Here is a 72089-nt window from a genome sequence, read left to right as displayed (position 1 = left end):
AGAGTTTCAGTAAAGCTATATGACATCTTAAGGCCTGGAAAGTTCAAGTAATTGTTTCAAAGTTGAAAGCTGTTAAACAGATGGAGCGTGGTTGGTGTTTGCAGATGTTTGTTTTTTTTAACGTAATAACAATCCAGAACAATTATGTTTGATGTGATAAACCAACAAGCTCCAAAACGTTTTTAAATAATATGATTGATGATTTTCCGAGAATCATCTGAATTGTGGTGATAAGCCTTCACATCTGGAGCGCAAGAAAAACTGTGAGAGTTATTGGCAAATGCTGTTTGTCCCACGTCTGGTTTGAATCACCTCCGAGAACACACCACGGCCTCTTCCTCCAGTTATGATAAGCGAGTCTTATCATAACTGCCTCACCGCTTTTGTTTTTAAAGGCTGATAATTGCATTTGCACTTGTTGCTTCCTTTCAACAGGTAGTTAAATGTTTCAAGGGCAGAATGGGGAATCAGTTAGGACAGAAGCAACACTTTGGATAGGACTAGGTGCGTAGTGTGCGTGTGTGTGTCTGTGTCTGTGTGTGCATGTGTGTGCATGTGTGTGTGTGGATTAAGCAAAGACACCTGGTGTAATGTGAAAGGTGTAAAAGTGTGCAGACATGAAACACCACTGACAGTTTTAGATGGTTTGCTTCTAACCTAAAAGCAGCAGCAGAACAGATGATTTGAACAAGGTGAGAACATATTGCAACAGTAAGTGACCTAAATCAGCAATTATAAAGAATAAGAAGTTAAAATAAAATTGTGACCTACACAGTGCTGTTTTTACACATATGGAGTGTATCATATCTTTTTTTCCATTTTGCTCAGGTGGTCTCTTGTTGGACACTAGTTCACTTGAAAAGTGTCAAAAATGTCCATGAAATGTGGTGCAGATGCTCCAGATGATGTATTGTGCACATTAGACATGAGTGATTCCTTGACTTCCATCTAGTGGCACCAAAAGGTCAAACTCTAAATCTATTTAATTTAATTTACCTTTAGTTTGTGACCCACATGCTGCATAACAAAGAACTTATCATGGAAAGGTATGACATTATAATTCACATAGGCCAGTATCTTCGTCACCTTTCAGTGCTTTTAGACTTCGATGTTAGCCTAAAGCACAAATCTGTCTTCCCATTAAGTAGAATTTAGGGAATAATAATGTAAGAGAATTTGAAACTGGGCCTTGATCATATGTTCCATCCTGTGAAACTCCCAAAATAAAAAAAATAATTAGGTCAGAAAAAGGCTCATACTGTACAGTGAATATCCAGCTTAAGGGATAATTCATAAATCAGAACATTTGGACCACGGTGTGATTGTTGGATGTAAAACACATGAATTATGTTCTGAACAAATTGTTACACGTGTGGCAGAAATCCCCCTCAAGTACATAAGTACATTAACAGTGTGCTATGGAGAACACTAATTTCTTTTACGGTAAATTATTTACACATAAACTCATCATCATTTGATTTTTAAAATGTGTTTTTTCACTGGTTAATCTAATGCTAGAGATTAACCTGTCATCCAGTCTGGCTTCAGGTATAGACTGTATCTCCAGCTGTGTTCTCACATGGGCTCATTGGGACATTGTCTGGATACATTTTGGAGAAAGTTCGGAGGCTTTCACTCCGACATTTATGTTCTTACACACAGCACCTCTGGCGAATGTCAGGAGATTATCCTGAGGTAGATGCCTCAAAGCAGCTTTAGTGAAGCCTAAAATGGACCAAATGGCCTTCATTCAACAGTATAGAGAGATAAATGAATCATGTTAAAACAAAAAAAGTACAACATGTAACAAAGGTCACCAGCTACAACCGAACCACAGATGCTGATGTAATATGTGATGAACTTTAACCATTAGGTGAAAAATAACCCTTCAGTAACATCACGGGCCGCTACAGACAATGCTTCTGTTCTTAGACTCTGAAAAAGTGACTTATTGGAGATTCAATGTTTTCCTCTCACAGCGACCATAACTATCAAGTGACCACTGTCCGAAAAACAGGAATGGGGCTGTTTTTCAAACTGTCACCACGGCAGCTCAGAGGAAGTGAGGAAGGATTATACAGCTCTATAGGGAGTTTGTTCACTGGGGGACGACAGTGTGAAATTCGTTGGCGCGTGTGTGTGTGTGTGTGACATGTGCATTAAAGTGTGCTGTACCTTGTCTGTCAGGTCCGTTACGATCTGCGAGCTATGCTTTATGTGTACGTGTGTGTGTGCACGAGCAGAAAATTAACTTCTGTCTCTCTCCATTTGTCCTTTGGCCTAAACGTACGTGACAGCCCATCAGTGTAGCTGCTGACCTACACAGCCAAACAGCCAACAGCCTCTAGCTTGTTATTCCCGACCAGCAGGATTCCTTTTCTCAGCGCAGCGGGCAGCAGCAGCTCCTGACGCTGCAGTCACACACTTTAATGGTCAAACTGTGCTGGAGGCCTGAGATTAAGAGGTTGAGCCTCTGTCGCTCCAAATTTTAAAGTTCACTTCTCACAGGATTTGTGTGACACTGATTACCTTTACATGGACCAATAATGTGACTATTGACCTTATTCTGAAAAAGACATTATTTTGTTTATGGTGTTTACATAATATAATATCAGAATCAGAATCAGAAGGTATTTATTGCCAAGTAGGTTTACACTTACCTGGAATTTGCTCTGGTTATTTGTGCATACAATGAACATAGAAACATAAAAACACAATAAATACAACCCACATAAGAAAAACAATAAAAAACAATATATATTTACTCACTATTTACTTCTTATTTACTCACTTTTTCTAATATTTATACAAAGTAACATTTATTTAGACATAAACAAATCTATATAAAAATATGTCAGTTTCAAATTGCAATATGCAACGTAATGCAGTATAATATAATATAATATAATATGTGTTAATTTAACACATATTCAATTCATATTGCTGTTTACATTTTACAGAGCCTAGCCCGATCATGACACGTCAACATTACATCCACTGCATCACATGTCCAAAGTTCCTGCCAGAATTTTGAAACCCCAGCCTGTTGTTTTTTGAAAATGTAATTTCCCCCTCCACAGACTACCACACAATTCTCCCTAAACTCATCTCCATCTGTTTACTTCAGCCATCACCTGATACCTCTGTCCCCCTCCACGTCTTCCTGTGTACGATCCCCACACAAGTGAGTGAAACCGGTCATGGCGGCCCAGGGTTTGGACGGAGTCCGAGGCTCATCTCCAGCGAGCGATCCCCTGAAGAGGACACAATGACAAACAGTCTGACAGTAGCTCTGCAGACAGGTGTTAAACATTACAGTTTGTAAATGAGCCCCTTCAGTGTTATGACAGGGTCAGACTGTAGGATGAGAGACGCTGCACTGGAGTGAAATTGCCCACAGCTGTAGCATCAGAGACAGAGAGTTATGAAGACAAAACGTAGACAAAACAGACAGTGACTCAAAAAAAAGAAAAGAAAGAGACAATTTGCCTGCTGTATAATGTGACAATTCCAATATCCACAGATTTGCAATTTTATAAATTGGAAAAATCATGTTATTATTATTTATTTTTATTTTTTCTCAACACATTAACTGTGATTATGCCTGCAATTGAAATGTGATACATACTACGCTGCTCTTCTAAGTGACTTTATCATGTTCAGCAAAAAAAAGAATTAAAAAAAAAAATAAAGAAAAGAAAAAAGCCCATCATGAGGTGTCCCCTGTCACGGCTGGGATGCTGTTGCCATGTCTGTAGACAGGACTACTTCCAATAAATACAACCACACATCACCAGAGGAGGTTATGAGTGACTCAGTTAGTGACTCTCCTGTGGAAGGAGATACAAGAAGCCAACTGCTGCCAAACAGGAACTGCAGAGAAATGGGCACGTTAACAAGAACTGACATTTAAGCTATTCTTATCTGCTCTAGTCAAAATTATTTTACAGCAATGGATCTCATCAAATTTTTATACTTCAATATCTTCCTGAGATTCATCAAGGGTTTAATGGAGTATAATGATGTTCATTGTTTAAAAAGCTAAAATAATTGTCATACACATATGCTGTAGTCTCATCTAATACCAGTCACTTAGGCAGATTAAATACTTTTTGGACCTACAGTATATTATGTTGCAGCTCTGTGAATTAAGTTAGATACCATACTATACTAGCACGAAATGACAAGAATGAAATTTACTAGACACATGCATTGAGTCCATGGAATTTATTCATCTAGCTTTATTTTGTCCAAGAAGACGAGCATATTTACTGTGTGTGGGTTAACGTTGGAGCGCAGCGGGATGACAGTGTTCCCTGCTGTGCTCCAGAGGGATTCGTGGGCCAGTCTGGACGATAATGGTTTTATGAGTAACCTGCATTTGCCACAACTGTGGAGGAAATCTTGCAAAAACCCTACACTCGTGTTATGGCTCCGCTGAGCTCCAATAATTACCACACAGGGAGTCCTAGATCTCCATCTTTCTCAGCTCAGCTGCCTGTCTGTTCCGCCAGTGGACTTTATAATTGACCTCCTGTGTTGCAGGCTGTCCTCTGCAGTCTATCACCTTAATAAAACATTTCTGTCCGGTAACAGAAAAGGGAGAGTTATTTTCCAAGATACTGAAAGGCAAAGGAATGAGATTTCTAAATACCATGTTGTACCATAATATCCTAATGCTTCCCAAGCCCTAATTCTTCTCTGCTGTACCTGCCCTGCACTAGACAGAAAACAGACACAAATATTACTATTTGACTTCTTCCCGGAGTACTTGTGTTTTATCGCTGGATCTCTGCCTTGGTTCATGATCATTATGGACCATAGATTGTGATGGTGGATCATGGATCGAGATTGTGTTGGCAGCTGATCATGGATCATGATGTTGGATCCCGATAGTGGTGGTGGATCAGAATGATGGATTGTGCATCGAAGTGACAACTGATCGTGGACTATGATTACAACAAGACTGCTTGATGTACAATATGCCTCCTCACGTATTCTACCATTACTGACAATAACTCCTCAATTAATTTGTCATTGCTGCTCCCTTCATCCCTGTCAGACATATTCTTGTGTATAAATACATTGACACACCTTTCCATTGAGTTTTTTTTAAATTTGTGCAAAAAAAGGGTTTTCTGTATCAATATTACTATTTCAATAAAATAAATAATAAAATGCAAAAGTACAATGGAAACCACTAAACATAATATTACATAAATCGTAATACAGACTTGATGTCAGTGTCAGTTTACAGTTGTTCTGCCCTCAGTGGCCAAAAAGCCATTATATGATTATGTAATGGCACTGAAGTCAGGGTGAAGTTAAGTTTATCACTGACTAAGATCACAGAAAATTGTTGGAATGATCTAATCCTACAGGTTTAAACATTCTCTCAGAAGAACAATTCAGTAATTTGACCAAAAGAAAACTTTACTCGTTGTTTCTTGAACTTTCAGCTGCATCTCACAGTCTTTATTGGCAGATAAGGTTTGCTGCCTCCTCATTAGAGTTACATTACTATTTTCAGCAGTTGTATTTGAGAGCACTAGCGGACTCTGTGATTGCACTCAACTTATCTCAGCATTTAATACAATGTAAAGGCTGATTCATGCTTCTGCGTCGAAGCCTCGCCGTAGGTACGCATGTAGCCTATGAATGTAGCCGAGCATTCATAGTTGTGCGTAGGTGTGTGTGAATCGTGCTGCAATTACACCGCCAAAACCCTAGTGGCAGTAGAGTTTCTATGCTGGTGTTAAGGGTCTTCCAGTTTCTGGCCCGCTTATTTACTAATTCTCTGGCATATCTTTTTAGAGCAATTACGTTTTCTCAAAGAACTGCAATGAAGAAAAGAAAGACTTCGTCCATGTTTGACCCTTGAACTCAATAAAAAAATGGCTGCGAGTCTGCCAGAGATGTGATGCTACCAAGCGGACTAATCACAGCTCTTGCGGCCTATGTCGCCTCGACAGGTAGTCACATTTTTGTTCAAGCGTAGAGCTCTGCGTAGGGTACACGTCTATGCATAGGCTGCGGCGTGGCTTCGACGCAGAAGCATGAATTGAAAGTACTCAGGAGGAGAGCTGAATGCTGTAGACCGCACCACTTTTTATGACCCCACATTATTTTCAGAATCAACAGTGGTGGCAGGAGCTAATAATGATCATGCACCGATTAAATTCCTCTGCAAACCTTCTCACTGTGGGTCAGGAGCAATTAATTGCGGTCCAAGTTAAAGTAAACAAGTTAGGGGGATCGCCTCAGCTCCCCAGACACTCGGTGGTTGGCTTCTGGGCCTCCTGAATCATAATAGTGTCTGTCACTCACACTATATATGCAAAATCCCAATTGATTGAGGCCTGCCTACAGAATTGTGTGTTGGACAACCTGCTCATACAGCATCAACACATAATTTTTTTTTAATTCCTCTTTAGTGATAAGTTGCACAAAGATGTTTTCAAAATGTTTGGCATACACAATCTACCAAATTCATATAGACCTATGCTCACACACCAACACACAAACACACACACACACACTCACACTCCATCGCTGGGACCTTGGCAGACATTCATTAGGCTGCCGCCTGTGAAAAGAAAGATTCCCTGAGTGGAGGGTGAAACTAAGAAATAAGGTAATGTCGGAAGAATGTTTTACCATAACACTGGGCCTGTGGAGGGAGGGGATGACTCAGTGTGTATATTTCCCACAATCCACTGAAGCATAAAGATAAGTGAAGAGCTCGACAGCGACAGACAAATTAGGGCATAGACATTCAAGTTAATTACTTTGCATTGATGAACTATTTTAAGTGAAAAGGTTTTAAATCACGATTTAAAGTCGATTTTATCTTTTGCTTGAACCCCATCAGACAAACTTATTTGAAATGCACCCGGTGTTTGATCTAGAGGGGGGATGTTACGGCATGAAGCATCAGAACAGTCTTTGATAAGTCCATCCACTCTGCCTGCCAGTTCTCAAGAGATAAAAAGAAAATCTTGTTCATAGATCAGTGAACCGAGCCTATCTCCGGCTTGTTGCTGAGGTCAAGGTGGTTGTCATTCCCACAAAGCTCGCACACACAACTCTCTGCACTGGACCAACTTCCTGGCACACTGATTAAAGGAAAATGCTGGTAGTATCAAGGCCTGGTCGACCAAGTATGTGAAACATGGCAAAACTCAAACCCAAGTTTGTATCCTTGACCACGGGTGTTCCAACAGAAAAGGCAAAGCAGGCAATTGCATCGGGCAAGACCAGCACGGGTCCATTTATGCAAAATGTGTTTCCTTAGCCACGACGTGCCTAGCATACAGTTATCTGAAGCTAATACATTGTTGCACCTTTTACTAGCAGCAAAGTCACCGAGAACATGTTCTAAGCTAGTTCATTTTTGGCATTGTTACAGTTACTCGAGCGAGGTGAAGGGATCAAAGCTGATTCTCTAGACTTTCACAATAAAACAAACACTTGCGGTTGACTGGGCTTCACATAAGCTGATTTATATATAAAAAAATATTATAACGATTTTATTTCTGATTTCTCCAGACAAAAATAATATTTTAGCTATCAACCATTGCCTGCTTGTGTTTATTTAATTTTAACCCATGCCTCTGAATTTTATATAATATATTCTTACCCGTTAACACAACTTCTTTGTAGGTTACCTGACATGGTACAGGACTCTAGCCTGTGGCCTTGAGCTGAGAAGAGCCCACCCCCAAGAACGACTTATTACATATGTCCACAGAAACAACAATTTTGTGATAAACCCTTTAAATTCTATGATCTGGCAGGAACAGGAGACGGTAACAACACCATGTTTGGGAACTCCCAGGTGAGACCTCATGCCATCTTTCTGCCAAAACATTTTTTATTTTAAAAACTACTTTTATTACCCAGGATGGACTTTGTATTTAATTTTGATAATAATAGAAAAACAGTCCCTTGAAATTATCCAGTCGCTGACTACTGACACAGTGATGACCTGAGGAAACAGATTGCCGGAGAGAGTCAGCCCAACATCTCCTCTGACCTTTCTGGCCTATGCCCACATCTGGACTGATTCCAGCTGTTATCCATCAGTGTTGGCTGAGGACCAGAACGATTTTTGTGTGGCCAGAGTTGGTCTAAATGTGGAAGGGGCATCTGAAGACCTTTTCAGACATGAGCTGAAAACTCTGTCTGAAAACCCAAATTTCAAGCAACATATCCTCTGCATTATTCAGGTGAGAGGTGAAGCAGCCGGGTGCAGTAGGCAGAGGCTGAATCTAACATATATATTATAGTATACAGTTCTTATAGAGCCTTTAAGGGGCTTCTCACTCAACAGTGGTTCAGTAATGAGCAGTGAAAACCCAACGTATAAATAACTCAACAGCAAACCCACAGAAAGTTTTTTTTTTTTTTTTACACTATTCTCTAATAACATCATTTTTCACCGTCAGGATGTACAGGAGTAGCAGTTACACCTTTGCTTTTCTTAAAAATGAAAAGTGGTCAAGCTTTAAACACTGGTGTGTTGTTCTCACACACTGGCCCTTTAGAATCCAAAGCTGAAAATGCTGCGTTGAAGGCCCTGTTCATTCAGTACTATTCATTTTTTTCCTTCCCATGAAATATCAGCTTGAGGTTTCTCTCCATCCTGTTGGCTGCTGCTCTCTGTATGCTGTCAGAGCTGTGGGCGTCGAGCATGGTGGACCAATGTATGAATGCTGGGCTTTGTATGCTGGCATGTGTGGGCTGCGATCACCTCTAGTGTTACCATTTAGGTGGAGACATAAGAGGGAAAAACAGTTGTCTACTACTTCTATATTAAAGGTTTATTTTTAATAGGGAAATCCAGACTGGGGCTTGTGAATTTTAAAAGAGAAACTGGTCTTACTGAGCTCGACACATCAAAGAACAGGGAGGAGCTGGGGAAAGTTCTAGCTTAAATAAAAAATAAGTGCAGCACAAGCAACAGCAGAAACTAGCGACGTGCCAGCCAAAGCCTTGGGCCTCTCACTTTCAGGAAAAATGTGCAGGAAGGAAGGTAGAGGAGGAGGTTGGGGGAACACAGAAGGTTCTCACTGGAAGGTCTGCGAGCACCAACAACCAACTTTGTATCTGTTTCAGCTAAACAACCCACCTGGGCCGGTTTTAAGTGAGGGCGAAGTCCCGCGTGCCTCACAAGATCCGCACACATCAGCCGGGACAAAGAGCGCCTTTTAGAAAACACAAAATTCCAAGGAGCGGGAATCCAAAGCGAAACAGAGGCAGTGTGGTGTTTGCTTTGGATGGAGTTTCACTGTTTTGCCGCCGCCCGGGAGCTCAACCTGCTGCTGAAGGCGACGGGTGGTGTAGGTGGTGGTTTATAGGATGGTCGACTCCCACAAACACAAACATGCATGCACAGAAAGAACCAACACGTTTCACCTTATTTTCTCCTCAGTTTTTCATTCTTTCACTCACACACATACTGCATACACACTCACGCATAAAGGACGGCTTTCTTCACTGTGGTCTTTTGCTTTTTTAACTCTTACTCTCATTAAAGCTCTTGCTGCTGCTGCTGCACACTGGCTCTGTGGGACACAAGGAATCAGTTGAGCGGTCAGGTTGGTCCCATGTGCAGTCGAGCATAAACCTGACCCCAGAAGACCCTAAATTCTCCAGGTTGGACATTCCCTTCTAGGGAGTTTGAGAGCAATGCCAGGGGCTGGGGTTTCACCTCAGTAATCAATTTTGACATTTTTAAAGGGGATTATGCCAGAATAATTTACTTACTCTTTGGTGTTTTGACACAGTGAGTCTTGGATATCATATGCTATTTTCTTGGATATCTTTGTTCTTTTCCTATTTTCTTTTTCTCTCTCTTTTTTGCCGCCATCGTAGCCATAACAACGATTACTATCCCTCAAATTACCCCTGTTTCTGTTAGACTCATTATACTGTATGACTTCCCACGAATTTGGAAGTAATATTGTGAATTTGTCATGAACTGAATCTACTGTAGGTACTGTCGGTTTGTCTGAATCAAAAAGCCATAAAGGAGCCACAATTTAAAGGGGGGCATTTATAGATCCAACTTCCATGCACAGTTCCTGATTCAATTAGGTGCAAATTTAAGTCATTACTTGTTTACAGTTCTATAGCTTTGAGCAAAGCCTTACATCATTAAAAATATTTTGATAATTGTTCCTTATTCAAGCATATTGTGTTTTAAAAAAGCTCAGAAAATAAACAATCCACAACAAATGTTGCAATCATATGTATATATATATATATATATATATATATCATATATTCGTATGACACATTTGTCATATTTATTGTTAGAATTGTTGGTCCCCTGGCCCCACTCTTAGACCTGCCCCTGAGGCAGCAGTGTTAAGCTGGTGCCAAAGAGCAGAATAAACTCAGAATAAAATGTCACAGATTTTATTGATGGTTAAAACTATAACCAAAATATTGTTTTTTATCCCTTGCAGTAAACCCAATCACCCCTGACCTCAGCAAAGCTTCTTTGCTCAGGGACACTTCTGCAAGACAGATGTTCATCATCTGGTTGAGGAACGAGCTTTCAGTTTGTCCCACCTCCCTCTTGTGTCAGGCACCAATAGTTAAATGCAAAACTGGGAAGCAGTGGATGGCAAGTCATATTTGTTTTCGTTTGTTCATCACCCGAACATTTGACCTTTCCATCTCCATTCATCTGCACAAAGCACAAATAAACACTCTTTGGTAAGTAGTGCGCAGTGCAAATGTCAGAACACGCTGCTATTCAGCCAAGATCTCACAGTTATTCTGAGGTCAGAATAATGTTTTCCCAGGAGAACCAGCCTCACATTGAAAGTTCAAATCTGGGGCTGATGCACTCAAAATGCACCAAAATGGTAAAAGTAAGCACAGTAATTAAAAAAGTGCTCCGTTTTAAACAAGAGCGAGGCTCAGGTCTTTTTTCCCAAGGGAGAGCAACACAACAACAAAGCAACCACCGCAAGATGTGTGCAATTGCTGTGGACACATGGTAAACATTACGTAGCGAGTGGAACACTTATAAATGGAGGAAAATGTGCAAATCTATAGTTTTATATCACTTATTTTAACCATGTGTGTGTGTTATGGCGCTGAACTTCTGGTTTGAATTCAGGTTTGTAACCTTGCAGATGGGCACCGGACAGATGGACCATCACTCTTCTCCTCTCTTCCTTCCTTTCAGTCTGTCTCTCTCTGTTCGTTTCTCACGTGCAAATACCTCCCGTTCTGGCATATCCTGCAGATAGTGTGAGAAAATGACTTTTACGGCCCGGTTGCAGAGCGCCCCGAATTTAAACAAAACCTGTTAAGGTTATTTTACTCAATATAAATGTGGTTTTGGTGAAGTTAAAGCTTGGTAGTGGTTTCTACAGGACTGTGTCTGCTCCAGATGTGCAGAACTCAAGAAGGTATAGTGTATCTTGTATATATATATGTGTGATTGTGTGTGTGGCAAAGGCCCTGGTGCTTAAAGTGCTGTGGTTTCTAATTCATTCTACCTCACATCACCATAAACATCCTGCTGAAACTCCCTCGTGGTTTGTTTATGAGCTCAGCCTCTTTAAACAAAGCCCACACAGGAGGTCGGTTTCATCTTGTATGACGACAGGAGAATCACACTCACATCATTCACACAGGGAACCACTGGCTGCTATTAAGTAGCTTACAAAGAAACACAACACATAAGCAATTACATAAAACGGGAGACTGGAATATAAAATGCAACATTAGTGTTTGCAATGATGCACTTATGAATAAATTGGTAGCTCACACCCTGCATCTACTATCCCCTCACACTGCATAATGTCCCTAATAATCCTCTGCCTTCCGTCATACTAGGACAATACAAGACAATTTGTATGATCTATGAAGCTGTGTAATGCACATTGAAGGTCTACGTTACAATGATCGAAAATACAGTTCAGCTTACTAAGTTTCAGAGACTGATCCGGTCCAATTTATCTTCATCTCTGTGAGGGATGGTACCATCATCCTCACACGAGCTGTGCCAATGCAGGGCTTCTTGGACAAACATCCGTGACGATAAGCACTGGGGTAATGACTATAATGACGGAGAAATTGTTTCCCCCTGGCCCCACCCAGCACCACAGCTTCAACGGAGCCGAGGAGATAGAAAGGGCCAAGACCCCGGGCTGGGTATTTGTTTCCACATGTAATAGCGATGAGACATTATGTTGAGAAAATAAACAGCAGCGTGCCTGTGTTAGTGTTAAAGGGATCAGATTTGACAAATCTAGTAAGTGATGGTACAACATGGACTCCTTTGTTGAATTAGGTAGGTTGTAAAAATAATTTGTATGTGGTTGAATGCGGCTCTCCAATTATTTTTGTATGATAATAAGATGACGATGGGTCATCTGAAAGGCAGGACTTGACATCACAGATTTAGAGAGAACTAGAATGCCACTCAGCAGAGAGCTAACCTCCGGCAAGGCCCAACAGTCCGCTTGTGAAATTACATTTAAATTCACTGGATCTGGATGTTTTTATTTGCCCACCCATCCACAAAAGGCCATCGGTTAAGTAGTTTTTGTGTAATCTAACAACCAATCTCCTTGGTGGAGGCAATAATTACTCTACTGTACCCCCTCAGCTTTACAGAGCCCCTTAGCATCATTTCAGCTTATTAGTTTCATTTTATTGCCAACAACTTTACTGTTCGGTTTCACTGTTCTCACTGGTGCTATTTTCATTTGCCTTCAGAGAAAAATGTCTGATAAACCCTCCATACACTAACTTCACCACCATCAATGAGCTCACAGAGTTAGCAATTAGCTGGTGAGCATAATTACAAGTAACTGTAATTGCAAGTAGCTCATTGGGAAAACATGTTGGCCCCCAAGTTGCAATTCCAAGTCGTAGATATTTGAAATTCATGAGAGATTATGTCTTACTTTTGATGAAAAGAACAAAGGTGGCATAAAAGCTGTCGCAAAACGGTTGCAAAGCTACAATCAGTTGCATTTAACTGATATCTGAACACAAAGTTTAGTTAATTCAACAGCTTATCTCCTTATATCTTGTTTCACTTGTTTCAACATAGCAGAACTAGCTCATTTAATTTGTGGTAACCTTGGTTTCTAAGGGCGCTTTTATGCCCACGCAATTTGGTCCGGACCTTTTCAGGTTAGACCAAACCAAAACAACAGGTGTGAATGGTGCCCCGGACCATGGACCAAATTTTTGTCCGAGCAAAAAAAGTTTGTCTCACGTTCCGAATCAAACTGACCCATGGAGTGAAAACACTTTTGTGGATGGTTCAGACTTTCTGAACAATTGCAGAATGTTGAAACGGAAGAACCAATGAAAAAGAAGGATTGCAGGATTGCAAGTAGTCTTTGGCTCACACCAAATCGCCTCAGACAACATAATGTTTGAACATATATTGATTTGGTGCATTCAAACTCGTGTTGAGCTTTGCCTGTGTCGTGATGCCATTAAGATATAACATTAGCAACGAATCTGTTTATTAATTTTGTCCATTCAAAGAAAAACAATATACCACTGAATTGACAACACACCCACATCAGACACAAGGTCTACAAAACCAATGTCCACTATATCTAGACGCAACTCACATATGTGATGATGACAGGACGTACATATGTCATACAAGATTCCTTAGACGGCTCTGTAAAGCGTAATGTGAAAGCAAAAATAACCAGATCAAATGTAAACAATGTAAAAAAAGGCATGAGGTTGCTCTATGTGTGAAAAGTCAACTGTTTGCTCGCATGTTATTCACATCAACATATTAACTTTGTGTTTAAAGCTTGTCGCACTGCCCCCAAGTGGCTGAACGGACCAATAAATCGTCATTTTTTGTGTCATGTGGTCTCGCACCACTTATAGGAAAAGTCCCAAATAGCTAAGTTGAAAGAACAGTGGTTGCTGTGGTTAGCAGTTAGCATTTGTTTTATTGCTAAGTGCTACTAGGAAAACCTCAGCTGACCACTACAGCTGATTTTAAAAGGGTTAAAGAAACGAAACATTGCATTTATCATCATAATAGATCTATGATACCTTGAACATGGCCCAAGAACACTTACGGATTATAATGTGGTTGATATAAATAAGGCTTCCATTATCCTCCATGTCTCACAACCTAGGTTGTGTTCATGTGAATCCGTGGAGCCCCAGAGTTCAAGCTTCCCATAACAGAGGTTTATGAACTAGTGTTCTGAGAGGCAGGGTAACAGCAGGATTAAACGTATTTACTTTACCTTTTTGGGAATGTGGACATGCCGTGGCTAATGATTTACTACGAAACCGAAGCTTTTGACTCATGATACTGATGATTACCACAAAAAGCACCTTCTCAGTCATAACAGACTCACCATACAGTCACATTTTTTTTTTTAAATCTTGTTATTTTGACGAGAAGCAGCCTTTAAACATAAGGTGGCTTTTGTGTGAGGACTGAGTCAAGATATGATTCATAATCAGTGGCTCCTGCGGTGTGTTTAAATTCTGGAAAAGCATGAGGGTACTTTGTGTGTAAGGAACTTGAGTTTGGTCAGGACCACTGCATGTTTGCTGCACACACAACCTACAGTGTGAAGTACGAATGCATCCTTTCTTGGAAGTACTTGCGGTCTGGACACCTAGTGCCTCAAAATAAAGAAAAATCAGTCAGTCAGTCAATCCAGGGCTTGGCGGAAGCCGACAGAAATAAACTTAAAAGACACCTCCCCCGAGGCTCCGGCCTTTTTAGTGCAGCGGAGCACAAGAGCACAACACACCAGCGGAGGCATTTTAAAGGTTCCTCCAAAGTGCGAAATAACAACTGGGGGTCTCCCATAATAGTTAAAGCAAACAAAAGACCCTGACCTGCACAAATGTGAAATGCAGGCCAAGTCTTGAAGAATGTCAACATGGCAGCCCACAAAGACACACACACACAGAGTCGAGATAAAGCCACGGAGGAAGCGGTGGGAGTAGATATAAAAGAAACTGGGCACAATAGGAACAATAGAAAGCCACAGAATTGAAGTTGTTCAAAGTAAACAAGATTCAGACTTGTACACTAACTGTTTAGAGGTCTGGCACCCTTATCAACACATACTGTATGTCACTGCAACAGAAAGCCTTGTTGTTTGTTTGGTTGTGTACGGCCTAATCCTGCCTATTTATAATGGCAGAGATACAGTGGTCCACCCACAGGAATGTTAATCTTCCAAAGAGCTTTGGTCAAGAGTCCGGTGGCCCCGCCAGCGAACGCCACACAGTTGACAGGGTCGATCCAAGCACATCCCGAGTGCAAGCTGGCTCTTTGAGGAAGATGCAATTAATCTAAAGCCACAGGAAAAGGAAAGAAATACAATCCTGTCGCATTTTTTAGAGATAGCCTCATAGTGCGACCACATAAACCGAAAAAGAGCGCCAGAGATTCCAGTGAAATGAGCTGAACTGCGAGGAAGGAAAGCAGAAAAGACCCATCAGCAAGTTTCTCCCTGTAGCATCGGCAGGAGTAAGTCAAGTTAACTGTACATAAAGTAAGAGAAATAGCTGTCAAATAGTGTAGAGGTCCCTCCGGACACTTTATAATGGTTGAGGGACCAGAGGAGGGTCTCACTGTGTGGGCCCTGAGTGACATGAAGTGAACGAGCAGCACAGACACGAGGATTCTTTGGAAAAAAAACACACTTAAAACACTCTATAGGTCTTATTTGTATGAATCATTCAAGTGTGGATCAAGAATAACACCACTTGGATGAAATTCCATGACATGTGGTTTATTCATGGTGCCCAGAGGATGAATCAAAATTGCACCATGAGCTTATTCTCTGACTTTTTCCTTTCGTGGTAGATCTTTGTGAAATGCCTTAACAAATACTAAATGAACTGTGATGATAATTAGTACTGGGACCATTTGTAATGAACTGCTAAACCTGCCTGTTTGAAAGGGCTTGTTTGTTTGGCCTGTGGTGATGCTGGTTGCAGCTTTTCTTTCTAAAACTGTAAAAGTGACCTCATTGAGAGGCAGCAAGTAAATACCGACAAATTCCTGAAGCTGCTCCATCACTGCAGCACAAAGAGCTGTTCACCTTATTATTTACTTGCTTGACTCTGGTGAATCAGATTTCGTTGTCATGATCGACTGTTTATTCAAAGTTTATTAATATCAAATATTGTTATATCCAAGTTGCATCAAATTCAACACTGCATTTCTTAACAAAACACATTACAGGTGTAAATCACGTGGATCTAAGATATGTTTTAAACGTACAGACATACAGAGATTTCTGGTACAAGTAGTTAGACTTGGAGTGTAAATTTGTTTTGTGATGTGTATACAGGTGAAAAGTTTCTGTTCCGTCAAACGTGCTTGTGACAGATGACTGAGAAATGCACAGTGTAGTCCTGTTAACACATGTAGCACATGGAATGATGAGGGATTCAGACGATTCAGAGTGTTGTGTTCCTGCATATATTCACGTGGACTTTTAGTTATTTTATGATGTGTGATTTCAACAGCAGACTCTCAAGCAATCCTGTGACAGGATCATCTAGTTCCTGTTTCAGGGAATTTGTATTGATTGAGTGGAAAAATACAGTGGCCTCAGAAAGTACACTATTAAGGGGAAAAAATTGTTATGCCGGTCACAACACACAGCCGAACTAAACCTCAGTTCATGTGAAATATGCAGTGAATAAGCTGCCGATACCTGTTGATATCACACACAAGCTCATAACCCTCTTAAATTCCAACGTGAACTAATTTCCACATGTGATTCTGGAAATGTTACAGATTAATCTCAGCAGGCTCTGGCTTCGGAGGAGGAAGTAATTTTAAGAAGGAATTTGGCTGAAATGTAACAGGGTGTGACTCTCTGCGTGCGTCTCCAGATTCATGGCGTTCTTACGATTTATAGTTAACAACGGGGGAGGGGGGGTGTGGGTGATAATTTGTGCGTTCTGATATGATCAACGCCGTTTCTTGCCCACGGTCTGAGTTGCCTTACAGTGGGTCTGGTTTTTGTCACACGTCACAGGCCTCTCATCTACTCCCGGTCTTATCACTTGCGCTGCTGCCTGGCCAGCGTCTCCCACCGGCCGCAGTTCAAGAATGAGAAGGAGAGGAGCCAAGTTGCAGCCCTGCAGCTACAGTTAATGGGCCAGGAGGGGAAAAGTACAGTGAGTCTCCCATCACCAAACAGAGGTCAGCACTCCCCCCCATCTCCTCCTTATAGTGCTCCAACTTTTGCTTGGCAAGCATTTTAATATATTGCTTTAAATGGACCCCAAAGGTTCAGAGGTTTATGTTGATGGAAATCCCTTTTATCAGAGTATTAGCGGGTCATGTCCCCCTGATACTCCTTTAACTGTCAACTACATTCTCTGTGTAGTGATGATGACTTAGCAGCTAAAGGCACACAACCCAAAAAACAAACGTGAAACAAATGTGCCACAATTTAACCCCTGAACACTGCCACTATATCTACAGTTGACAGACAATTCATTTAATCCATGCCCTGGTTGGTGCTGTATTTGATACCAAGTTACCAGCTGTCTGATTTACAAGCACAAGCAGTGGCTGTGTGTTTCCATCATGGTCCCATTCCGCTCAGCATGCCTGGCTACGCTCTCGTTGGGGAGTCGCAGTGTCTGTGACAGAGCAGCTGGGAGAGCCAAATTAGAGGGCCGATGGGAGGAGTGCAGATCTGGGCATTCCTCCGTAAGAGATGCACAGCTCTCATTGAGGAAAAGTGTGATGATAAACCCAAAAAGAAAATAACCCTCCCACGAAAGTTCTCACAGGGGTCGGTCATTAGGAAAGAGAAACCAAGTTTATAACCTGGTCAGACTTCAGACAATGGTTTTTATACTGGACCTCATCCAGTGAAAATGAGCTGGACTGACGTTACTTCCAGTACAGGAACTATTAGAGAACTGCTGAGATTGCAGACGTCTATTTTTAACCATTTGGCACGTACCCTAGGTTTGGAGACAGATAATGAGGTAGAAGGGGGAAATGAAGTGTGACGCAAAATTGTGGCCTGGAGTCAAAAATCCCTCTTGGCCCCAAGAGAGAGAACAGCAGCATCAAACACATGGAGAACAGCCTGTTTATCCAGAGGATAAGGAGTCGCTACTATGTGCTGAGTGTGTGTGTGTGTGTGTGTGTGTGTGTGTGTGTGTGTCTGTCTGTCCTTTGAGTCGGGCTGTTGGATGTCGTCTGCTTCTGCGATTGAAATCTGCCATGGTGATCAAAAGGGCAGACAGGCTGAGTTTGACTGTGACTGTGAAGAAGGAGGTAGAGAAACCGGCCTGGACACATTGACGCCTTCATGTGCAGAATGTAATGAAGCTGCACAGACAAAACTCTCAACCGAGCTGATTAGAATACAAGGTGACTATATAACACCTATTCCAGCCTCCCCGTATTGGCTTTCTATCTGTTTTTGCCATGACTTTAACATTTTATTGGTGAAGTCATATGAACTTAGGCGCCATGTTAGATCAGCTGATAGTGTTCCTGTAGTTCCCAGAGCACAATTGGTGACTAAAGGCTATTGGGATTTTTCAGGATGGGCCCTTTTAAGGCTCCATTATGCTTCTACGTATCCGTTTCTCGAGGGTTGCACGGAGAGCGGAGAGTCTTTTGGATTTTTACTTCTCCGACGAATTTACGTTGACAACAATTCACCGCCAAACCCATAGGTGGCGCAACGGAAGACGAGCTCAGAGAAGCCTACCCCATTTCTGGGAAGAAGAAGTCCACGTGTGTTTGTTTACCTCTGTCGGCTGGCCTCCCACACACTGAACCATGGCAACTAACAGAACTAAATAAAGTGACACCCAGCAGGTCAAAATGCTGATGTTATCGTTTCTTAGCGCAGCGGTTCTCCGGTCTTGTTTCCGAACTGTGTTGCTGATTCCACAGCTTGAAGCTCCGTGTAGCTTGAAGCTAGACGGAGCTAGCTAGCTCCCCTCCCAGCTAGCTTCCACACACAGTCAGCAGGGACTCCCGACACTAATTACTACTATCCAGTGTTTGCTTCTAACCTCACGGTATTATAGAAACAGTGTCATGATAGCAGTGGAATTAAAGTTGTGACGGCGGGTTTTTGCACCGTTACCACCGCAGTTAGCATGGTGGCTAGCCCGCTAGCCTAGCACGCTAGCGCCGTTATGAAAGCTCGTTATAACCGTATGTGACCGTGCACACATGCCGTCAGTGCTCAACGAGCCACCGTCAGCCGGACAACTCCGCTGGCTTAACACACACGTCACATTAATCGTAGAATCATAGTTGTGTTTGGGTTTTTGTGACACAGGGAAGGAAGCAGGAAGATTGAGGTCCGGAAATGTGAAATACGGAAATGACGTCATACGGAAATTATGTCGTTCGCGGACCAATCACAGCCAAGGTCTGTCCGTTGGGTCTCCGAAATAAACACGGACAGTTAGAAAAATCACGAAGGTGCACGAAAAGCTCTCCGAGGCGCTCGGAGAGGGCGTTCCATGACGGATAGGGCGGTCTTATCTATCCGTTTTAGAAAAGACGTAGAGGCATAAATTGGCCTTAACTCTGGAATGATTTACCAGCTGAGATTAGACATGCTACATCTGTTATTGCTCCCCTCTCAAAACCTCCTTAAAATACTAATTTATGTTATTTAATCTTTTTCAAGACAGAAAGATTAAGTTTTTGGTGTCCCCATTGGGAATTTCCACACACCAATATAAAAACATCAAAGGAATTAACCACTACATTGCTCCTTTAAGCAGCCCTAGATTGAGGTAGACATTTAATACCGACCAGCTTGGAAAATTCCACAGCTTGTGGAATAAAGGGACTTTCTGATCTGTTTCTTTTTATTTTTTATTTAATTAAATAATGGGCAGCATGGTGCGGTGATTAGCCTCACACCAAAATTGTTTCCGGTTTGAATCCCGGTTCAGCTGGGGTCTTTCTACGTGGAGTTTGTATGTCTTCCTGTGTCTGTGTGGGATTTCTCTGGGTACTCCAACCCCCCACCCACAGTCCAAACACATGCAGATTGGGGTTAGGTCAATTTGAGACTCTATAAACTGGCCATAGGTGTGAGGGTGAGTGTGAATGCTTGTTTGTGTCTGTATGTCGGCCCGGTGATTTGCTGGCGACCTGTCCAGGGGGTACCACGCTTTTTGCCCGATGTCAGCTGGGACCCTCAAAGGAAAAGAGGCATAGAAAATGGATGAATGAATTTTTATCGAATTTTATTGTTCATTTCTCCTTTTGAGAAACAATATGTAACTTTGTGAAGAAAAGTGTTCAACAAATAAGGCGTATTATTATAATTATTATCAAATAAACAGATCTGACCATGACTTTACTCCATAAAAAGTTGCACCTGTTTTTAACTGTATAATGCAGCATTTTAAAATTGAATGTAGTTTAAAGATTTTCTTTAATAGTCTTTATCTGCATTGTTATTACCTGTCATGGCATTATAATTGGATTACCAGGGTCTTACAGTGACAATGAAGTGGATTCAGTTGAATGAACGGAAAAGTGGGTTGAGCTGAAACAGAAAATAAGTGAGGGCAGCGAGAGAGGGGAGGGGGGTTAGGGGTGTGCACACACACACACACACACACACACACACACACACACACACACACACTCACTCACAGGGAGAGGGAGAGAGCGAGAGCCTGAGCTGGCATGACTGCTCCTGGAGCTCTGACAGGAAACTTTTCCTCGTGTTGCTCCGCTGCTCGCTCACACTTCTTCTTCTCGTTCCTCGCCGTCTGACATGCACTTGACTGGACAGTGGCTGAAGTCATGGCTCTCCATCTTCATCGGCCGCCTGCACGTCACTGAGGAGGAGGAGGAGGAGAAGCAGGAGGGAGGCTGTCTGTAGGGAGGAGGAGGAGGACTGTGGCTTTGGGACTTCGTGACATTTGTTTGCCTTTGAGTCACAGCGGACCTGAGGATGATGGAGACCTCGTTTTACCTGCTCGCCCTGGTGATCGCTCGGGTCTGCTCGGGTCTGGGATATTCGGAGTCCAGTGTGCAGAGTGGACAGAGAGCAGCGAGCAGACACAGGTAGGATCCATCGACCTGAGCGGAATCTCATGTGCGTTTGAAAAGTGTCAATGACCTGTGGTGCGTTCAGGGGTGGCTTGTTTTTACAGTGGCTGCAGTTCTCAGTTGGATAAAAGTGCTTATTTAACGACTTTGATGGTGTCGAACTGCTGAAGTCCAACTTGGTCAACAGCAATTTTGATCATTATTATTATTAATTACCTATATTGACATAGCACCTTTCAAAACAGCTGATAAGGTCAAATAAAAACAATAATACAAAACACCAAAGACAATAAGCAAACTAATAGATGCCTATAAAACCAAAGACAATAAATGATATGCTTTAACAGCATTTAAAAGTGCCAATGGCAAAAGAAAAGGAAAAAGAAACCTTCGTAATATAAAAAAACCAATTGAGTAAAGGCCATTTGATAAAAGTACAATTTATAGTTAATCCATCGCTATTTGTCAAATTATGAGCATTTTCTCAAATTTTTGATATATTTGAAACAATTTATTGATAAATCATTAAGTTAAATTATCAATAGATTAATCGATTATGATAATAATTGTTAGTTGTTGCCCTAGATTACCTCAAGTAGTTGATTTGATTTGCATTCTTAATTAGAGTGACAAAGTTAGCACTGACAAAAAAAACATTCCCTTTGTATAGCAATTGGACAAACTCCATCTTATTTCTCTAATGTGTATCCTCCTTTCGAGTCCATTCTCTACACATGGTGTGAATTGTCCTTCTTTAGAGGAAATGTCTTATTTGTGAGTGGGTCCTTTACTCAGCAGGGACAGAGTGAGTGATGGCCTGTGATGGTTCAGGGGCCCCCGGGCTCGTCAGGGGCTTACAGGGATTTATAGATATTTACTGTTTCCGGGACCCCAAGTGAAAAGTTTTCGGGGGGCCCAGAGTCTCTAGCGGTGCCTCCAGTGTCAGCCTTGTTGGAGGAGAATTTATCCTTCTGCCAGAAAGTATTATGCAGTCCGGGTGGGGGTTAATGTGCAGGGATAGTGAACTTTGACTAACACAGTGTTAAAATGGATTTTTCCCACAAAATCAAGTCTTTGGATTTTCACCTGAGTCATTCAGATTTACTGGCACCTTGCCCTCTTTTATGGGACAGTATAAGGAAAACATTTAGATCGTAGTGACTGTTGATTAAAAGTCACTCATAAATCTGTGGCCGCTTATAAAGCTGTTATTACTGTCAGTAACTGTCCGCCAATACATGCATGTTTTATTGTGCTGCAGCCACAAAGTGTGTTATTAGCATGTAATTGAACTTATGCCTGAGGGGGCCTGCGTTTTGACAACCCTCTCACCTATGTGGACAGATGTGTTTGTGTATGTGTGTGTGTATGTGTATGTGTATGTGTGTGTGTGTGTGTGTGTGTGTGTGTGTGTGTGTGTGTGTGTGTGTGTGTGTGTGTGTGTGTGTGTGTGTTACTTGTTTGTGTACATGTAAGTGAATGAATGTCTAAAGTTTTTGGCAATTTCCTCATCTGATTATGCAAGTGTGTGTGTATGTATGAATAAAAGAGGTTAAAACAGAAGGAGTGAATGAATGACAGAGCTCTCTTATGTGGCATGTGTCTGCCTGCATGCCTGCATGTGTTTGCACTTAGTGAGTGTGTGTACGCAGGGCAGCCCAGGCTTCTGGGAGTTGAGCTCCTGCAATATGAGCGTCGATCCAGTCTCTGTCCACATCACAGCACAATTTGAATCTGCCGATGTTGCGGCTGCTGCAACGAAAAGAAAACCCCGAGCGGGTGTCACAAGAGAGGATGAAAGCGTGAGAAAAGACTGGGAGCTGTGATACAACAAGACAGAATGACATGGGATAAGTAGAGGGCCTGTGTCCGAGATACCTTGTTCCTGCTGAAGCCAAGTAGGAGTCAGCGTGGCTGGTGTGTGATGTATAAACACACATACAAAACCACACACACACGCTGTCAAAGTGAAGCTTCGGGGAAAAGAATGCGCTGGCCCGTGGCAATGCGGTTTGCCCCCCTGACATCTGTTTGAACTCAAGTGATCTGTTTTGACAGATGTGTGAAGTATTCCATAAGTGGTAAAGGCAGCCGAACGAACTGAAGACATCCAGCAGGGGTCTTATGGGGGGGGGGGGCTCAGGAGGATCCAGAGCCGTCCGACACATCCTCTGCCAAAATGTCAGAGCTACAAACCATCTTATCGTATCTGCTGTGGACAGACACGGAGGGGGGAGGGAAGGAGCCGTGTGTTGGTGTATCCATGCAGACGCAGGTGGACTGCCGATCTGTTGTGGCTCATGTTCATTTCAAAGGACAAACCATTAGATCACCAATGGAGGGGGACAAGGAGCTGATGTTTTCTCATCAGTTTCATCATCATCATCATGAACATTATCATCGCTGTCTCTGATTTATCCCACTTATCCTCCTCCTTTGTTTTTTACATTAGGGTTCTCCCTACGGGGTTTTTAAAGGAAGACAGATGACTGATGTTCTCTTCTTTAGTTAGTCTGAAGATGTCCCGATGTTGCGCTGACACGAGTTTGGATGACAAAATTCTGTAAAGATAAATAGATAAATGGCCTAGTAGACATTTAACCTGGTAATGCACGTCAAATTATTAGCTTGATGTCTCTGGTCAACCCACATGAATCTTTTTTTGATGATTTGAGGTTTTTCATGAAATAATCCTTTATACTTCAAGTATAATTATAGATAATGGAGTGCTTTGTTTGTTCCTACTTTTTTAAAGCCATTGGTTCATGAAGTTTTTCCTATTGGTTGAGGATGAACTTGAAACATTTGATCTCACTCAAGACATTTGCGATGACTGTATCGCTGAAGGTCAGTGTCAGACTAACTAGTGTAAACTAATTATTGCGGTGCTGTATGGATATCTCCCAGCACATCAAGTCTTGTATCCGTTCATAAAAGTCATTACACCAAGAATGTTGACAATAAAAAATCCGAAGATGCTGGACAATGTTCTTAGAGATCCTCTTGGAAAACATGTCATCAAGTGGCTGTAAAGTTACAGAGATATATTATTTATTCCCAAAGGAGGAATGAGAAAGGGCTTTTCATATTAAAGGCAGGTAAAATCAAAGATGGCCTATATGACTCCTTCTCCTTACAGTATGAGTGCGAGTGCAGACAGCGGAAAGAGTCCAGCCATATATGGACCAAATTCAAATTCCCTGAGATTTCCTGTTATCAACAAGTTTGTGAAGATATCCATGTAGGAAAGTGATACATGATTTATGATCCTTGATCTGGTCTGTGCCCATGGTGTGTAATGGGAGCAAATCCCTGCTGCTATGTTTTAACATACTGTGAAAAAAAAGTGGAGGCTGTTATATGTCTGTTATAGATTAATGTTCATGTTATTATACTTACAGTACAGTACAGGGCTAATGACACTTAATTTATAACTCCTCTGTTGTCATCTGGGTTGCGGGAAATGCGGCAGTTCAACAAAATAATTCCTGGAACACACCATTAATCAGACTATAGGCTATCTGAGGACAGAGACTGAAATTTAATAAAAAACAACTATATAACTGAATAACTCTCAGTAATTTAGCTTCTTTAATAATCGCCCAGAATCGCCTCTAGCGCAGAAGAAGAAGACTGTGGTTGTCTGTGGCTGCTCAGAAACTTGGCTTGCATGCTAAATGTGCCCAGTACCCATCAATATGAAAATAGTTGCATCTAACCGTCAGCTCGAGACCCAGACTGCCAACTGTCAATTACAAGCTTGTGATTTTATCTTTTCATTTGTGCTGCCTATGAAGTCCTCACTGAACTGTCCCCATTACAGTTCATGACCGAACACTCTGTCTGCACTGATTCTAATTTCACCTCCATTTTTTGTCTAGTTTTTTGACATATAAACACTGAAATATTTCAACCACTGTTGGGCAGATTTTTTTCTTTGGGACCACCATGAAGTTAAGTTGTGCGGTTTGGGCTTGTTTTGATTTGTGGTTCAAACTTTGATGATCCCTTAACATTTCATGTATCTGCATGATCTGTCAACATTTTAATTTGTCCAGTTGTTTAGTTTATGACAGTTCCTGCTTAACTGTGGCATTCCTATGAACCTCAGCTGTATATGTATGCATGGGACCATCTTAAATCTAGAGTTGGTAACCCTAGCTATTAGAAGTCGTGACACGCTGGCTAACTTCTGGCTATCATCTCTGCTTCAGCGGACTAGGTCTCTGGTCCTGTGGAGACAGGGTAAGTTCAACAAGAAAGGGCAATTAGTGACGGACAGGTATACCGACCAATCATTTGATCCGAATTAAATGATTGGTTTGTGGTTATTACAGTCCTGTGAGGGCCACAATCACAGGATTTTTGTCTTTTTTCCCCAAGACAACTTTTCCGAGACAACTTACTTACCCTGACCTTTAACTATGAACATGGTAAAAACATAACACCTGCTAAACATCATCATGTTACCATCGTCATTGTAATTATGTTAGCATGCATGTGAATCTCAAGATGCAACTGTACAGCATCTTCAGAGAAGAATGCATTTCCCACAATGCTCAGTAATACAATGAAGACAGTAACAACATACCAAAACGCACCCTGTGTTGTCAGGCTGTAACCGGACTGTCCTCTTCTTGACCAGCTCTTGGATCGAGTCCAGATTCACTTCATCGGTGTGATTTTCTGCTTTCTGCTAATTAGGCCAGAAAAAACAAATCTCCTTACGTATGTTAATGAAAAATGTGGGAAAAGGGATCCTTGCCAGTCACAGCCTTTGTGACCTAATTAGCCGTACTTCCCAGCATGCATAGCATTCGAGAGGGTCTTCTTTCCAATGTTTAGACAGGGTGAAGTTCCACAAAAGAGATACTCATCCCATCTCACCACACACAAGCAACTGAAACTTTAAATCTGACAAGCCAAAGAACCAATTGAACAACATGACAAGACTCTTTTTTGCCTGTTGGAGGAGCTTATTCAGTTTAACTTACAAATAAATAGTCTACACTATTCTGGGCAACTGCTATTTCAAGGCTTTGAGGAGGCTTCTGTTTCGAATGCACCTGCCTCCATAAATGGCTAAAATTCAAGTAGGTCAAGAAAAAAACTGCAAAAGCACGGGCCCATGTATGTGAGCAGCAATGTTAAAGCAAATAGCAGTATCATGAACATTCTCTATATATCTTCATGACCGCCAGGCTAAACAATCAGAGACAGAGAAGTTTACACAGTCACGCGGTCCCTTGATGTTGGAACACGTCCAGCAGGAGACTTGTGTGTGTGTGTGTGTGTGTGTGTGTGTGTGTGTGTGTCTGTGTGTGTGTGTGTGTGTGTGTGTGTGTGTGTGTGTGTGTGTGTGTGTGTGTGTGTGCGTGCGTGGCCAAGTAAAACTTCATTTTAAGAGAGAACAGAAGTACCTGGAAGAATGTGTGTGTGTCTGCCGTTATGTGTGTTTGTCTGTCGCCATGCGATCACTCAAGCACGAGTGAGTGAGCTAGAGTGTGTATATTGTCGTCGGCACTGTGTGTACAGGGGGTATACCTTTACAAGGAAGTTGTAGGGGTGCTTGACCTCTGGGTCACAGTTCAGACGCCAGGACACTCCCCTTTTCATCCACTCATTCAGGTCGCTGTCAAAGCCTTCCCTTGAAGCCAAATGAAAGATCCTGCAACAATGGGCGTCGCAAAGTGATTTCTTTGTTTAAGCATTATACTTCAGCCTCCTCTTCTTCTGTCTTTCATTCCTTTCTCCCTCCCACTTAGCCATTAATGACACTTTTGTCACCGAATATTCCCAATTCTACCCACAATCCTCCTCTGTAGGGCTCATGCAAAGGTGCTTTTGAATACAATGAACCTGGTGTGTGCGGGTGGAGATGTCGAAAATGCGACTTCTTACTCGGCCCTGAGTTGTCTGTCTGCGGTTTTATAAGAGTAATGAAATTTATTAGGGAATAAAGAAATGCTGAGACAGGTGCAAGAGTTCCACTCCTGCTGTGTTATGGCTCCATAAATAAGACAGGATGTGTAGTTTCACTGCTCAAAGCCTGGCAGAGAGTTAATGAAGAGCTTTGTATGTGTCTGCAGGAGAACAAAGTGTATGTGTGTTAAATCACATGCATGTAAATGTGTCGTGGCTCGTTTCCTGTTATTGTTTGAGAGGGTCACACTTTTGTTTTTTTATGGGATGGATGGATTTGCACCCTGTCTCCTAGAATAAACCTATTTTATCATTTACTGTATACACAGTTTATTAACACATTAACATTTAGAGACTAGTGCCAACCTGTCTGTTTGGAAGTAGCTGTTTACATGGCCTGTGGTAATGATGGTTGCAGTTTTCATTCTGCAACTGTAAAGTTGATCTGCTGGAAGTGAGCCACGACACGTAAAGAGTAATGATCTGCTGCAGGACTCTGTCCACAGAACCCTGAAGCCACCACTGCTGCACAAAGAGCTGTTCACCTGTTTACACAAAGGTCAGTGAAGCTCGACTCAGCACACAGGAACCCAAATAGGAGAATCAGTTGGTTGTGTGCTGGAAGTTGTGTGCAGAGCTTTTTCGACCCTGTGCTTCCTTGGGCCCTTAACAATACACATATAAGGGTGACGCTGATAAGATGAACAATTCTTGAGATAAACAGACAGACCGACAGACACACAGAGATTCCTTGAATAAGGAGATGGAGGGGACACAGTTTTTTCTGTTTCTTCTTAAATAGTCCCTGAACTGTGATCTGGGACCATTTGTGGCTAACAAATTTTATAACTGGTCTGTGTTCATGCTGCTCTAATCAATGATTTGAAAAAAGTAGTTGCTTCAGGCGGCGTTCAGATGAATGAAAAGAGGTCCCACACACGTAGAAGTTTAAAGATGTCCACTTTCTAAGAGAATGAGGCCCAGGCTTGACCCCCCTCTTGATTGGCCTGGACATTTCCTGTTGTTGTGAACGTATATGACCCGCACAATCTCCTGCTGCGATCTTCATGTGTGAAAGGCCAACTCCAGAAAAAGTCTGCCTGGAAATGTCTTTGCGGACATTTTCTGTAGTTAGTGTCTGAAAACAGAAAGTGACAAAACTAGCTCACCTCTACTAAGCCTCTTCACATCTCTCACCATATTGCACTAGTTTCACTTTAACTTTACTGTTGTGTTAAACTTTAACCACTGTCATCATTATGTTCAGACTAACACTAGCTGGTTAGCATGGTGGAGTATTTTTCTCATGAGTTGGGGGAGACCAAAACAAGAGAACATTCGGACACAAACACAACTCAAACTGAATGCTAATGATGCTCCTTGTGTGCTGGTTGTTTAAATAAGCAACGCCAGCAATTTAATGTAATGTGCCAGTGTTGTGTTTACTAGTTGTGTCTAGAGTTGAATATAGAGTCAGCTATTCCCTTAAAAAATAAATAATCTTGATGTCTTCTTCATCTTGTTCATCATTTTGTAGACGTTACCCGAGCCCCAGCTGCACGTCATTATAACGAGGAAGTTAACCAGATGTGGTTTTGCCAAATCAAGTCATCCACTTGGAAAAACCAAAACATGATGTTAGAAAACCCTTCCTGTGGAAATTCTAACACCGTGCTATGTTTTTTTAAGATAATGGTAAATTGGTTTGCCAAATCCTCATCTGGTTAACTTCCCCCCCACTGAGCAGTACACAGCCACCTCTAAAAGAAGCATGAGACAGTCCCTAATGGCAGTAAACACTGCCACAAAATTAGCTTTAAATATTTGTTATGTTTGAAAACTTCTCCACCAGAGTTTTGTTTAATGTTCCAAAGGCTTCAACAATGTTTGGCCGTGCAGCATGAGCCTGTAATGACTTTTCCACCAGAGGCCATTTGAAGTTTGAGGGCTTAAACCACTTGAAAGACAGCATTGTAATGTGGTCTCAAGACTTTATAGACTGCTATCTAATGGAAATTGTGCAAATGCGTATTGTAGTTATGAAACATTCATTATTGTATGCATGGACTGGGCTGTTTATATCCCTGTGTTGCTGTCAGAGGAAACAGGGCGATCAACTGCTGAACATGCCAAACACCTATTCTCTGTCTCACTTATTACATTAAACCCCATGTTGACTGGCTGAGATTGTAGACTGGAATTTGAATCTTTATGCCTGGAATAAAGGTACATACGTGTTGGGCAGTGGAAAATTAAGCACATAAGACATTAAGTCTTTGCCTCTTTATGTGTGTGTACGTACCACTGCCTGTGTGAGTGTCCTTGGCTGGATGTGTGGTACTCTTGGTAAATGCATTTCTCTCTCTTTCTGTGTGTGTATGTGTGTGTGTGACCATGTGTGTGTGTGCGCTTGTAATTGTATTTTACTCTTATGGAAAAGATGCCAAGTTAAGTTAGTGGACTTTCATCTCAGGGATTTCTCCGCAGCCATTTGGACTAATGGGACTTTATTGGATTACTGTTTGGAATGCTTAACTTCATACTGGTTAGAGAGAGAGAGAGAGAAAGAGAGAGAGGGAGAGAGAGGCCACTGGGTTTAGAGCTGAGCTCAGGTGTTACCAATGCAACAGACAAAATGCTTGTAGGAATACAGGACGTAAATATACAAATTTACTGCCCTTTTTTGTCAAGGGCATATGTCTAGGCACCGGCAGGCACACCCACATACAGAAACCTCTCAGTGCTAACACTTAGTCATCCTCCCACAAATATAAAGGCTCCTCTTATGTATTCCACTGGAGTGAAAAGTCAGAAATGGAACGATGGAAAATGAACTGGCGGAGAGGTCGGTGGGTACAGTGCTGCAAGTGTGGGTGTTTGGAAGCTGCTGGGATGGTGGGAGTCGGGGGTGCGTGTGTTGTATATGTGCGCATACGTGTGAGCGTGCACCACATGTGGGTCTGCTCTGTGGTGGATGAAAAAAAAACGAGAGAGGAGGTTAGGTTTATTTATGAGACTCAGCGCCTGTTCTCCATCACAGCAGATAGGGTGTGAACGCTGCCAAATGTATGCTTTATCTGCTGTCTGTGGCCCTGAGCGTGAGTAAATCGGGATAACAGATCAGCAGAGCGGGTTCCCTGAATCACAGGGACGAAAAGCAACACCATGCACTCCAACGCGGGAAGACACAGAGCTGTTTTTATTTATCACTGCTGTCTGCTTTCAGATACTAACCTCTTCCATCTGCACTGCTTCAGCTCCCGATGGAGATGCTGGATTCCCGGTTTCTCCCAAACTTTGAGTCTAACACACAAAGTACAACAAACCACAGAACAAGATAACCCAGGAAGGCCTGACTTAATGCAGTAAGGATCACTGGATGAACCGCAAGACTCTGGAAAAACACAAGTGGTGAAGCAGCTGTGTTTTGGAAGCACTGACTGATTTTAGATATACTGGGGCTGAGTTTTGCTCCAGGCTCTGATGGAGATATTGAATATACTATAACAAACCACGGGATAGTAAAGCACAGTGTAATTCAATCGGATGCATAGCTTGAGGATGTCAGGTGGATCACTTCGGAGAACCGTAATTCTGCGGAAATACACACAGGGAGGTACAGCACTGTCTTGATGCTTGGACACTGGATGGTTTTAGCCTCAGGACATTGTCTAATGATCAAGTTTGGTGACCTCAGTCTGAGCGGAATCCCCTCAAAAATTAAGATTCATATCAGATCAGTTCAAAGCATCACAATGTAGAGCCGCAGGATGCTTTCTTTTGTGATGTTCTCGTGTAGCCATTGTGCTGCTGTGGCAGACTACCTCAGTTTTACCATAAGTGCAGAGCAGCATTTTATTAGGTTTCTGTTTAAAAACTCCCACACGGTTCTGGCTTTAGGTAAAAACTTTAAATCTCAGCATGGAGATGAGACCGGAGATGAACATAAACAGCATGAGGATTTATTACGATAAGATTATGAAATCCCAATGAGATTTAGTCAGTAAAATGTTTTATATATGTACGTATATTACTAATGGATAACAGATATTTAGAAAGCATCGGTGGCCGTGTAAAGCAAATCTGATACTGATATAAAGATATTTTTTAAATATATATGCAATGAATATTATTTTTGAAAAGCATTATTAGAATTGAGTGTTACATGTTCAAAGTATGTTGTGGAGAAACCACACAAACAACTTCCAAGAGTAATTGTAATTGTTAGGTTATTGTGAAAACAAATACTTTAAAGCCAAAAGCACATGTAAAAGTTCATATACAGAGGATATATATTATATACACTCACCAAGCATCTATAGGAACTTATAGTTCCTCCATTTGCTCTCTGAATGTCCTCAGTTCTTCGTGTCACTTATGCCAAACTCCTGTTCCATCACCTCACAACAGTTCTGATGGATTCACATCTGTTGAGTGTGGAGGTCACTGAAGTTCACTTGGCCAGCTGTGGCCCCAAAATTAGTGCAGTTCACTTACAGATGGTCAGTGGTTCAAACCCAGGCTCCTCCAGGTGGCTTTCTGAAGTTCCTTGGGCTCTGCTGATAGAAAAAGTGCTTCTTTGAGGAGCACTGTGGGAATGTGACCTGTACTGGAAAGTGGTTGTGTAGTTGATAAGACCAAGAAAAGCTCTGTATAAATACAGTTAATTTTTCCATTTACTGAACTCCTAACCTTTGCTTCTGCACATAAAGGGATGAACATGCAGCAGCAATACTCTGATAGATTGGTATTCAAACAATAATTGATTGGTATTTAAAGTCTAGGAAATAGCCCCCACGCTTATTCACCAAAACCAGCAGCAGCTGTTGACATGAGGCAGATTTTGTCCATGGATTCATGCTGTTGACTCCACATTCTGACCAGTTGCAGCCTCAGCAGAAGTCCAGACTCATCTGACCAGGCTACTTGAGAAAATGCTTAACATAAGAATCTGTCAGATAATTAGTCATTTTTACTTTCCCACGTACGGAAGCAACAAGAGCAGCAGTCAGGAGGGGATGGGGAGGATGGCACCATGATGAACTCTCCCTTGTTCAGACAAACTCTGGAATGAAGGGGAGGATTAGGGAAACTGGAAAGAGGTAGAGCCAATGATGGATAGAAAGGGACTAGAGAGAGATAAACAGATGGACTAGGAGAGACGGTGGTGGACAGGGATGAAGTGAAACAGAAAAAAGTGATAAAAGTGTAGGGATGGGGGCGGGGGGGGCAAATTTTGTTACACAGCGAGGCTCGTCGAGCAGGAGAGTAAGAGTGGCAGATGAAGACAGACAGAAAAACGAAAGAGACTTAGAGAGACGGACTGACAGACGTGAAGTCAGAGAGACCAAAGCTGCTGATTGACTCACCAGCATGAAGGAACTCCTTGTGCGCTCCAACTTTTATCCATAAACCCTTAGTTCTGTTCAGATGAATCTGAGAGTGACACTAATTGACCATAATAACCACCAGGGAAATAGGAGTGGAAAGAGGATTCTGAGTAATATGAAAATGATGATAGAAAGGACGTCAGTGTCTTGAAACTATCTGCAGTGTTATCCCAGAGATATCTGAGGGTCAACAGAGGTCAGGGTGATGGGGACACATTGAATAGCATGCATACTAGGGAGGAGTCTGTGTGTGTTTCATGTGTTCCTGTGTAAAAATACACATTTTTGAGAATATTTTGTTATGTGAAGTCACCTTGACCTTGGGACTATTTTAGAACAAGTGTTTGATTTAGGGTTAAAAAAGGGATTAAGTCCAAACTTGAATTAACTTAAAAGCTGCTATATCAATACATTTTCATGAACCCAGTGTAATGTGAAAAGTCGGTTGCAGTGAATAAATCACTGTTATTTCAGCTACAGCAGGCAGATAAAAAGGTTAGCGACTAGCCCTAAACATATTGGAACATAGTTTGAAGATTGCACTAAAAGGGTCAACAAAATGAGAGTTAATATTACACTTACTATTTGCAAATTGGTCAGAAAGTGACCACTCACATAACTGGTTTTGTGTATAAACTTTTTTCCACAAAATCTATTTAATCCCCACTTCCATCTCAATTAGTTAGCGTTAAAGTTTGAAACTTTCCGCATTAATGGAGTAAAACCTTAAAAAAGCCCAATGTTAATATATATTTTTTTGTATTTTTCATCTACAAAGACTTTATGGTCTTGATGACTATGACGGACTAGGGCCATATGTCGAAAAATCTATACAATAGGTATCTGTTTTTGGACAGAGGCCCCCAGTCAAGTCCTGATTCCACTTCCTGTTACTGATGCTCTTTGTTATTGTTGCCAACTTCTGCATTGAAAGTACTTAGTCATTTAACAAAGAAACACACTAACTAATGCTTTGGTTCATAATTCTAGCAAACTGCTTAAGATCCATATATATATATATATATATATATATATATATATATATATATATATATATAAAATGCATTGCACTGAGTTAGGTCTGTGGGTTTTTCATTCTTCCAAGAAAATTAATGTTGAACTATTCCTTTATCTCAGTGGCTGATTCTAGATACAATAGAAAATATCGAAGTTCTAGTGAAAAACAAGGTTTGGCGCCATAAAAGTTTGGATACCACAAGTGATTTTAAAACCTTTTGCAAGGTCTCAGATGTTAACACGATGGCGTGTTCCCAGTCATCTTTAGAAAATGCCAAATGATGCAAATTAAAAATCTTCATAAACACTGACTCCAAACCATGTCCCAACAATCAGACACGGGCTCCTCTAAGCAGGTGCCTATTGCACCCTGAGAGTTCAAATACAAGACAGCAAAGTGTTTCCACGTTGCTGTTTCCTCCGTTAGTAATGCATTTCCAAAGAGATGGCAGGTAAAAGGAACAGATGAGATCAATTTAAGGTCGGGAAGTTCAGGAAACCAGTCTGAGAGAGAGAACTGCTCACAGGAGAGAGGCAGCCTTTGAAGTGGTGGTGCATGGTTTTATTGTGCGGCCACACCTGCACAGATATGGCAGAGGCGTCAGACCAGAGGTTTACAAAGGAACATCTAAACAAGACTGATGTAGTTTGTAAGAAAGTTCTCTGGAGTGAAGAAGTTAAAACACTTTTTGGCAGCAATGAGAAAAGGTGTGTTTGGAGTAAAAAGGGGGCAGAATATCATGAAAAGTACACTTTTCCAAACTGTTAAGCAAGGGGTGGAACACCAGTGCTTTGGACTTGTGTTGCAGCCAGTGGCACGGGGAACATTACATTGGTAGAAGGAAGAATGGATTCAATTAAATAGCAGTAAATTCTGTGAACAGATATCACACTGAGTGGCAGGCAACTGGCTGAAGATGAAAAGAGAACAGATTTTACATCAGTGTAAGAATCCTAAACACACCTTAAGAGCCACAAGCTGAGGATTCTCACAGTCCCTGGACCTAAACATCATTGAAAATATGTCAATAGACCTCAAAAGAGCAGTGTCCAGAGTCCAAGAGAATTAAACGACTCTCAGCTGATTTAAAAAAGTGTTTACAAGCTGTTACAATTTAGTTTAAGGCTCTTTTCCTTCCATCGGCCTGCCTCAGCCTTAGAGACAGGGCGAGGAGCTCCGACATCCCCGAGGGAGCTTGGAGTAGAACTGCGGCTGCTTCACGTTGAAAGGGAACAGTTTAAATGGTTCAGGCATAAATTTAGGATGCCTCTTCTGCCCCTTCCTTTGGAGGTTTGCCGGTCACGCCCAACCGGAAGGAGACCCTGGTGAAGACCCAGAGCTCACTGCAGGGATTATGTATCCCATCTGGCCTGGGGATGCCTCAGGATCCCTCATGAAAAACTGGAAAGCATGGCTAGGGAGAGGGACGTCTAGGATACCCAAATCAGCAAGCGGCTGAGCTGCGACCAGCTAGCTTCAAGCAACCAGAGCCCGGATAGGACCATGGCTGGAGGGATGGAGGTCTCTTTTCCTCACAATTGTGAAACAGAAACAAAAACTTAAAAATGTAATCTTGTGTAATAAAGAAATGCAACATCTTTAACTTTATGCCTTGTGGAAATCAAGTTGCTCACTTAGCTGTTCACAGCTATAAACAGAAATGTTGACCAGGGTTGCCCAAACATATTTATTATTAATATGTCTGTGGAATGAATGTTTCTCATGTGGATGCACAGTTGAACACTACAAGGATATGTGTGGGTTGTGTGTGTGTCTTTGTGTGGGTTGGTTGATGTGTAGTTGGGGGTTGGGGGAGGCGTACAATGTGAACCATTGTTGAAATCATATCTTATCTGACATCTGCACTAGAGGATAATTTCTGGTGAATGTTGTACAGAATAATAATCAAACAGGGTTTTGAGATATTGATCTCAGAAGCCCTCTGGAGCCTCACATTCAGCAAATGACCAGATTTGTAATTATTATTTTTTCCAAATTATTTTGGATTTGAGATATATTTATTTATTTTCTCTTCCTGGAAAACAAAAAACAGCTGCTGAGTGTAAGCCATGTGTGCATGTGTTTAAGATGACTGCTATGTTTGTGTCAACTCCAGACTCTGAACCCATGATAAAGCTGCCAGTCATTGCACAGTTATTTATTTATCATTTCCTTTTGGCTTGTGTGTGTGATTTCACAGGAACTGGTGCGCTTATGTGGTGACACGCACTGTTAGCTGTGTGATGGAGGACGGGGTGGAGACGTACATCAAACCAGACTACCAGCGCTGTACCTGGGGACAGTGTCCTAGAGTTGCGTGAGTATCTCAATATCTCATATTCTGCTCTGATTCTCTCTCTGCTGCTGGAATCTCATCTGTATTCAGACTTGCTCGTCCAATTTCCTGTCATCAGTTCCGCAGAAAACATTTTTGCATCCTCTAACCATACATCTCCTCTCCCTCTGTCCTTTCCGGGGACACTTTTCATTTTCTGTCCATGTTTTTCTCAAGACAGTTTCAGCAGTATGGCCGCTGTGAAGCCAGAGAATCACATTATTATAGCTCAGTGTTTGAATTCTTAATCTCAGTTCAAAAAAGGAGAGACCGGGTCTGAAGAATCAACAAAATGTGTTGCCATGCAGAATAAGTAATGAAAATGATTTGATATATATAAATAAGAGACTATTTGGCACTGAAACCCCTTGAGATGTCATCAGGGTTGAAACTGGCCCCAGGGTCTTGACAGTGGTGGTGGTGGAGTGATAGGATCTCGAAAATACTGTGGATCTGATGAGTGGACTTTGCTGGCCTCAAAGACTGGAGGTGAATGAGGACGAGGCAATGACATGATTGGCTGATAGAGGTCATGGAAAAATCTAATAGGATTACCAGCCCGCTGTCAGCTAATAAGAAGAGGCAGGGAGAGTAAAAGACAAGTTTGGATGAATGAGACGTAGAGAAAGTTTTGATCCAAGCTTTATTAATGAAGTACTGGTCTCAAACAAACATACATGACGTGGCGGACCTCTGGTTTGCATTCAACAGACCTGGGGATATCCTATATTATGAATGCTGGATCGAATTTAGGATTGGTGAGTTTGATTGTGAAATCATTCCAGATGTGGTGTTGCAAGACAACATCCGTCAAGTGCTCCTGATGTTTTTCCTCTTTTGAAGTTTGCGAAAGAGTTTGACCCTGGCCCTGCTGCCTAATCCCCATGTCTGCCCGGGACCAGGGCCTAAACCTGGGCTATGCTAAGAATGAAGCCGACAGGGATTCCAGGAACCACAGTCCAGTATCCTTCCCTTTGAAAACATTCTCGTCTTCTTACGCCGTCTGTCTTTCTTTGCATGACTCTTTTCTTATGCTAACTCTACCCGACTCCAGCTCCCTCCGTCTCTCCAAGCCGCGTGTTTTTGTTTTTCCTCCGAGAGTACGTTAGATTCCTTTTTCTCACGCTCTCCGAGCAGGGTGCTGGCAGATGAAAACTTTTAAGGGCACAGTAACAGCTCAGCGATACCTACAGTGACGTTTGTGGGTTGGCATAAAGGGGTACAACCTGCTAAAGTCCCACAGTCTGGGGCTTGTTAACGTGCCTGTGACGCTGCCATAAATCTTTACTGAGAGTTCCGGACAATTCTGGTCTATTTATTGCATTGTTACGGTAACAGGGAGTCAGTTCAGTGGCAGAGTTGAATGGCATTAAAGTGATAAAACTACTAAATTCAAAACAGCTTTCCAAATAAAACATTCATATTGTTTTACAGAGGCCTCGTCTGTGAGCAGTTGATTCTTTTGGAAACCGGGACAGAAATAACATTTTAAGTTGACAAAGAATTCGCGACCTCATCCATCATCATCTGATGATTAGAAATTATTTCCAGACATTAAATGACTCACACATTAATATAAAGAGATGACAGCACCGGGTTCAAGGGCTACCGGTCACTGACATGTTTATCAGGATCACACCACAAATTTTAAATCTCATAGTTTTGCGTCTTGGCACAAGTTAACTTTGCTCAAACCCCAAGTGTGACTGTAGCTCAAAGATATAAATCAAAGCTAGCAGCTCCGAAAGGTTGTATTTATGCACAGCAGACCTTTGCTTTGTTAACATGGCGACGGTACAATGTCCTTTTGTGTTCACCATCTTAGTTTGGTGTGCTACTTTTTCTAATGTTGGCTGGGTAGCCACACAAAATATGTTTTTGTTGGAATTTGGTAAAAATCCAAAACATATATTTTAAAATTTCAAACAGATGAAGAAACATGGGCTGACTACATTCAGGAGGATTTATCATATGAGGACCATGAAAGACTTATACAAAATCTCATGGAGTGTTGAAATGGTATTATGATTATTACGGAAAAAATGTACTGTAAAGCCCTTTGAGTGATCATCAAGAATGGAAAACTCTAAATTAATACAGACCATTTACTTCTGTAGCTCCACAGTGCTTTATAATGCTTTACAATGGTATTTTACAGAAATTGTACCTCTATCAAAAAATAGTAGCTCCTGCGATTTGGAGGTTGCACTTAAACATATTGCAATTTCAATAATATTTCTATTGTTTGTAAAGCACTATGTTGGCCTTGTGACTTACTGGCGACCTGTCCAGTGTGGACCCTGCCTCTCGCCCAATGACAGCTGGGATTGGCTTCAGTCCCTCCTGTACACCTTAAAGGATAAGTGGTGTAGATAATACTACATAAAGTCAAATACCAGCTCAAGTCCAAGTCAAGTCCTTGTTGTGAGGGTTAAATCTTAAGTCACGTCTCATCGATTATTATAGAAAAGCAGTTCTTGTCAACTCAGAACAAATAAAAACTAAAATATGTCATTTTTCAACCGTTTTATCCTCAGCTACCGGACATACAGGAGGCCGAGGTACAAGGTAGCTTACAAGATGGTGACAGAAATGGAGTGGAAGTGTTGCCATGGTTACTCAGGAGACGACTGCCGTGAGGGGCCACAGGTGACGACCAACACTCAGGTCAACGGAGGACGACCTCGTGTCACGCAGACGGGCTCCAACGCGGGAGGCGGGCAGAGAGGAGAAGGTAGGGATGAAGACTAAAACAGTTTTACTGCTTGTATTAAGGATGCAGGACTACTTTAATGTACAAAGCTGGAGCATGCTCAAGACATTTTAAAATATATTGAGTCTGTAAAAAGATGCACGGAGAATGACATTCTGAAATCCTGTTTTGTCTTTGTTGCCTGAAATATTTATTGAAAAAATAGGCAATAATCAAAGCTGAAGTTATAAATAAATAAATGCTATTCATGAAGAGTTTCTCAACAGTCAAAAACTCAGCTTATCTGCATCCTTCCGACTGTTTTGGTGGGCTTTAATCTGATTTGGTGGACAGTGCTGGGAACATAAGCAACAAAGTCCCCAACTCTCGTCTAACTTAGATTCAAACATTGTTAAACTCTGATTGGTTCACTGAAATAAGTGACATCACCTTTTTCCAACTTAGCCGCTCCCTACAAAAACAAAGAGCTGGTTTGGCCCTAAATGTTTATGTGAAACCACATTGTTCATTTTACGCCAGTTGAGAAAAGGGGGTTTCAGGGCCTGTTGCATGATTGTGCACGTTGCAAATGGATTTCTTTCTTTTTAGGAATTAAAGTCTACATTTCCTCTTTCATATTGAGCATCCATTTCTAATTGTCTCAAGGTGACAGTGAGAAGATCAAACAGCTGGAGGATACGATCCGCGGCCTGACCAAAGACCTCCACAACGTGCAGATCACCATTAACGGCATAAACCAGAGGCTGTAAGTGAATGCTGCTCTTAATATGTCATGCACAATGTTTTGCTTCATGGGGTGCAAAACATTCACAAACACTAATGCAGTGTCACCCAGAATACTGACGGAAACCCAGCGTGTATCTTTTCCTGTTTGATAATGTTTATTGCATCAGTTCAGAGAGGATATGCTCAAGACATTTGCTTGTTTATTCACATATTCACAGAGATTGGTCATTAGTTTAGGAAAGCAGAAATAGCTAATCCACAAAGAAATGTATCCGGTGACGGTTAATGCACTTGTCATAGCAGACTGAGTCCAATTTAGACTGAATGGAAATTCCCATCCTCTTAATACGTAACACATTCCTGAGCACTTGTTTCATTTTGTGGCAGTAATTTTTACAACCTCCACTTTGATGACATTATATTTAACACATGACTCTCTTTTAATGACAAATGTTTACCAGAATTAAAGAAAATTGCATCTTTCCCTCTTTATAGACCTGGTCTGAATGGTGCGCTTGTTCCCGCTGATTCAGCTCAGCCAGGCATGAAGGACACCATCAACAACATCCAGAACAAGCTGGACCACCTGATTAACAGGACGCAGGTGAGAAATAAAAATCAGTTTTTCTGCCTGTCTAGAAATCTACAGTTTAAGTAAGTTAATGTAATTCATCCATGTTAATATGTGGTTGTCGTCAGGTCCATGATCAGACCCTGCTCCACATCAACAACCACCTGGGGAACGGTGGCAGCAATGAACTGGACGGACAGGCCGGAGGAGGAGGAGGAGGATCTGTGGGGAACCAGCTGAACACGCTGAAGGAGGAGATACTGACGGAGCTGGAGAGGAGGGTGACTTTGTCCTGCTCGGCCTGTCAGGTGAACCTCATATGTGTGAAAATCAAAAACAACAGGGAAAAAATGTTTTCGTAGAGGCTTCATCATAACTTAATATGCTTAAATAATATGAGAATAACATGAAATTCAAAAAAGGATGTAATATATTGTTTTCACCGTAAAATTGCCATGAGTTTACTTTGCCCCCTGTGGTGCTCTGTCAGTGATTTCTGCCTCCTGCCTGAAGCAATAAAAGATAATGGCCACATGCTGGCTGTAATATGAGAAAACAGCCCTCCCACAAAAGCCGCTGCACAAACAAACTGTAAAAGTAAAAACAACACTGCGAAAACATCGATAATCACGCGGTGATACAAAGAAAAGAAAAAACATTTTCCAGCTGTGCAGAATAATTGGTGGGTTCGGGCTGCGCATAAAACAATTATTTCACATATAAACATTTGACACTTTTACTATCTTCAACAACTCCACCCATCACAATGTATATAATATTATGTGAAAGCAGCAGAGGTGAATTTGTGGTACATATTCTTAAGTAGGAACCCAATTTTATTTGAAAAGAGTTGTATAACGTCTTTAGTGGCACTAGGGGGTGCTGTATAAAATCTGGTGATTTGCCTTGAGGGTTTGCACTAGAGTCAGAATTGATAGCGGCTGAAAAGAAATATGTTTATCAGACCACTGTAGTTCACATATTATTCCTGTTTGAGAATAGCAGTTCGAGGCTACATTAGCCGCAACTAGCTTAGTCGAACCCTGAAACAAACTTTTTACTAGTTAAGTTGCATTGTGGGTAGTCTGGGTGTGCATTTTACCCCACTGAGGCCCCAAGATACAGATTACATTCAAATCAGACAATATGGAATGGAACAACACTTCCAAAAATCTGTACAAGAGAAAACTGACTTTGACAAACAGAAGAAATCGAAACAAGCCATACAGCTCAGAAAACCCCCCAATAATATATATTATAATTCCTTTCAGGCTGGTGTGGAGGACCTGAAGCGTCAGCAGCAAGATGACAGGGAGAGGATCACGGCCCTGGAGAAGTTGGTCGGCTCCATTGACCGGCAGTTCAGGCAGAGCTTGGACATTTCACGCCGTGAGACCGAACGCTCCCAGACCTGCTGTAAAACCATCACAGAGCTGGAAAATAAGCTGTTAAATGTCGAGGTCAGAGTCACCTCCACTGCTAACAAATGTGAAACCATTAAAGGCCGCCTGGATAAGGAGCTTGTTGGGACAGGTGGAGGAAAGGGAAGAGTGACGGAGGACAGGTTCAATGGCAGACTGAGAGAGTTGGAGAAGAGGTTGAACAACACCGTGAGGAAGACAGAGCAGAGGTGTACCAATAGCGGGAACAACTTGAAGGACACTGTGCAGAGAGACGTCACACAGCTGCGTAACATGGTCCTCGGTCAGCTGGATGACCACAGCTTTAAGATAGGGAAAATAGAGCTGGACGTGGCCGTTCTCGGAGACACGGTTAGAGATCACAGTCGACGTTTGGGTCAGCTGGAGAACATCACATTCTTCTTGGACAGTAGGTTGACATCAACAGCAAACATGTGCAACGAGACCTGCGGGCCGAATGGAAGAGGTCGTAAGACTGATGACACTGTGAAAACGCTGGAGTGGAGAGTCGTAGCCAATCAAGACAAGATCCAGAAGTTTAACACCAAGTTGAATGATTTGTCCACGTCTGGAGATTCTCTGAGTGACAAAGTCATCAACTTAACGGATGATGTCAAAAAGATTACAGCTGTTACCGGGAAGAACGGTGAGCACTTTAACCGGATTGTCACCGAGATTGAAACGTTGGTCGGCAATTTCGAGGAATGTTCTATTTGCAGCTCTATGAAGGACGATTTGAGCTCACTTACAAACTCCACCGCCATCGGGCTGGGCAGGTGCCAGGCGGAGCTGACGGATCTGCGGAGGAAAGTGGACTCGGGAGAATCTGCCTGCTCTCAGGTATGCTCCAACCTGCAGGAGGAAGTCGGGCGACTCAGAGAGGAAGTGGAGGAGTGCACAGGGCAGTGTAAAACCAACATAAATGACCTGAAGAAGCGTCTGGATGGCCACAATGTGCACAATGGAAGACTGGGAGGGGATCTGAAGTCCATCCGAGGAGAGCTGGCTGGGGTCACGTTCACGTTTAACTCCATTAACGACACGCTGAAAGGCCTGGGAAGGACTGTACAAACACATGGGAACATGTTAACTGATCTGACCGACAACAAGGACGACATTATTTCTGAGGTAAGCTAATTATGAGAATAAAGTTACTGCCACCAACACTGCTTTTGCAACCATTTTTGCGAATTATATTTAGAACCCCTTAAATTTAAGCAAGTTCCAATATTCTTTAATATCTGCAGTTCTGTGATACTGTACTGTTAAACGGCAGTGCTTTGAACTAAATGTGAAAATAATTAGTTAATGGGATCACACCAAGTCTATATCCATACTTTGATTTTTTTTTAAAACAGCATTTTGATAGTGTACAAAAATATCTATATATGTAGTAAGTGTGCATTTAAAAAAACAGGAAAATAATCATAATTTGTCTTGCAAAGAATTTTCCTCAAGGTTCCACCTCAGTTCTTATGAAGTTAACACTTCTGACCCCTCACATTTTTCTTGTGACCCTTGTGGGGAGAACTGCTGTATTATATATAATAAAGTTTAAATATGTTTCTCAGGATTACACAGAAAAGATCAAACTACCATTCAAATAATGCTTATGATAATTTACTGATTATCTGTGTTGTTTTATAAAACATGTCCAACATCGGATGATCCTTTTTCTTTATGTGAAGTGGAAACAATATTGTGTCACTCAAACATGTCTCAATCATTATCTTGGCAACAGTGTTTTCACATAATATTATTGTACTTGTGAAAATATTCAAGCATACTGCAAATATTTGAGTCATGTTGACGGACACGGTTTCGATAATATGCTTACATATATTTGTGTTCATAAGATATTGTAGAAAAATAAATGGTAGCGAAGATGGTAAAAAGTATATTTAGAGTAGAAATTTGTCAAAGGAAGCTCATCCAGAATACACACATTAACATGTATCTACTTTCTCCACAAGGTGAACAACTTGCAGAAGGAGCTGACAGATCATGTTGATGACTCTGGGATTCGATTCGACGACCTGAGCAAAGAGATCCAAATAATCAGGAGCAACTATGTGACGGAGGTGGGGGAGTGTAGGCGGTCCAGCGACGGCCTGGACCGGAGACTCTCCAAGCTGGAGGGAGTGTGTGGACGATTTGACACGTTTTCCGACAGCCTGGAGAGGATCAAGGAGGGCTTGAACCGACATGTGTCTGGGCTGTGGGGCTGCGTTAATGGCCTCAACGTCACGGTGACATCTCACGGAGATCTTATCGACGATATCCAGAACGTACAGCTGTGGAACGTCCACACCAAGATACACTCGCTGAACTCCTCAGTCTTGGATTTGGCCGAGGAGTTCCACAGTTTCATAGAACAGGACTTCATGGGTAAGTTGGAGAAGTTAGATGAAGGTCATGGGATTTGACTTTTGGCTAAGAGATACACTCAGTTGAAGGAAGACATGGTCAGGATGATGTAAAAATAGAACAAAGAAGGAATCCAGCCTGTTATCCTCATCCTGAAGCATTTACTTAAGAGCCCATAAAGTCTGTAATCTATCTGAAAGAGCAGTTTTAGTAAACATTAGGGTGAAAAGCACATCCTGAGTCACACTAGGTTAAATGTCTTAGCTTTCCTGACTTACTGTACATGTCTTGGAGACACTGTTCATGGTAAAGAGATTTTCCCTGCAGCCTTTCATTTGTTCTGTGTCTCTAAACATTTCCCTGCCTCCAGGTCCACCCGGTCTGACAGGACCCCGCGGAGAGAGAGGTGAGCGGGGGCTCCAGGGTCTTGTAGGACCCCAAGGACGGGTGGGACCCGCAGGCAGAGAGGGCAGGCAGGGGCCATTGGGACCCCCAGGTAAAGACAACAAACATTACCGATACTTTGTTTAATTGAATAACACTGGCTGATTTACAGTTGAATCTTTGATCTTTCTTTCTGCACATCTAATGTAGAAACAATGATGTAAGAATAATAATGAAACAGCAAGAGTGACAATGTTTGGTGATTAACTCCGTATTTTATCTTTCCTTTTACTTCTCAGGTCTCAGAGGTGAACAGGGTATGTGTTGCTTTTTCCAGACACCAGATGAAAGCTCTCATTACACTTTGATCTTTATTTCCCTCTGACTCCAACTGTCTGTTTCTCCTCCCTGTTTAGGTCCTGCAGGGTCTGATGCCCACGTGCCACGCCTCTCCTTCTCTGCCGCACTGACTCGTCCAATGAGGAGCTCGGGAACAATTGTGTTTAATGAGATCTTTGTCAATGAAGATAATATCTACAATCCCAAAACAGGTCAGTTTTAGTTTTTTGTCAGGTTTAATAATTGTATTACTTACACTCTCTCTTTTCCAATTGAGACCACATGAAAACCTAGTGTATTGTGTGGCCCATTAAGACTACATGTTAACCAGCAGTCACTTCCAAGCTGCTGCTCTGTACTGCTCGAGTCCTGATTTAAAAACCACAAACAGAATATTATAAAAGTCCAGTCTAATAGTCAACAAAAGCACTGCACACATACTTTCATTTAAATTAGATACTTAAGCCCTTTTCAGACATGGCCCCTGCACATTATTTTAGGCGATGGGGGAGCACCTGGGTGCAGCAGGTAGAGACAGGAAGTAACATATCCGCTACGGAGATCACCTGATCATGTTTACAGCACCCTGTAAACATGATCAGGTGATCACTCGCTTGTGGTGAATACGATGGAGACTTCCGTGCTGTGTTCACAAATCGAATTTTTATTTTTTACGGACTTATAATACGAAAATATAGAGTATGTGCAGAGTTCAATGCATGTCTGAAATCAGCTATAGAGAGGTCTGCTTGCAGAGGTCAACACTTGTGACCCTGCTTTTAAGTAGCTGAGGTTTGTCCCAATAGATACAACTTCTTCACCAGGTACTTTTTTTAAAAAAAGTTGCTAAACGGTTCTGAAAGGGTGCTTAATTGGCAACATTGTTTGTAAACACCCTCTTGATGATGTAATAACAATTGTTTTTGCCAAACCATTTTGTAAGAACCACAGGCAATTGGAAATTCCAACTCTCGATCCATTAGTCAGTGAAAGACGTTTATGTTCATAGCACTTCCCGCACTGTTGCAGTCCAGCCAAAAATATTATGAATTTAAAGTCATATCACTCAAATTACAAAAACATCATATTTTCTGGCTTAATGTGTTTTCTGACTGGTGGTACCAAGCCATACACATAATTTGGTTTTATTTTCCAGATGTTAGTATAAAACGTCTGCTGACATTGCAGTTTAAATTATATTTGCCATGCTCACAGCTGGGATTTGGTTTTAGATACCTTAACAGAATTAGTGTGTCTTGTTATATCTGTAATTTATAAGTGCAAAATGTGAATACCCATGTCAATATCACCCACATTTGTTATTATATATCTTTCAGTATTTTTCAAGAATGTAGGTTGGTAGCTGGCTAGCATTGTGGGGGAAAAAGCATCATACTTAGTGCAAATTAGGCTCATATGTGAAAGTGGTAGCAGAAATCTAGCGTAAGTCAAAAATATATTTGTTAACATTCAATATTATTTTATAAGACCTTAATCACTTTAAAATAGTCATCATCATTCATTGACTTTAATGGGATTTGACATGAATGACACAATACAAACCTTCATCCATGTGAAAGAAGGAGGTCTGAGCTTTTTGCAAAACAGCAAATGCACATCAGTGATATTCTCCTTTTTACCTGTTTCCTTTCTCCAGGTTATTTCACAGCTCCAGTGAAAGGGAAGTACTTCTTCAGTGGCATTCTAACGGGCCACAAGAACATGAAGATCGAGGCCGTGTTGTCCAAGTCCAACACCGGCGTGGCCCGAGTGGACTCGGCTGGCTATCAGCCCGAGGGCCTGGAGAAACCCATGGCAGAGGCCAAACACATTCCTGGAGCCTTGGCTGTCTTCAACATCATCCTGCCCATGGAGGTCGGCGACACGCTCTGTATCGATCTCGTCACCGGGAAGCTGGCTTACTCCTCCGAACCTCTGACACTCTTCAGTGGGATGCTGCTGTACGAGACCGTCTGATTGGATGTAGTTTCCTTATGACGAGTCAGGCTGGGTTAAACTTTCCGTACACAAGCATCTGGTTTGTCTGATGAACTCTAAGAGACAGAGCCAGAGACTGAGCAGTAAAGCAAAAGACTGAAACAACCGGACTGGATTTATTCAGCGAGAAAATAGAAAATATACTTTACACATAACATTATGTGCTAAGAAAGAAGGAAAACTCATTTTCAATCAATAATTTGGTTTTGTGTGTCACAGCTTTAAGGAAACTGTTTGTCCGAGGAGCAATTGTGTGTTTTTGCTATTTGACACATAGTGTCTCCATAAAAAGCCCCCGCAGGGTTATCATATAATTGCATACTTCTATAAACTTGAATTCTTCACTGATAACACAAAGATAACCTTTAATTCCATACTGATGTAAATGTAAGGCAATTTGACAAAACGATATAGGCCTGAGGATGTGTGTTGTTTGTTTTGTTATCCACCCACAACATATCAAATGTTCAGAGGTTATTACACTTTCTTGTTCTGTATCTAGCGTAATCTTTATGTCTTTCCATTTTGCTCACAGTTTCGTTTTGACCGCAAGCAAATTCCCAGAAACATAATGGTGAATAGTAATTGTCTTGGAGAGCATTCAGAGTGATGTAGGCGGCGCTGGGCACAGTCCAAACCACTATTCTTTAGAAGGAAAATCACAAATGAAGTCACTGACAGATCAGACGGGAAACCACAGGATTTTAAAAATCATAGCCCAGCAAGACAATGAGACCATTTTAGGACAGACAGAAGGAGCATGGCCAGAGGGAAGAGTGGGGATTTTTTGTCTCTGACCTAATAAGGGCCATCTAAACTTGCTGGAGGATCAAGTAGTTGAACTTATGAGTCTGTCTTACAATGGAATTTCCATGTAATGCTAACAATAACAAATAATGAAGCTACACATGCAGTTGTCTCTATGCTACAAATCCCAACTCTTTCATGGTGCACACTCGTCCTGTGTCTAATTAAAATGCCTCCAGACGAAAATATGTGCACGATATTAAGTTTGTAGATATTCTTGAATGGATTTTTTTAAGGAAAAAGGCAGCAGATTGGGCCCCCATATTGCATTATATTTATATTGAGGTGAATGTAACACATTAAAAAAATCAGTGTTAAGAGTGGAAATGTATTTTTGTGTCTCTCGACATTGTATAACCGTAAAGGAATGTAAATATTTTGCTCTTATAAGATTTTTATGAATTACCACTTCACTTTGCCAGGTACTGTACATGTTTTCTATGTTGTTGCCACGTGTGCCTCAAATACAGATACCCAGTTTTACACAGCTGTTGTCAACAGTCTCTCTGTTATCGCGGTGTTTATCTTCTTTTTCTAAATGAGCAGGTTGGTGCCAGGTTTTACACACCGTTCAGCCTGCATGGGACTTCACTTATTTAATCTGGCACTTCTTTGGCTTTCACAAATACACACAGCTGCGTTGACTTTTGTTGTCTGGCTCCTCGGTAAACTTCTCACAATCTCTTTCTCAAGACTCCAGTGGGTTATTTTTAGGCAAAGACTTTGAGGAAATAGTTGTGGCAGGGTCATTTCATGTGCTGCACTGCAGTGACACCCTGTGTTCAGTATCATTACACTCGTTTTAGTAGATGTCTCTGGTGGTGATCCTTGAAGAAAGTGAGAAAAAGCCGCTTAAGTGAGGGAGTATCTCTTGTCCTCCATTCTTTGCAAAACAATTACTCATCAATAGGGATTACAGGTGTCTTTTTAAGCCTCTCTGCATTCAATGGCTGCCAAGACCATGTAAGTGTATCTATGCAGTGACAGTCAAAGGCAAAGAACCTGTTATTCTACCTACGCTATCTAAGGATGTAAGGATACATATCAAGATGGGCTATGGATGTATTTATTTGGGAGTCATTTTATATGGATGAGAATTAACCAAACTTTAGTCTCCTTTAGGAGGAACAGTTACGAGAAACACAGTTGTCAAAGAAACACACAGTTTTCCACATATGTATGTACAGTCAAACTAAAGTTAGCATGTATCATTTCACAATATTAAAGCTGTAATGTTAGAATGTATACAAATGCTCCACACCAGGATATCCTACATGCATCCAAAGAAAAAGCCATAACTTTGATCTCCTACTCTTCTGTGGTTTTATGACCACTACAGGAAACGATTAAATTCACAGTTTGGCTTCCTGAACATTCTGTCTGAAAGCATCTTCTCGTGCTCTTTGTGAACGATGTGATTTGGGTCACAGGTGAATTCAAGGCCCTGCTTCCCCGCCGCCTCCTGGAAAGAAGATGGGGCAGCAGCAACTGTTTTTGCAGGTTTTTTTAATGTTTTGATTTGAGGACAGGATATTGAGCCATAATAAACAACACATTCATTGGCTGCCCTGTAACAATAAAACAGTACTGTTATCCACTCCATGGATCTTTAGCGTTTGGTAAATGTGCGAAGCTGACTTATTCGTAAACAAGCGTCCCCCACATAATGGGCGACTGATTTCATTGAGACAAGCAGTTTCTTTATGGAAGCTGATAAAGGTCCAAATAAAGACTGAAGAAAAAAAACAGCTCAGAATGATCAGATAATGACGTGGAAAACACTAGTGGTTGCTCTCTGACACCTGAATGCTGCTGAAATGTGATGTTCAATAGACAAAGTGTAGCAGGGTGTTAAGTGGCCCACTGCTTTGTTATTATTAAGTTTAATCTCACTTTTATTATTATTCAGTTTAAATTTTCCTTTTTTTATTATTCAGTTCAACGTTTTTAAATTTTTTAGATTAATCTCATTTATATTATATTCAGTTTAAATTTACTTTTGTTGTTATTCAGTTGGATTTCACTTTCATTATTTTTCAGTTTAAAGTGAAAGTTTACCCAGAAATGAAAATTCACTAATTATCTACTCACCACTATGCCGATGGAGTGGTGGGTGAAGTGTTTGAGTCCACAAAAGGTGTTTTTAATCCTTAAAATCCACCTAGCCGACAGTAGCATTTCCGACGGTCCCTGAATGCACCTCGGCAGGAAGATACCAGTGGACCTTTGGGATTAAAACTTGGTGTAAATGACGCAATTTAGAGTCGAATTTGATCGTCACAGGTTCTGGACACTTGTATGACTCCACACGAGCAGTATGGAGGCATGTTGCGTTTTTATTCTCTTGTTTTTTCACGTCTGGAGATGGATCACTAATTTCTTCAATTGTATTGGATTCGGCTGCTTCACTGTTTACCCCTGAGACTCCAGAAGTGTTCCGTGGACTCGAACACTTCACCCACCTTCCATCAGTACAGTGGTGAGGAGATAATGCATTTTGTGCATTTTCATTTTGGGGGGAAATATACCTTTACTCTTACTTTTATTATTATTGAGTGTAAATGTACTTTTCTTGCCATTCAGTTTAATTTCACTCTCATTGTTTTTCAGTTTAAGTTTACTTTTATTTTTCAGTTTAATCTCACTTTTATTAATATTCAGTTTGAGTTTACTTTTGTTGTTTTTCAGTTAAATAACACTTTTATTATCGTAATTGTCGTATTAACGCGCTCATGACCGGGCACTTGAAAGCAGCACCAGACACCAAAGGTCCTTCCCGGGATTTTCAGGCATTCCGTTGCCATGGAGCTGAGTTCTGTTTCCCGAGAGACGGCACGCTCAAATCGCGGAGGCACTTCCGGTGGCAACAGAAACTGCCACTGATTTCTAAAGGCAGTTGCAGCCGCTGCCACCCTGTTTTGGGGAATATACCGCTGCTGTGACTTATTCCCCGAGATTCATACGTAGTTTATGATTGTTTATCAGCGTGTTACTGTTCTGAGCACCAAGAATAATTGATCTGTATTTCTCCACTTGTATTGTGAAACATGCTTGTTTATGTGGCCGATTTATTTGTCGTATTTGTACCGATTTTGCTTAAATGCTGTTTGTGCTTTGCCTGTGCTCTGTGTCACTGAACTGAAACTTGAAATCACACTGCTGCCAGGCTGCATTAGGGCACCTGCTACACACCTTTGTTTGAAGGCATCTGCTTCTGTTGCCACACTGTTTAATAAACTTTCATAAACCAGTCTATACCTCGTTGAATAGATCACAAACAGCTCCAGTTGCTTTCAGACAGTGTGATTGACAGGTAGTTGCCTTTAAACAGATTGGCAACAAGGGCAACTGCCTTTATACAGTGTGGCAACAAGGGCAGCTGTCTCCACCAGTGGAAACAAGGGCTGCTGCCTTTAAGCAGTGGGGCAACAGGCCAGCTGCCTTTACATATCAGTGGCAGTTTCTGTTGATACCGGTGGCTCTATGAGCTGCCGCTGCCACGATTTGACCTTGTGTGAAAGGTTGTGCTTTAAAATAAAGTGTCAGTCTCTGTGGAGGGAATAACTGTGACTGTCCACGGTGTCCAAACGTGCCAGGTATGTGGAAGACTTAAGTCAGGATTGATAAAGCTCTCCAGCGCGCTGAGGAACGTGTGCCAAACAAGGAAACTCAAGTTAGCTATCAAACATTATTCCTGCACAGGGTGTGCATGCAGGTGAATGCAGGAAAGAGAGCAGGTTTATGCAGTGGAGATAATGTAATGCTAACAAGAGGAAAAATTTAACTGAATGTGTCTTTATGTGAGTAAATGCAGCTATTTAAAATGGTAAAAATGTGTCAAAGGTTCAGTGTGTAAGATTTAGGTGAGAGGGATCTGTTGGCTGAAATTGAATATAAAGTATTCTTCCTGATGTTCTCACGAGTGTGTTTCATCTAAATTGTATGAATAGTGGTTTTCTTTACCCTGAACCTTTCAAATTAAAGCAGGTTATATTACACTGAGTGGTCTCTGTAATGACCCCACAAACTACTCATGTTATTATTTGACTAAGCGTCCGTGCTCTGTGATGATCTGACATTATTGAAGGATTTTAACTATACAATACTTTTTACAAAGTTTGAATTCACCTTAGTTTGCTTTTGACTAAAATGGCACTAACTAGACGGCATCCCTCCACCTAGGCCCAGCAGTCCCTCTTATGAAACTTTGTTTAAATTCATTAAATCTGCATTTGGAACTGCACCAAATTGCACACATTCATCAACATCAGTCCCCTAAACCCTTTTTTTCATTAAGTTCCATAATTGAATCTCTGCGAAATCAATTAAAATGTGGGGGAAAGCCCAATCTTGATTTTAATTTTAAAGAAAGTGAAATTAAAATGTATCTTGCTTACAAACAAACAAACTTAGTTGAAAACCTAACCTCCTTGGTTCCAGACTATGTTAACTGTATAAATACCTGTATATGTGTCAGGAAGTTACATCTCCTTCTCTGTCTTCTGTTCCACCAGCCTCTCCCTGTCTCTACAATGAGTAGCAGGGTGGCAGAGGGCCGCCTGCCGGTCCTCCAGATCTGCCGCCTGCTGCAGTGTGTCTACGAGGGCAACACGGTGCATATAGAGAAGATGGTGAAACTCGGGGTTGCAAACCTCATCAATCTCACTGAGCCGCAGGACGGCACGGGGGCGCTGCACGTGGCAGTTTCAGCCAACAGTCAGGGTGATTGGCCTCTTCCTTGCTCTGTCTGTTTACACAGTCTATTCATATCATAGTACGGTCATGTCGTGCTTCTGAAGCTCTATTCTGTGCTTGTTTCGGGTTGCCAGGCAGAAATGTAATCATTTTCAAATTTAGTCCCATTTTTTAGAGTTCAACACTGAAGCTTGAAAGAATCAATGCTGATATTTGTATTACATGAACACTTTGATTATCTATATTGGGTAATGGTGTTTCAAACTTTCAAACCCTTAGTCTACATGACTTTCTAAACAATGTCCAGAAAGATGTGTTGTAGCTCACAGATTTAAAGAAAATGTGAGTAATGTCCTTACATTTGTAGAATACTATACCATAATATTAGTTATTTCTATGTTGGTGGTGATAAGAGTGTAGTCCATGATATTGAAACGGGATATATAATTAAATTAAAGACAATGATAGCAATCCTGCCAATTGTTTTTGTCATTACCATCGACTGTAATATATAAAGATAGACGACGCCTCTCCACTTCCTCCCACTATCCAGAAATGAGGCCAAAATATGCTGCATACAAACAAAGCCATCTTGCACATTTGGAGTCTGAGCTTCAATATGCTCTTATTAGTTGGGTCCATGTACCATCAGCTAACACAGAGGAAGCAGAGTTTATGTTCTATACTGCAGCCAGCCACAAGGAAGCCAGCAAGACGCTTTAGCTTCACTTTTGTCATGTCATCCATCTTTATATACAGTCTGTGACTTTTAATTGAATGTAAATAATCAACCAGTTCATAAAGTGTATTGCAATCTAAACTTTGACATTTAAAAAAGTCCATTCTTTCTTATGATTGTCTCCTCTTCTCACAGACCTGATCAGTTTCCTCCTGTCTCAAGGAGCAGACCCCAACATCCAGGACAAGAAGGGCCGCACTCCAGGCATGTTGGCTGCTGAGTTGGGCAATCATGCCATAGTGGAGCTGTTAACACAAAGCAATGCTGACCTGAAACTCCAAGATGCTGAGGGCAGAGGTGAGCAGTGGGAGGCATTGTCATTGGTCATAAGCATGTGCTGATGGTGGGTTTGAGAAAGAAGAAGATGCTTAGGGAGAGCGCAGTACTAGTATCTCATTAAGGGCCTGGTCACATAGTCACAGATGCGAATGTGGTCGGTCAAAGTTCTCCAAAGTTGAAGTCCATGTGAAGCCAAGCTGCTATTTACCCCACCAAAGGAAGCAAAAGTTGTATTCTCACCCACGTTAGCACAGATTGGAGGTGAACAGGAGGCGAAGATTTGGCTGTGCCCTTAAGACTGAGATCCTGAAAGAGATGCTTTGACCCTCATAATTACTATTGCTCCAATTATCAGAGAGGATATTGAACTCTTCAAAATTAGTATAACTGTATATTAGTTGACATAAACAGAAAACAGCAGATTACGTTATGAACATGTAGACACATCCAGAAGAGTACAGTAGGTTTGTGTTGCTGAAATAATTACTTGAATTACAGTTGCAACCCAGCTTGTTGGGGGTGGAAGGGAAGCAACGTAAAACCAGATGTTTTCGGCGAAAACAAATTATTTATTTGCAAGGAGCTTGAAAAATGTTGGCAGGAAGCAGGAACAAGGTCAGGTCACACCTCCAGCAGCTGGAGCCAATCTCACTCAGCCGACCACACATCCTGCTTGGCATGTAGGCAAACAACATGACATGAGAGGTTAGACACACAGGAGAGGGGGGGCATCGCCTGCAGTGGTAACTGTTACAAACAAAGCAGAAGTTTGCATATAGAGCCTAAGTGATTAGGCAATTCATCTCTAGCTCATTAGTTGACATAAGGGGAGCAACCTATCTAAAGGGAAGACCATGAAATATAGCTGAAAGGTCAGAGTTAAGATTTATTTATTTTTGTTTCACGCTGTTTAGAGCATCAAGAGGAAACTTTCAGGCTAAAATATGTAAAGAAAATACAAGAATCTGCTCGTAACAACATCCTTAAATTTCATGCAGAAATGTTTTTATATGAAGATCATTTAAAGACTATTTGATTATGTGAATAATATCTTATTGGAATAATAGGCTTTACTATTTTAATATAAGAGCACTATCTTTCAGTTTGATAGCAGAACTGTTAACCAGCAGAATGTTAGCAGAATGTTTTTATCATATTCAAACGCTCTCACTCAAAACCGTGCGCTCCTCCTCAAATTCATGAGTTGGGGGAATTTTGACAAACTTGTTGAACAAAGAAAAATCCAAGCACAAAAGAAGAATTCAGAGAGCAGAGGAGAAATCCCAAAGCTGATGTTACACGTGTGCAGAGAAGCATGAGCTCGTGAACAGCAGCTGGAGTAAAGGGAATCTGAATTCTTATATAATACACTGGACTGCACTTGTAAAGTATATGGTTCATAAGTTAGACAGCATTAATAATGAACGGCCTTGGAACAGATTCGCTTCCACTAAGTTAGAGTTGCAGCTTCTCTTCCTGAATACATGGCCTTGTCTTACAGCTCATGAACATGCATGGTGCTCCTGTTTAATTATTGATGAGGAGGTGGTATCCCAGACAACTCCAATCAGTGAGCTCATCTCAACCTTTTTAAAATGTGATAATTACCCCAATTACAGTGTGTCCAGGGACTCGATTACTGAAAATATTGTGAAAGAGAAAGGGACAGGGGAGAAAAGATAGGTCTTTGCATGTGTTCTTACGTGCAGTGATTCATGCTTTTACATAATGCACTGCATGCTATGCTATTGTGTGTACCTGTGTGCATGTGTGTCAGGGCGTGTGAGTACACATAATTACAGATCAACCCCTCATGGTGATCCTCTCCTGTGTAACATGCTGAGTAACCTGATATCCTCCTGTTCTCTCAAAGGACTTGGGCCCAGTCTCAGCACTCAGAGCCTTTCCGCCTGTTAGCTGAGTGTCAGGAGTCACACTCTTGCGTGTGTTATCCTCGGTGTTTGCCTGAGCCATTGGGTGACACTTCTGACTCTAGTTTGATTTACACATTGGGTTTACAGTGAGTGGGGAAACTGAAAAAAGCAGCACTTGTCCCTCTCTCGGTGACACTGAGCAATGCCCTTAAAGCCCTGACAGATCAAAGCACGGGTTTCTATCCTTAATGGCCAATTACAGATTCCTCAGCATGAACCATACTGCAGCTGTAAGAAAAGATATGAAGAACTTTGGCTATAATTGTCCCGACTACAGCTGCCTTGTGATCCTAGTAACCAGTTTGTGCTCATCAGAGGCCTAGTCTGGCCAATCAGGCCTGAGGTTCTTCATATTTTTCCTATAGCTGCAGTATGGTTCCATACACAACTCCTGGTAATCATAATGATTTTAGAAAAATAAACCAGAATCATAAGGTAATGATTTGAATGTAGATTTGTTTGTGGCATTTTGCCTTCAAAGGAAACAAGGGAGGAGTCAGAGATATGACCAATAACAAAGCTCCTGATGTGTCAGCGTTGACTCTCTCTACCTCCTTTTTTCCGTTACCTCTCATTTTAGGTGTCCTGTTCTACTGTATGTACCCCACCAATCGCCACACTCGCTGCCTGCAGTTGGCGCTGAAGTGCCAGGCAGATGCCAACAATGTGTCAAAGCAGGGGTTACACGTCTTCCAGCTGATGTGCGAAAAGGCTCAGGAGAGCACCCCCATGTGTCTCGCCATGCTGGATGGGGGGGCAGACCCCAATGCATCGAACCAGGTAGTTTGATGGTGGAGATAACAGCAAGGAATTATGGGAACTTTACATGCATGTGGAAACAGATAGCTTATCCTTTACACAACATACTTTGATGTGTGCTTTGATCCTGTTTGTTGAGCTGAGGTCCTCTGACTCCTCTCCTCTTTTCCTCCCTTCCTCTCCTCTCCTTTATTCTCCTCTCCTCAGAAAACCGGTGTCACAGCATTGATGGGGGCAGCAAAGGCCGGCTCCCTGCCGCTTGTGAGAGACATTCTCAGGAAAGGGGGACTCCCAGACACCTTGGACCGGACCCGTCTCTCAGCAGTGCACTACGCTGCAATGGGGGGCTTTTTTGAGGTGCATTATCTCTTTAGATACCTATCCTCACTTAGATTTTTTAGTTCTAATTAATTAACTGGTATATTGTTCAGTGCATGTCTGAAAGCTGGATTCTTCCAGTAATGAATATCTGGTCAAGGTTGATAATCAAACAAACCAGTATTTTTGAACATATGACAGTAATTCATGTGTGTGTTTCCTCCAAGAAAGGCGACTTATTTGGTCATCAGAACTGGATGATGTAACATGTCATTGTTTTACTTCAGACACATCTTTGAATGGATAAAAATATTCAGTATTTAAACAGAGTTAGTTGTCATCTATGAGTAAAAACAAAAAAACAGTCAGCTGGGCGACAAATTTTCTAATCGGTCTTAAAGCCGTGCCAGTGAACACATGAATGAAAACAAACATGGCTGCATGAATAACTGGTAAACAGGACATTTTATTTATCCTGTGCATTCCACAGAACAATATACAATATTTATAAATGATTTGCAATAAACCGACCCAATGCAAGAATCACTCTCGGCAATATGACGCGCTTGTTTGGCTAACTCACCAGCTAATCATCAACATGTGTTTACCTGGCTTCTGACTATAAACTAGTCAACAACATCACTTACACATGATATACAAAACAAGCAAAAGTTACAAGACTTACTACGGTTAGGGTTAGGGTTAGGGTTAGGGCTACACCAGCTCAGCATCTGCCCTGCAATCCTTTAGCCTCTTTTAGCTCTCACTAACGGATGAAATATTCTGCGATATTCACTCTAATATTCACATTTTCTCCGACAATGTCCCCTTTGGTGTTAGTCTTCAGTGGCTCTGCCATGATGGCTACACTAAGAATGACAAGATAGTTGTTTCTAGCTTACTGCTAGGTTGGGCTGTGGCTGTTGATGTGTCACGTTCACCGTAAAGCAGGTCGTCATGTTCCAGCACAGTACACCAGTGTTAAATAGAGCAGGTCCAGGTCCCCATGGAGCACTGTGGTGCCATAATAGACATGCCATTTTCCCAATTATAAGTGTGTACCATCAAAATGATTTAGAAGCTGTTTTAAGGTAAAAATCTACCTTGTGTTGCTTTAGGTTTTTTGATTTTCAAAGTCCAGATTCAGTTACATTCAGTGTAGTAAGTGTTTTATCTGTGTCTCTGTTTTGTGCCTCCCAGGTGATTCAGGTGCTCTCTGCATTCTCAGCAAACATGTGCATGATTGACCTTGAAGACTGCACACCCCTACACTACGCTGCTGCCACAGGGAGCGATATCTGCTGCAAGTTCCTGGCACAGAGAGGTGCAGTGAGAGAGTCGAACAATTACAGGCATCCTGATGTCAATGCAGTGAATTTCAGCTTCTCTAGGTTTCTTAAATAAGTTCTTACTCCTAATCCTTGAAGGAGTGCCATCACTAAATCAACACAGGCCCAATACTGGTCTCTTTTTTGTTAGTATGTTGTAAACTTATAGCTTTGTTGTGATACAAGTAGAGTCAGGAAATTAAATTAAATTAGGCAGAATATGCAGCTGCAAGCACATTCCCAAATTAAATGAGGTAATTCAACCTTGTGTTTATATTTTCACCAAACTGTGCTCTGTGTTCAGGTTGTAACCCCAAGCTGAAGAACTACGACGGTCTCCTGCCGCGTCAGATTGCCAAAGACTCTGGTCACAAAGCAGCAGCCAAGGAGCTGAGGAAGGCTGAGAAGCTACAGGGGACAGCCAAGCCGTCCACCGGCATCAGCCCCATGACAGACCTCTGGGCCCTGACCCTCCATGACTGGTCTCACGAGATGGAGACGGAGTTACGTGAAGCCTTCGGGAGCGACTTAGATACAGTTCCCACAGATATGTTTTTTTCTGTGCTCGAGGAACTCAAAGCTCCAGCTGAACTAGACCATCTCCAGACAGTCATCTCAGCACATGACAAGGAAAAGGCAGGCTGTATCAACATTAATGACTTCTTCAAAGGTGTCAGGTACATCAAGAAAACTTTCCTCCTCTCTGCCTTTTTGCCTAAAAAGAAAAAGGAGAAGAAAGCAAAAGGGGGTAAGAAGAAGAAGGGTAAATTTGTCCTCACAATGCCCATTTGCACCCTCACACCCGAATTCATGCCTCGGCGAAAGGATGGAGGCCCACCTCACCTCATGATTGAGACGTACACCAACTCCTCAGACATCCGCCGATTCGACCGGGATCACCCACCAGAACATCCCATAGTGAACGACTCCGGATGGTACATCGAGAAGCCAGAGAAGGTCTTTGTGAATGTCAACGACTCTGTGAAAAGTGGAGATCTGGAGTCGTTGGACCTGGCTTTCAGTAAGGGGGTTTCTGTGGATGTTCGAGATCAGTTTTACAAAACCCCGCTGATGGTGGCTTGCTCCACCGGCAACTTTGAGATGGCTCAGTACCTTCTCAACCACGGGTGAGGAAACAAAATTGTGATTTCTTTCCTTTCTTGTTTATGAAACACAGATTCCACATTTTTTAAGATTATCAGAATTATGTAAAGCTGGTGAAAAACAATGTGGATTTGAATTTAAGATTTCAGTCCAAAGCTGGAGATGTTCAGATTCCAGTTTGCCAACACTTATTCTGACATTTGTGTATCGATACCAAGTATCCATCCAATACCAGTGCATTTAAAAAATAACCAACCCTGTCTAGAATTGTTGATTACTATCATGTTGTTTGGCCTGACTCAGGTCAAACACTTTGAAAAACAATTCCACAACAAAAAATCATAATATCATGAGAATACAGTCGTAATTTAATGAGGGACAGGTCATAATAATATGAGAATAAAGAAAACGGTAATAAGCAGCAAGGAGATCTATTTTCTCTCCTCCTGGATTCAAGATCTTGAATACCAATCTCGGGTTTTCTTGAGAAACAATGAAAACTCTTTGAATAGCACACAGATGTTACAAGCATTAGTCAACCACTAACAAACATTTCCTACTCCACAGAAGAGGTAATTTCCTCCAAGCTATCATATTACGACTTTATTGTTGTAGATTTACCACCGTCTCGTAATATTCAAACTTTACTGTCAAAATCTCTCTTTTTTTTTCCAAAGTTACCTGAATACTCACAGAAACATAGATGTTACGATTTTGGTGTAAAAGTCAACTGCAAATGTCTGGATTATTGCTACACCCAAGTAACTTTCCCAAAATTTAGATTACTTCCAGCCTTAGTTTCCAATAATTTCTGTGCACTATATAAAATACGTTTCGAGAAAGTGTGAACTCATTTAAAATGTGATATCTGGTGTGTTCAAGGACACCTGAATATGTAATATTTGAGATTTGACTAAAATCATTCCATGTGCAAGGTAAATGCTGATTTTACAAATTCTAACTTAAATATAAATCTTCAAATCCCACCCTGCTGTGTTTCCCTACAGGGCAAATGTAAACATGTGTGACCAGTTCTTCTGGACGCCCCTCCACCACGCGGCCCAGGCTGGCCAAGTGGAACTTGTGGAGCTTTTGGTGAAGGCAGGGGCCGCCATAGAGAGTAAAGCGCTCAGTGGGGGCACACCCCTCATGAGGGCCATCCAGAGCTCTCGACCCTCCTGTGTGGACTTCCTCATCAAGGCAGGTGCCAGTGTTATTGCGGAGAACAAGAAAGGTTAGTCTGAACATATCTCAAAGTTCATTTGAAAAATATTTATTTGGAAAACAACTTTGATGTATGTTTTTATGGGTATATGATAATATCGCTGAATATCTGTGCACTGTCCTTTAAAGCAAATTCAACAACAAATACAAAGGTACCGTCACAAGCTGCTCCTCTTTAATTGTTAACACTGTGATTTCTGCTGGTATTTGACTTTCTGCATTTTATGTCTCCGTAGAACAAAACTGCCTCGACATCGCAGTAGCTTTTGGAGACCCGACGATTATTGAATTGGTCAAAGAAAAAATGGAGTCTATGCCTAAGTTAAAGGAGGGAGCGAAGGGAAAAGGCAAACCTGCCAAAAAGGTACCCAAGTAACGGCATTAAAATCTTTTCACCAGCTGGCTACCAACATATTAAACATTTGTGACTTCATACTCTTCCTGTTTTCTTTCTTTGTGCACTGTATGTATTCAAAATTAAACAGTCAATGACCTTTTAAATATTGTTAGAGTTATACTTCAAACACTAAATAAATCATTTGTACTAAGTTCTTTGAAGAAACAAATTAATGCTGGTTTTGGTATCACATTTATCACCAAATTTATTAAAGAAATCTACATTTATGGGTTGAACATGGCTCATAACGCCACCCAGTGTTTCAAAACATCTTGAGCCTTGCTGGGCCAATGGTTAAGTGAAGTCAACTGATTGGAATGTCTCTACGCCATGATACTTATATTTATCTGAAAAGGTTAACAGTATAATCACAGGTGGGGAGCCTCTATCCACCAATGACAACTCATGAGCTGGAATCTGGAAAGCTGTTTATTTTTGTGCTGAAAATAAACCCCCTAAAGCTTTAAGATGTCCCCTATCCTTTCCTTTTACTCAGCTGTCTCTCACACACACACACACACACACACACACACACACACACACACACACACACACACACACACACACACACACACACACACACACAAGCACACTGTTTGAACCACTGGCTGAGGCCGCCTCCTGTGCCAATGGTTGGTTTGGCCATGGTTTTGACCATCAGGAACTTCGGAGGCGTGAAGCTTCTTCTTCCTAAGACAATTCTGTTGAAAAGAGTTCTACTGGAGTAGCTACTCATAGCTACACAACCTAGATAACTTAGCTTCGGCAAGCTAATCGGTATGTTGTTTGTGTGTGTGTGTGTGTGTTTATGTGTAGCCCTGTGCTCTAAAGGCATTTTTTTTATATTTCCAGGGAGAAGCACTTCAGTTAGAACCTTGTGGTTACGTTACACTGTAAACAAAACTTTAACCAACATTTGCCTGGAAGCCCAATCTCACCCTGTGAACTGTGGCCTCTTTTCATCACGAGAAACCCAAGCCTGTAAAGAGATCTGCTGACTGTAAGACATCGACTTGTAAGCAAATTAGACCAGATGTGTTATGTTACAACTAGACCACTCTGAAGCTCAAACTGCATTTCCACTAACCTTGCCACAATCAAACGAAACATAATGATTTTGTCATTAAGACCTTGAAAGTCACAGGTGGTGCTGTGGCACAGATTCATCAGGGATATTCATTGCTCAATATAGTTGCAAGCAGCTGTTTAACGGGACAAGAAAGATTCTATTCAGCAGAATGAAATTGCACACAGGTATAAAATGGAGCTGTCTACCCTCGAAGCATTTATAGAAAGTGCCCCTGTTTTCTGCAAATGTCGAACCAAATGACATTCCTCTGCAGAACTGGGGGAATTCCATCTCTAATACAAGAACGTGATAAGCCTATTCAATTTCCATCCACTGTGACTCATTAGTGAGTCAGTCAGTGTAAATAATACATGCACCTTCGAGTCAAAGCGCACGCTTTCTGATGAATGTTAGATTCACTCAGGGCATTGAACCTGTCGCACTAAAGGCAATATGCAGGTTTAAATCGCCTATTTAAACTAATTAAATAACTGGTATCGATACCATTCAATGAACATGTAAACAAAATAATGTAAAATAACAAAAACTTGAATTGAGACATTGAGACGAGGTTTATGTTTGTTTGGTAAAGTGTGATTATGATGGAGTGGTGATATTGACTCCAAAAGTTGAACCTTCATATCTTTGACTCAAAATTGATTAGGGCATCAGTCAGTTCAATGTTCTGCCACCTACAGTTTAATGACCTTCCCACTGGAAACAGATAATAGATCTACGAAAGCTGTTCCGTTGCAGTAGTGTAAGTATATTAGTACTGTATTTCAAACTAAATGATTGCAAAGCAGGACAAGGCTCAATCAAGGACACAGGGGTGTTGAGGCAAAGCAGTGGAAACCAGAGCTAGATAATATCATCCAGTTCCAGAAACACGAGAGCTTCACTTCTACTTCAACCTGATACCAGAGAGTCCCAGCTGGAGCATTATAAACACAGTAACATCTGTAAATATCCAACATCCACCAAAGAAAGGAGTAGCTATTGCCAACTATAGTCCTTCGTAGCTTCCATTTTTGGGTAATGTAGGAGCTTTATATTTTACATATTATGCAAGATGAGATGGTCACGACTGTGTCTATCGAAATTTCTTATTTAAGAGCGGGAAGAATATTTAACAGTACTATAAAGCATCTTTATGTCTTCTGTGTAACAGGTGCTCTTTCTATCCTCAACTTCAATTGGATTTATTGAAACATCGGCAATTAGAATATTTTACCCTTCAAACTGATACATTTTACACTTTTGGTGATGTGTGTGTGTGTGAAAAATCTCTTCCTACTTCCTCCTCCTCTCCTTACCTGGTCTGCTACTTCCTCCTGTGGCTTCAATAGGAAGCCAGCTCACCTGGCTCACTCCTTTCTGACCAAAGATCTCTGGCTGACTGCATTGTGGAGGCCTCGTCTTTTCAAGTTTGAACTGTGTACATGACCAATAAACCTTTCCAATGTAAAACCAAGTGAAATACTGGATTGGAAACCTTGAGTCCAGGCTCATCTGTCCTGACCGACACAACACTGAGGTGATTGATCCTGCAACTAAAACACAACACCCTGTATTAATCTTGATGTTCCAACTTGTTGCAGCTAAACTATTTCAGTCTTGTTGAGTTACATCTCTCTCTTTTTCTCTTTCTCTCTCTCTCTCTCTCTCTTTGACCTGAATCTGACAAGGACATTTACTTTAGTAGAAATTGCACAAAGCACTTGAATAAAATAATGCAAATCTTTTTAAAAACACTTTGTGTACCGTCCAGGTCTTCGCAGCAGTAGGTGCAGTGCATCCAGAGTTCTTGACTGCAGCAGCAGGGAAGACGTCCCACAAGGATTCAAACAGCATCATCCTGCAAAACGCCAGGATCACTGCAGGGAAAACCAATGTGGATATGCCCTTTGTGCCAAAAACGGTAGGCCTCACCACCATCAGTGTACGGTGGCATCTACCTACATAATAACTATTTAACGAAGTTGATGTTTTTTGCTGTGGAGGAGGGTCACAGTCATCAAATGTTTTGAAGCCTTAGTATTTACACTTATTACACAGCAAAGTATTTTGAACTAACTCATTTAAAATTTGTTATTAAAACGTTAGAAGAGCATTTGTATTTCCAGAACGCTTCTCCAGTTTTTCCCAGCAGTGCACATCAGTTCAAAGCTGTAACTAGCCCACTCAGTAACTACACAGAGTTCAACTATTTACAGTCTGTGCGACTTGTCTGTGTGTCTCAGGTTTGGGGGAAGCCGCCCACCACCAGCCAGCTGATGTCGAAGATAGAGAGACGGAAGAACCTCTTGTCCCTGGACTTGGACTTTGAGGACTTGATGATGCCTTTCAGCAACAACATCCATAGGCCGATGCTGGAGCGTGTGAAAACCACAGACTAGACAGGAAGTAGGTTAGAAAGAGAGACACTCAGACATTCTGGAATCACACTGTTATCGGAGCTATGGGCCACCTGCAACAGTTAGAGACATTTGATCTATTTTGGATTATTCATATTTTCATTTCAACTACTTTAATCAACATAGTTGGACGTCATATGTTAGAACCCCTCGTTTTTTTTCCTGTCGTTAAGTATCAGAAATTGAAATGAAATGTTATTCAGTAGATGTATAGTATCATTAGGCTCAACTGAATCTTAGATATAATCTGCTTTTATTAATGATCAAATGGCAAAGTCATCATCCCAATGATATAATGTGAATAATAAGTTCTTCTATAGACACACCATGTATATCCACAATGCTCAGTAGGGACTCACAGACTCATGAATGTCAAACACTGTAAAAACACAGCAGATATATTTTTGTCAAGACAGTGGAACACTGGAACCGAGTAGAAATATTGTACACATGAATAAAAAGTATGTGGTGACTGTACTTGCACTGCTTTCAATCAGAACCATTTTCCTCTCCCTGTAAGTTCAATATCCTGATTGGGCAACTGAAGTAAGACATTAATCACATTGCACTTCAACAAATGACCCAAGAAGTAAATAGGCTCGGTTAGTTGAGCCTTTCTTTCTTTGCACATTCTTCAGATTGATATTGTATTAATTCTCACAGTATACGCAGCCAGAGACTCTATGACACACTTTGCCTCCTTCATGTTGTGGTATTTGATTTCACTACTGCTCATCCTCCATGATACTACTGAGAATAAACAGTATCTGCCCATCAAACCGATTGCAGTTCTATGTAGTAGCCAGTGCGGGGCGCTGTTTGGCTAATTTAGCAACGCAGGGGTTTATGTTTTTATTAACCTGGGAGGACAGAAAACTTGAGCTGCTTTCAAACCTGCATTAGTGTTTCATTAATCTTTAACCCTCCCCTGTTATAGCTGACATGAGAAGCTACCAGTTTTTGGGTTTATTTCTCTTCTTTTTTTTAAAGTTGTTGATGTGCATATCAAGAATCATTTGAGTTTCTGTGTTAAAAGTTTCACTGGTGCACAAACTCCCATCATCACCACCATCACCAGTTAAAATTAGCGGCATTCTCAAGGTCCATGGTGACTCAGTTATATAATCAAATATATGGGCAAAAGGGGCTGGGGGGTGGTGAGGGGGTTGCTTCTTTGAGGTCCTTGATACAAGGCCTGGCTTATTTAAATATACATGCTCACAATGCCATTGATGACAAGGATGTGAGAGGAGGAAGAGGCAGAGGAATGGGAGCAATGACAGCGAGGAGGAGGAGAGAGGAATGAAAGCAGAGAGAGGTGGCAGAAACAGGGATGCACAGAATCAATGTGATGATATACAAGAGGAGAATCGGAAAGACAGGGAGTGAATAATCATCCTGAAAGCCCGGCGGAGCCATTCATAATGAGGCGTGGGACATGTGATAGGAGAGAAGAGCTGGAGGTTGGGGGTGTGAGGGGGGAGGAAGGAAGGGGTGGATGAGTGGAGGATGGGGAGGGGGCACGACGGAGGAATGAGAGAGAGGGGAACCGAGTGAGTGGGCGGGAGGAGAAGATGAGGGCTTTTCTAGCACAATCAGTGGGCGCCCAGGTTAGAGGGAGTACACAAGGCTGCTGGCTCCGATTGTGGGCCGTGACGCAGTGTGTCTGTCAGGGCGTGGGCTCGGGCTTATATGGTCATGCAGCATGTGTGTGTGTGTGTGTATGTGTGTGTGTGTATGTGTGTGTGTGTAAGTGTGTGTGTGTGTGGTGTTGGGTGTATTGGTGTTGAACAAGCATGAAAAGGTTATGGAGAGATGTAGATATGTGTCTGTCTTTACACATCAAAATCCTTATTTTATTCAGTATGAATTGTTAACGAATCAGGAACAAAGACAGATATTAGTTTCCCCTGTGTGGTAACAATTGTGTGTGTGTGTGTGTGTGTGTGTGTGTGTGTGTGTGTGTGTGTGTGTGTGTGTGTGTGTGTGTGTGTGTGTGTGTGTGTGTGTGTGTGTGTTATGCCTCTCTCTGCATGTGTGTGAAGTTGATGTTATTCTATCTCTCCTGTGAGACAACATCGCAGTTCTTGTTATATTTGTCTGCGTTATCGGGAGTGCAGGTGTATTGTCTTTTCCTCCTCTTCCTCTCCTCTGCTCCCCCTATCCTGCCCCCTCTCCTCCCCCCTCTCTGCTGAGTATCAGTCTGAGCTCAGATCAGTGTGTGTGTGTTGTTGCCAGCAGCACTGCAGTCTCCCAGCTCTGGACCTGCGCCGCTTACTCAGCACTCAGGACTCCAACCCTTGACTTCCCAAAACAAGCCACTGGGACACACAGCAGCACACACAAACACACACAAACACACACACAAGCACAAACAAACACACACAATCACAAACAAACACACGCAGATTATATTATCGCTTTTTTCCACATTATGGTGTGGTATTATTGCTGTCTGTTTTATTATTACTCGCATTAAATATGCATGCACAGTAACAGATGTGCTCACACATGCATATAATCCAATAATTGCGTACTTTATGCAAGCAAGTGTACACAGAGCGACAGAGTGGACATTTGCTGAGGTACACACAGATGCACTGTCGGTTTCTGCCTGCAGAGGCAGAGCTCATGCAGATTAGAGGTGCGAGGAATGATTAATTACATTGATTAGTCTGCCAATTCTTTTCTCACTGAATCATCTCTGTCTGTTCTGTAAAATGTCAAAGAACTAGGCAACAACAAAGACAGATGCCTTAGTGACCTTTACTTTCATGTCGGACAAAGAAAAGCAGCAAATCTTCTCATATAAAAAGGCTGCAACCAGAGAGACAAAAATTATTAGTAAAGGATTAGTCAATTAGTCTCTCAGTCTATATACTAATAGATAACATCTAATGTGGACAGACAATATATATAATAAATACAGTATAGTGGACATACTTTAAATTCCCAGGTACGTTTCCCATTTAACCATAGGTAGGTAAAGTGTACTTTTGTTAGTGGTCAGCTTTGCACTTATAGCGAGATTTCTTTAATTCCGGATATTAAATACAAGATGTGTCCACATTCTAAAAAATTAGCCGGAATCATATATTCCGAAAATCAGGTTTAAAGTAAATATATTTCCTGTGATTTCTTGCAAATATGGATCCAGCACTCTTGGTGTCTCAGTTTCCCAAAGACCCAAGAACTGTAAACACAGTAGCAGTGGTATAGAAAGGCTGTGTCTAGTGAAACAATGGCCACTTTGTACAGCTCCTGGTTTTCATCTATTATTGATGAGGGAGTCAAGTTCCACACCAGCCTGACTGACTGTATGTGAGACAAAAGGGCTGAATCATGTGTGTAAGTGTGTGTGTGTGTGTGTGTGTGTGTGTGTGTGTGTGTGTGTGTGTGTGTGTGTGTTTTTATATCTGTTTTTGAATGTTTGGTACCTGTGCAGGTTTACCTGTTGGCCTCCCTGTGTGCGCGTGTGCGTGTGTGTGTGCGTGTGTGTGTGCGTGTGTGTTTGTGTGTGTGTGTGTGTGTTCATCATTCATTAGTGCAGCCCTGGCAGTGCCATAGATCTCTTTAGCTTTCCAAGCTATAGATTCCAACTTGCTGCAAGCCTGGGACTTTTATTATGAGGATATTGATTTGAATTTCATAGTGGGCTCAATAATGCTGGGTGGTACAGAGGATTTGGTCTTGGCTCAGATAAACAGACCAATTCCTGAGAAAGGAGACACAAAACAGACACAATAAATATCTCACTAGACGGATTACAGCTGCAGCATTTTACTGACTACGCTTCCTTCATAAAAAGATAATTTCAAAAGACAAATTGTAAAAGACGACATTACACTTTATTGCTATGTTGTGTAACAGAATGGGAATCAAACCCACAGCAATGTAGAGGTTTACATGATCACCACAATTCAGGCTGTGACTTTAAAACAGATTGCAGCATCGGGAAAATACCGTTGCAATATGGGTTTTTTCTTTAAAAGATACATTAGCTCTACTGAGTTTGTCCTAATCTGTCAAACTCTAATTGTAGAAACAGAAGTTTGCTCTGCTCTAATTACAGCTCATTAGTGTCGCTGACAGTTAGAAGTGCCGCTAACCACAGTAGTTTCTGCCTCGCTTTTTCTTCAGCTTTCAGTGATACGTTAACATTTGGAGAAAAGGAACTTACACCTGGGAAAAAAAATTTAACTTCAAGACGTAGACAGTTACATGACAATATTTTATTTTACTGAGAAAGCAACTATATCACTGATTTCAGATGTGAAGAGTCAAAACGAAACTTTTTTGATCTTTCTTCTTCTCTCCTGATGGGTTGTATTTACTCTTTATTCATAATTTAAATCTGCACTAGACAGTATATTTATGCTTTGAGTAACAAATCACAAAGTATTATCACTCGACTTGCAGTTCCCCTCAGCTCTACTGAGCATTTTAGCACCTTTCAGCCCATAACTTTAAAAGTTTCCTGTGGAGTTTCCATCGTTATGTTTACTTCTGCCTTTTCCTCCCTCGCACATTGCGGCATATCTTTGCTCTTTACTGCCATCTGCTGATCAGTGGAGTAGTGCATTGTGTCAATCAATATGTAAATATGACAGTGTCGAGTTCCTTAATTTTTTTATTATCAGTTTCCCCCTATGTCTGATTCATTAGTTAGCCGGTTAGTTAGTTAGTTAGTTAGTAAGTTAGTTGTAACATAGTGGAGGACTTAGCAGCAGATATAAAGTCTTCTTTTCTTTTTTAAATGATCTGTCACTTGTTATAAATAAATTTACAGCAGGAATGTCTCTTGACTCTTAATCTTTTTAATCTTGTGTATAAATATTGAATTATTGACTGCCAGTGTGTTGAAAAGCTTCCACAGGCTGCAGCATGTCCACAGTTTCTAAAAAGTTGAAATGCGTTTGTCTTCTGTCTTCGCGTCTAGCTCTGTCCTATACTGCAGTATCATCTGTGCCCTCCCCAAACTGTCTCCTTCACTCCTTCAGAAAAAAAGAAAAAGAAAAGAGAGATGGACTCTTTTTCCTCCTCTCTCGCTCACACGTGCTCCCTGTTGATTAAGGCCTCCTCAGTGGCCAATCTCTCAGCAGTGGTCGGACTCCTGCGCAACAGGGACACTTTAATCAAACTCCGAGCAGGAAACACAGTCATGAAATATGAATGTTATGTAAGCAGTCATCAGCAGGGCTTTCTGATAAGCCTATAAATAATACAAATGAAAGTTATGTAAACCGATAGTGACAAGAGGAGAAAAACACATTTGAGAAATCCTTCTGCCACTCATGCATCAGCACATGACCAACATGTACCTCATCATCTCATCTCATCTTCATCCGCTTATCCGGGGTCGGGTCGCGGGGGGAGCAGCTCAAGCAGGGGGCCCCAGACTTCCCTTTCCCGGGCCACATTGACCAGCTCTGACGGGGGGATCCCGAGGCGTTCCCAGGCCAGTGTTGAGATATAATCTCTCCACCTAGTCCTGGGTCTTCCCCGAGGTCTCCTCCCCGCTGGACGTGCCTGAAACACCTCCCAAGGGAGGCGCCCAGTGGGCATCCTTACCAGATGCCCGAACCACCTCAGCTGACTCCTTTCTAAGTAAAGGAGCAGCGGCTCTAATCCGAGTCCCTCACGGATGACTGAGCTTCTCACCCTATCTCTAAGGGAGACGCCAGCCACCCTTCTGAGAAAACTCATCTCGGCCGCTTGTACCCGCAATCTCGTCCTTTTGGTCATCACCCAGCCCTCATGACCATAGGTGAGGATAGGAACGAAGATCGACCGGTAGATCGAGAGCTTTGCCTTGCGGCTCAGCTCTCTTTTCGTTACAACGGTGCGGTACAGCGAACGCAATACCGCCCCCGCTGCTCCGATTCTCCGGCCAATCTCACGCTCCATAGTACCCTCACTCGCGAACAAGACCCCGAGGTACTTGAACTCCTTCACTTGGGCTAAGGACTCATTTCCTACCCGGAGTAAGCAATCCATCGGTTTCCTGCTAAGAGTCATGGCCTCAGATTTAGCGGTGCTGATCCTCATCCCAGCCGCTTCACACTCGGCCGCCAGCCGATCCAGTGAGTGCTGAAGGTCACAAGCCGATGATCCAATGAGGACCACATCATCCGCAAAAAGCAGTGACGAGATCCTCAGACCACCGAACTGCAACCCCTCCCCACCACGACTACGCCTCGATATCCTGTCCATGTATATCACAAACAGGATTGGTGACAAGGCGCAGCCCTGGCGGAGACCAGCACCCACTGAGAACGAAACTGACTGGCTGCCGAGGACCCGAACACAGCTCTCGCTTTGGGAGTACAGGGATTGGATGGCCCTGAGGAGAGACCCCCTTACCCCATACTCCCGCAGCACCTCCCACAGTTTCTCCCGGGGGACCCGGTCATACGCCTTCTCCAGATCCACAAAACACAAGTACTCCCAGGCCCCCTCCAGGATCCTTGCGAGAGTGAAGAGCTGGTCCGTAGTTCCACGTCCGGGGCGAAAACCGCATTGTTCCTCTTCAATCTGAGGTTCGACGATCGGCCGAACCCTCCTTTCCAGCACCTTGGAGTAGACTTTACCAGGGAGGCTGAGAAGTGTGATACCCCGATAATTGGTACACACTCTCTGGTCCCCCTTTTTGAACAGGGGAACCACCACCCCGGTTTGCCACTCCTTTGGCACTGTACCCGACTCCCACGCGATGTTGAATAGGCGTGTCAACCATGACAGCCCCTCAACACCCAGAGCCTTTAGCATTTCTGGCTGGATCTCATCAATCCCTGGGGCTTTGCCACTGCGGAGATGTTTGACTACCTCAGTGACCTCCACCAGGGAAATTGACGACGAAACACCATCAACCTCGAGCTCTGCCTCCAACATAGAGGGCGTGTTATTCGGATTCAGGAGTTCCTCAAAGTGTTCCTTCCAACGTCCGACGACCTCCTCAGTTGAGGTCAACAGAGTCCCATCCTTACTGTACACAGCTTGGATGGTTCCCCGTTTCCCCCTCCTGAGGTGCCGGATAGTCTTCCAGAAGCACTTTGGTGCCGACCGAAAGTCCTTCTCCATGACCTCTCCGAACTTCTCCCACACCCGCTGCTTAGCCTCCGACACGGCAGCAGCTGCAGCACTTCGGGCCTGTCGGTACCCTGCAACCGAGTCAGGAGTCCTCCAGGATATCATATCCCGGAAGGCCTCCTCCTTCAATCGGACGGCTTCCCTGACCCCCCGTGTCCACCAAGGTGTCCGAGGGTTACCGCCCCTTGAGGAACCTAAGACCCTGAGGCCACAGCTAGCCGCCGCAGCTTCAGCAATGGAGGCTTTGAACACCGCCCACTCCGGCTCAATGTCCCCAACCTCCACAGGAATGCCAGAAAAACTCCGCCGGAGGTGTGAGTTGAAGATACCTAGGACGGGGGCCTCCTCCAGACGTTCCCAGTTCACCCGCACTACTCGTTTGGGCTTACCAGGTCTATCCGGAAATTTCCCCCATTCCCTGATCCAACTCACAACCAGATGGTGGTCGGTTGACAGTTCCGCCCCTCTCTTTACCCGAGTGTCCAAAACATGCGGCCTCAGATCAGATGACACGATCACAAAATCGATCATTGATCTTCGGCCTAGGGTACTCTGGTACCAGGTACACTTATGAGCACCCTTATGTTCGAACATGGTGTTTGTTATGGATAATCCATGACTAGCACAGAAGTCCAATAACAAACGACCGCTCGGGTTCAGATCAGGGAGGCCGTTCCTCCCCACCACGCCTCTCCAGGTATCTCCATCGTTGCCCACGTGGGCGTTGAAGTCACCCAGCAGAACTACGGAGTCCCCTAATGGAGCCCCATGCAGGACTCCATTCAGGGTCTCCAAGAAGGCCGAGTACTCTGAGCTGCTGTTTGGTGCATACGCACAAACAACAGTCAGAGTTTTCCCCCCTACAACCCTTAGGCGCAGGGAGGCGACCCTCTCGTCTACCGGGGTAAACTCCAACACCGCGGCGCTCAGCCGGGGATTTATGAGTATCCCCACACCCGACCGGCGCCTCACGCCCTTGGCAACTCCGGAGAAGAATAGAGTCCAACCCTTATCCAGGAGTACGGTACCAGAGCCGAGACTGTGTGTGGAGGTAAGCCCCACCAGATCTAACGGGTAGCGCTCCACCTCCCTCACAAGCTCCGGCTCCTTTCCCCACAGCGAGGTGACGTTCCACGTCCCCAGAGCCAGCTTCTGCCGCCCGGGTCTGGTCCGTCGAGACCCCTGACCTTCGCTGCCACCCATGTGGCTGCGCACCCGACCCCAACGGGTCTTCCCACAGGTGGTGGGCCCATGAGATGAAGAGAGGGGGGGTGCCACGTAGTTTGTTCGGGCTGTGCCCGACCGGGCTCCGTGGCAAACCCGGCCACCAGGCGCTCGCCATCGAGCCCTCCGTCTGGGCCTAGCTCCAGACGGGGGCCCCGGGCTTCCTCCGGGCTGGGTCCCATCTCCTCTTGTAACGATATTCATTGAGGGTTTTTGAACCATTCTTAGTCTGGCCCCTCACCTGAGACCACTCTGCCATGAGAGACCCTACCAGGAGCACAAGGCTCCAGACAACACAGCCCTCAGGTTCACAGGGACACGCAAACCTCTCCACCACGATATGGTGACGGTTCCAGGAGGCCCAACATGTACCTGTTAGTATAAATCATATGGTTTGTTTAAATCTCAAAAAGGTTTTTCTGTCATATCAGCATTTATTTTGTATTGCAGTAGTGAGT

The 72089-nt window shown here is 42.2% G+C and overlaps 2 protein-coding genes and 1 long non-coding RNA gene across 4 annotated transcripts in view; 2 read left to right on the top strand and 1 right to left on the bottom strand.

The window, feature by feature from the left end:
- The window catches only part of LOC133024524 (uncharacterized), an 18367-nt gene extending 4178 nt beyond the window's left edge, over nt 1–14189 (bottom strand). Inside the window, exons 1-2 of one of the 2 annotated variants that reach the window (XR_009683112.1) lie at nt 14091–14189; nt 3135–3254 (exon numbers count right to left, since the gene is read on the bottom strand). This is a non-coding gene — a long non-coding RNA (uncharacterized LOC133024524). The remainder of the gene's footprint in view (nt 1–3134; nt 3255–14090) is intronic. The other variant, XR_009683113.1, reaches the window with a different exon arrangement.
- Nucleotides 14190–20654: 6465 nt separating this feature from the next.
- Nucleotides 20655–47542, top strand: emilin1a (elastin microfibril interfacer 1a). The gene is made up of 12 exons (XM_061091015.1): nt 20655–21079; nt 35595–35711; nt 38267–38463; nt 39088–39187; nt 39664–39772; nt 39868–40047; nt 41011–42288; nt 43134–43548; nt 43898–44023; nt 44211–44228; nt 44328–44462; nt 45908–47542. The coding sequence occupies exons 1-12, from the start codon at nt 20967–20969 to the stop codon at nt 46225–46227; spliced, it is 3108 nt and encodes a 1035-aa protein (XP_060946998.1). The 5' UTR covers nt 20655–20966; the 3' UTR covers nt 46228–47542.
- Nucleotides 47543–51587: 4045 nt separating this feature from the next.
- ankef1a (ankyrin repeat and EF-hand domain containing 1a) lies at nt 51588–63300 on the top strand. Its single transcript, XM_061091014.1, has 11 exons — nt 51588–51777; nt 52625–52786; nt 55283–55482; nt 55669–55818; nt 56980–57103; nt 57412–58234; nt 59219–59445; nt 59672–59799; nt 61125–61127; nt 62673–62822; nt 63145–63300. The coding sequence occupies exons 1-11, from the start codon at nt 51588–51590 to the stop codon at nt 63298–63300; spliced, it is 2313 nt and encodes a 770-aa protein (XP_060946997.1).
- Nucleotides 63301–72089: the final 8789 nt, after the last annotated feature.

The sequence above is a fragment of the Limanda limanda genome, chromosome 18, assembly GCF_963576545.1.
Source record: "Limanda limanda chromosome 18, fLimLim1.1, whole genome shotgun sequence".
Lineage (NCBI taxonomy): Eukaryota > Metazoa > Chordata > Actinopteri > Pleuronectiformes > Pleuronectidae > Limanda > Limanda limanda.
The sequence above is the reverse complement of the archived record's forward strand: the minus strand, read 5'-3'. Positions and strand labels throughout refer to the sequence as shown.

Excerpts from the sequence above, each read along its gene's own strand:
- ankef1a (XM_061091014.1), top strand. The coding sequence starts at position 51,588 with ATGAGTAGCAGGGTGGCAGAGGGCCGCCTGCCGGTCCTCCAGATCTGC. Across the intron at positions 55,483-55,668 it reads ACCCCAATGCATCGAACCAG|AAAACCGGTGTCACAGCATT; the intron begins GTAGTTTGATGG and ends TCCTCTCCTCAG. Across the intron at positions 62,823-63,144 it reads TGCCCTTTGTGCCAAAAACG|GTTTGGGGGAAGCCGCCCAC; the intron begins GTAGGCCTCACC and ends TGTGTGTCTCAG.
- emilin1a (XM_061091015.1), top strand. The coding sequence starts at position 20,967 with ATGATGGAGACCTCGTTTTACCTGCTCGCCCTGGTGATCGCTCGGGTC. Across the intron at positions 21,080-35,594 it reads AGAGCAGCGAGCAGACACAG|GAACTGGTGCGCTTATGTGG; the intron begins GTAGGATCCATC and ends GTGATTTCACAG. Across the intron at positions 38,464-39,087 it reads AGGCGGGCAGAGAGGAGAAG|GTGACAGTGAGAAGATCAAA; the intron begins GTAGGGATGAAG and ends AATTGTCTCAAG.